The 72,089-nt window shown below is 34.2% G+C and overlaps 6 protein-coding genes and 6 pseudogenes across 6 annotated transcripts; 9 read left to right on the top strand and 3 right to left on the bottom strand.

Annotated features, from left to right (window-relative positions):
• Positions 1–355, top strand: part of LOC120210698 — a 1,620-nt pseudogene extending 1,265 nt beyond the window's left edge.
• A 19,419-nt stretch (positions 356–19,774) lies between these two features.
• LOC120210761 (transcription factor MYB56-like) lies at positions 19,775–21,005 on the top strand. The gene is made up of 3 exons (XM_039209448.1): positions 19,775–20,117; positions 20,207–20,692; positions 20,776–21,005. The coding sequence occupies exons 1-3, from the start codon at positions 19,775–19,777 to the stop codon at positions 21,003–21,005; spliced, it is 1,059 nt and encodes a 352-aa protein (XP_039065379.1).
• A 3,355-nt stretch (positions 21,006–24,360) lies between these two features.
• On the top strand, positions 24,361–25,316 carry LOC120210589 (myb-related protein 2-like). The gene is made up of 2 exons (XM_039209289.1): positions 24,361–24,848; positions 24,961–25,316. The coding sequence occupies exons 1-2, from the start codon at positions 24,659–24,661 to the stop codon at positions 25,164–25,166; spliced, it is 396 nt and encodes a 131-aa protein (XP_039065220.1). The 5' UTR covers positions 24,361–24,658; the 3' UTR covers positions 25,167–25,316.
• Positions 25,317–25,848: 532 nt separating this feature from the next.
• Positions 25,849–35,461, top strand: LOC120210697 (annotated as a pseudogene).
• On the top strand, positions 25,940–27,947 carry LOC120210696 ((R)-mandelonitrile lyase-like). Its single transcript, XM_039209396.1, has 3 exons — positions 25,940–26,135; positions 26,224–26,865; positions 26,953–27,947. Exons 1-3 carry the CDS (start codon positions 26,024–26,026, stop codon positions 27,828–27,830), a joined length of 1,632 nt encoding a protein of 543 aa, XP_039065327.1. The 5' UTR covers positions 25,940–26,023; the 3' UTR covers positions 27,831–27,947.
• Positions 35,462–38,996: 3,535 nt separating the features above from the next.
• On the top strand, positions 38,997–39,633 carry LOC120210583 (zinc-finger homeodomain protein 11-like). Its single transcript, XM_039209284.1, has one exon. It carries the CDS (start codon positions 39,004–39,006, stop codon positions 39,589–39,591), a length of 588 nt encoding a protein of 195 aa, XP_039065215.1. The 5' UTR covers positions 38,997–39,003; the 3' UTR covers positions 39,592–39,633.
• A 10,590-nt stretch (positions 39,634–50,223) lies between these two features.
• LOC120210694 lies at positions 50,224–52,351 on the top strand. The gene is made up of 3 exons (XM_039209394.1): positions 50,224–50,645; positions 50,740–51,909; positions 52,088–52,351. Exons 2-3 carry the CDS (start codon positions 51,549–51,551, stop codon positions 52,222–52,224), a joined length of 498 nt encoding a protein of 165 aa, XP_039065325.1. The 5' UTR covers positions 50,224–50,645; positions 50,740–51,548; the 3' UTR covers positions 52,225–52,351.
• A 5-nt stretch (positions 52,352–52,356) lies between these two features.
• On the top strand, positions 52,357–53,221 carry LOC120210695. Its single transcript, XM_039209395.1, has 3 exons — positions 52,357–52,497; positions 52,586–52,797; positions 52,881–53,221. Exons 2-3 carry the CDS (start codon positions 52,630–52,632, stop codon positions 53,133–53,135), a joined length of 423 nt encoding a protein of 140 aa, XP_039065326.1. The 5' UTR covers positions 52,357–52,497; positions 52,586–52,629; the 3' UTR covers positions 53,136–53,221.
• Positions 53,222–53,521: 300 nt separating this feature from the next.
• On the bottom strand, positions 53,522–54,745 carry LOC120210760 (annotated as a pseudogene).
• A 3,120-nt stretch (positions 54,746–57,865) lies between these two features.
• On the bottom strand, positions 57,866–60,103 carry LOC120210692 (annotated as a pseudogene).
• Positions 60,104–61,870: 1,767 nt separating this feature from the next.
• LOC120210759 lies at positions 61,871–63,696 on the top strand (annotated as a pseudogene).
• Positions 63,697–66,320: 2,624 nt separating this feature from the next.
• LOC120210758 lies at positions 66,321–67,362 on the bottom strand (annotated as a pseudogene).
• Between the last annotated feature and the right edge of the window lie 4,727 nt (positions 67,363–72,089).

Below are 72,089 nucleotides of genomic sequence, written 5' to 3'. Positions count from 1 at the left end.
AACATTGTAATGGGATTCTACGAGGCTCATGTTTTAAGGCTTTTGTCTGCAGAGAGGAGGCAATACTGTGATGACATTTCAGTCATTTGCCGATGAACTCTGTTTACTTGTGTTTCGGTACACTGTCTGTCGCACTGGGAGTTTGATCAGCCTAATGTACTAGGTCATCACACTTGTGACCTAGAATGTTGATAAATTTAGCACTAGATTGATTACTAGTAATATACACGAGACCATCTTGCTTGCTATTTCGATTTTGGTACCATTTGTAATGTAGATATTTCGTTGCGTTTGATTAGTCGTTTTGCACTCCCTGGCTCTCCACTTTAGAATATAACGGAATGAGATGCTTTTTGTTGTTTGCCCAGCAGTCAAGTTGCCTCAGATATATTTCTTTGAATTACTATTCCCCTTGATTAATTTAGGAATAAATACTTTGTAAGTAGCAGCTCATTAATTCGACGGGAGAAGTATGGCTAGTTGTTTAGTCTCTGCTTTTATTTATTAGCTTCGTTTTATCATTGCTAGAATGCTAGGGAATTCTGGTTCATACCATTGTGCTGCTTTCCACTTGGAGTTTGGTGCGAATGCAATTATGTGTGCCTCGAATCTTTCAAGTTCACAAGGTTTTAATCTAGCATCACCATCGAGTATATTCGTGGTAAGGTGGTTTATGCTTTAACTTATCAACTTGGGGATTTTAGCCTGCTGGAATGCTAGAATGCCAGTAAGATGATGCTTGGACTTTAAGGGATTACAAGAAGTAATATAGCTAAAAAAGACAGTTTATCAATAGGCTGAAATTGATTGAAAGTGCTGGTAATTATTTTCCGGTGTCACCCGGAACATGTTTGAATCGGAAATAACAAAATCAGGATGTTCCGGTGGTTGTTACCCTCCTGTAGAAGATCAAAGCACACAGTTTAGTTGTACTTCTCTTGGCCCTTTTTCATATTCACTAAAAATAGTGTAGTCATATTCTTGTAAATCGCCGATGGTATCGAAATATTTATTGTGCATCGAGAAAAAGGATAAGGAGAGAGTTGAGTTAAACCTGAAAATATATTGAAAATCAATAGATTTTTATGTATAGCTTGTAATGCCTTCCACTTTCTATCCACATTTCTCTCACCTACTGCCTTGGGAGCTTTTGATTTTTCTTGGCTCTTTCTGGCTAATGTTGATTGTGCATCCTAGATAGAGTGTTGCCGAGCTCTATGGACCTTGGTGCAATGCCTATTACTTGACATAAGACATGCCATAATGTCTGAAAATGTCACCCGTGTTTGACTAAATAGTCATTCTGGCCCTTTTTCTTTTTTTTAAAGCATTTTGGCCCCCCAACATTTTCTTTTAGGGAAAAAAGCCCCTATTTTGAAGCATTGATAGTTTGTTGACCAACGATTTCCATTCATGGAGGGGCTTTTTATCTCAAGATAAAACGTTGGGGGGGACGAAATGCTTTAAAAAAAAGAAATAAAAAGAATAGGGGTGAAAGTGATTATTTAGTCAAACTTTAGGGACATATTTTTGTTGTTATGCATAAGACATTGCCATGACATTTCTTGCATATTTTCAGCTAGTTTCTGTACACAACTTTAAAATTCATCATCATTTTAGACTTGAATGATAAAATATTTCTTAAAAGGATATTATTAAAATATTCAAATCACAACAATGGTTTACAACCACAATAGTAAACTAAACACTTAATAAATATATTATATTCTTAAGATAGCAAGAACCATATAAGGAAAATGTTAAAAAAGTTAACCGAATAAACTTGGATAAAAGGTAGATACAAACAGATTTGACCGAATCAAAAAATAAACCACAAAAGGGAATAAAGTTATTGAAAGATTATCGACAAATCGAAAATTAGAATTGAGCGATATGGAAATACTATCCACGAAAGCAAATTGTTTATTCAAATCCAATATGAGGGTTCAAAACAGAGAATATCATCATGATAACAAATAAAGCGTCATATTGATTAGTTTTGACAATGTCAAATCCAACTCCAAAAGAAAAAATAAACAAAAATAATAGTCAAATGATTGAAAACATGCTATAAAGACGGAGAAAAATATATCATAAAGGCAAAAGAAGACGTGTCATAAAGGTAGAATTATTAAATATAAAAAATAAGAAAAAATAAAGACATACTATAATAAAGCAAAGGAAAAACAATGAATATCGACGGTCAGTGATCAACACCAAAGCTAAGGAAAAAGATGAAGAAGAAAAGAGACTAACATCGGCTAAGGAAAAAAAAGAAAAATATGGTAAATCCTAATATCATGTAAGATTTAAAATTAAATTTAAAACACTAAAATCTAAATTTTAAACCCTAGTTCAACCATCCAAAACCATCCAACCCCTAAATCAAAAGAATTCATAAGCCCTAAACTTTCCTTACTATCCAAAGTAGATACACCTTCATTTCCGATCATATTTCGTCCATTGACCCCTTATTATCCGTCCACCCTCCGTCCATTGACCCCTTATTTTTCGCCCACCCTCCGTTCACGGAACATTTGAGGTAGAAGACAATGACCACTATGGTTCTGATCACACAGACTTGAACTGTGCCTTAAATAGCACGCGGTGACCACCATGATATAGGTTTATCAGTGGCCACAGTTTACGCCAAGGATAATGGCTCAAAGGCACCGCGACCATTGAGAACCTCAACACTTACATACTTATAAATCTAAAACGACAACCCCAAACCATCTCTAATAACGGATGATCCTCGTAATCCTTAAAACCTAAACCATCTCTAATGACGATTATCTTTCTTTAACGATGAACTATCGAAAACCTAATTCCTCCTCGCAACATGCACAACCACGATGATCCCCTCCATCCTCGTATCAACTAGAAACCACAACATAAAAAACCAATGACAATAACACAACCAAAGCAGCAATCCGGGCCATCTGATACCTAGACAATCAGAACCCAGACACAAGATTCAAACGATGATAATCAAAGCAACGATAGGCAACAACAAAGCTTAGCGACAATGATAAGTTGGTTGTGTAGTAAAAGGGAACCCACCTTTTTTTTTCAAATTTGTTGTATTCCTCTCTCTTTAATACATAGTGTTTAGGGTGAGGGTCAGAACGATGAAGATGAGGTTCGAGGGTGCAATCGACAATAGTGGAAGATTAGGGTTTGGGGTGTGGTCGCTGAGGGTTAAGAGTTTATGTATTAGAGATTAGAGATTGAAATTAATGTATTAAGATCTTATTTTTATTTTAAATCCTACATGGTAAAAATGGTAATATCATATGCCACATCATATGAAAATACTAATAAAAAGATCCATGTCATCATAGAGTGGTCAAAACATGATCTTGGTCCAAAATCAAACTATTATCACTCACTTTTCTCGGCGTATTTGCCCGTGTTTAGACGAAGCATTGCATGGATCTGATTTAGGAGGAAAATCTTATACGAAAGATTCACTTACCCAAACCAGACGTCGGAGATGTGATTTAGGAGGAAAATTCAAGCGAGATACAACATAAAATAACAATAGATTACGAAGAAAAGGACATAGTTGGTATAGGTAAAAACCAATAGGACAAAGTATAGGTCTTCAACTGCTATTGGTATAATGTAGTAAAACAGTGGCAGCTAACAACGCTTTTGGACATGATCTTGGTCCAAAATCAAAGCTATTATCACTCACTTTTCTCTGCGTATTTGCACGTCTTTAGACGAAGCATTGCATAGATCTGTCTGTCTGTCTAAAAGCCGAAGAAAGAGTCTAAACATTAAACATAGGATGCTTCGGTTTGCCCATGTTCTTTTGCCTCTGCGTCCTCACGTCCCACGCCTTTGCTAATTGATGTCATTATGATTCATGTTTATTCAAATTGATAACACTGAAATTTTACATTACGTCAATAGTATGACAATTTGGTAGTGAACAGGGATTTATTTTACCCTCATATCTTCAGCAAACCAAATCATCCATCACGTGATGATGAATGGCCAATTTTTTTTAATGATACTTATCATTAAATATGCAAATGCATACCAAGTTCCAAAGAGTTTAAAGCTCATTCCCTGCATGAAATTTTATTGTTTTCGAGCTATGTTGTTGTTCCTTATTCCGACATCGATTTAGTGTACTTTTTTCCTTCATATAGGCCTAGGAAGGGTTTTTAATGAGGCTTCTATCATTTGTCTTGTTTTGTATACACTTGATCAATAATATCATACAAAACGTCCATTTCAAAAAATATATTTATATAAGGTTAGGAAATATCATAACCGTTATAAACGGAAAAAAAAAGTTATCAAGTACATAATTTTTTTAAAATAAACTAAATAACATTTTAGGTTGAAATCTAAAATATTATTTTTTTCATAACAAATCATATAAATTGCATAATTATACTGGTCACAATTTAAAAAGTTGTCGTTAAGAAATTATGTAACATTCTCGATTGTAAGTTGTAACTGAAATTATTATTAATTGGATAACGTTTTAGAATAAACAAGACAATATTTTAGATTAAAACTTTCTGCAATGTAACATTTTCAGTATTACTAGCTATATAATATCTTATAATAAAGATGATAACCTTTTAAATTAAAACACACCATAAATTAACGGTTTTTATTGAATCACAAAGCAAGGAAACAAAATTGTTGGATAAAGTATTTAGAGGCAAAGCGTGGGGTCAACATTATAATGCAGGAAGAGTTGGTTTCTCGTAGAGGAGGGAATGGGCTCCCACAATGCTTGGGAAAAGGATGACAGACGTGTATAATTTCATGAATTTTACGTTCTATTCATTTTAATATGGGCAATAGTATAAGTTTAGCGAGTGGTGGGCGGATGTGGATGTAAAAAGTTATACTCATCATGGGTAGTAGGTAAGTGATGGGTTTGAGATCTTACTCGTCTCGCATCCGCGCGCCACTAGCTATCCACCGTATAAATTTTGGATCATTATGAATTTATTTATAATTTAAGAAACTATTTTATAAATATTCAGATTTTATATGACATGACTTGTAATTTAACTGAATGTTAAGGTATAAACATTTTTAGAATTAAAGATTGTCGTCCCTCCTATCCCAAATTCTCAATCTTTAGAATTAGGGTTGTTGCTAGGCGGGTATAGGCGGTTAAGAGGAGTACAGGGTAGGTGGTGGATATCTAGTTAGACAGTGAATGTGAGGGTGGATTTAAGAATATACCCATGGATGGATGTAAAATGAAAAAAATTACCCACCGTAAATAATGGATATGTGATAAATACAAAAATATTAGATGAATATAATAAAGAGGAAAAGGGTAGCTACACCTATCCCCCCGTTTACCATCTCTACCCAACAATCCCGAGTACATGTGCTTCAGTTTGTCAATACGCAACATCACTTCGAATGACCCATGCAATGCAAGATGTACACCATATATTATTGTAGGGCTGTTCCTTAAGATTCTGTCCTATGCAACCATATGAAAAGCAGGGCAAGATGGTGCACTGTTCCTCAAGGGGTACCCCCATAGCCCCTAGGAACAAGACAAATCCGACCGGTAGGTATTAGATTGCAATTTGCAAAGGCAAAGTTAATTTAGAGGGAATAAAATAGAACATTTGTTGAATATCGAGCATGGAAGTCAGTTAGCTTTGTCTGAGGATATAAAATAGACATGTCTTTCGTTATATATTGATCACCTACCATAAACTTATCGAATACGATTTTTCACCCGAATTTGGTAGAGCACAAGGTTCCTAACCTTGAGGTCGTGGGATCGAGTCTCATGGAGGGCATTTCATAATTCGGAAGTCTTCTACGGAAGCTGCTCTCAACCTAGTGTTGGGGGCAGTCTACTATCTTACCTCCCCCTTACCCCATTACATATAGGAACAAGAGACAACCATTATGACCAATTGACCACCGAAACTCAAATGTTATCCTCAACAAACTACCAGTCCATCATTGAGCTACTTTATCAGTGTTAATTATGAAAAAATGATGCATTTTTTGGTTAATACTAATAAGTAGTTATAAACAGTAATGTGAATTCTGTACGTAAACTTTTTCCCAGAAAGTTGACTGTAATATCTGCAAACCTCATTATTATTAACAATTTCATGTTGAAGACAACTTCTAAGACCAAGGTAAGGCCTGAGTTTGTCTGGATGTTTTTAAAGAAGAGCGAGGGATGCATGCCTCATGCCTGCACCACATAAATGCTTCTCTTATTGAACAAGGGATCAGAACATGGTACCGTACCTTTTTTACAACAGTAAAACCTACACACACATATATTGGTTTGATATTTTCTTTAAGATAAAATAACACCAGTGACCGAAAATGCCTTATAATATACGATTTTAATAATTTTTTTTTGGATTTGCAAAAATAACCAACAAATTCGCAACGCGAATACCAGTTTCGCAACACAGTTTTCAAATTCGCGACGCGGTTTTCAAATTCGCAACATGATTCTCCAAAATCGCAACGCGGTTTTCAAATTCGCAACGTGAATTTCGTTTTCGCAACGCTAATTACCGATATAGGTAAACACGCAACTCAGTTTTCAAATTAGCAACGCGATTCTCCAAAATCAAAACGCGGTTTTTAAATTCGCAATGCGAATTTCGTTTTCGCAACGCTAATTACCGATATAGGTAAACACGCAACGCGGTTTTCAAATTCGCAACGCGATTCTCCAAAATTGCAACGCGGTTCTCTAAGATCGCAATGCGAATTTTGTTTTCGCAACTCTAATTACCGATATAGGTAAACACGCAACTCATTTTTCAAATTCGCAACGCGATTCTCCAAAATCGCAACGCGGTTTTCAAATTCGCAACGCGAATTTTGTTTTCGCAACGCTAATTACCGATATATGTAAACCAGCAACGCGGTTTTCAAATTCGTGTTGCGAAAACGAAATTCGCATTGCGATTTTGGAGAATCGCGTTGCGAATTTGAAAACTGAGTTGCGAATAGTTGTGTTTATCTATATCGGTAATTAGCGTTGCGAAAACGAAAATCGCGTTGCGAATTTGAAAATTACGTTGCTAATTTGAAAATCGCATTGCGATTTTGGAGAATCGCGTTGCGAATTTGAAAACCGCGTTGCGATTTTAGAGAATCGTGTTGCGAATTTAAAAATCGCGTTGCGAATTTGAAAATTGTGTTGCGAAACTGGTGTTCGCGTTGCGAATTTATTGGTTATTTTCGAAAATCCAAAAAAATTTGGTTAAAATCTTATATTATAAGTCATTTTCGGTCACTAAAATTATTTTCTATTTCTTTAATTAGTCTGGCCTCTCTGGTCAAATTTCCTTCTTCCATGACTGCTGGCATGCATGAACTGACAGTAAAATCTATAAATATATCTGTGTGTGTGTACGCAACTTGAAAAACCATGAAAGTTGAACAAGCAAAATGCCAAGAGATTGTGCAGAATTGAATAATAACCAGTCCTGTAATTGTTTGAGATTTCCATTCATTGATTGAAGCAAATAAGCACGGCGAACAGCATGATCGAGAAATTTGTATGTACCTGATAGTTATTTGACATAGTGACTACATGACCAATGAGGAACAAGCGATTGTACATGTCTACCACGTGCGTAGACCCTCCATGTCGGTAGAAAAAATCGGACGACGTCATAATTATTTAAAAAATTAAATAAAAATATCAAAAATATTTAATAAAAAAATATTTTTTTATATCACAAGTCATATTCAAAACAAGTCATAACATATATAAGTTAAAAACCATAAAATCAAGTGAAACAAAATGATTCAAATTAACTACAACATAATATTTAAGGTAAAACATATTAAATAATAAATATAATTATATAACTATAATTAAAAAATAAATTTGGGGTTAAAAAAATCATAACAAAATGATATTGTTTGGTTTAATTTTTTTAAAAAAATCCCACATGGCTAAGAAATATAGAAGAGCATCCCAAAAGTCTAAAGAGTAAAAATATGATAACAAAACAATCTCACATTGATAATAAACATAGAAGCGCATCACAACTAACTTCTATAAATAATAGAGGTAATTTGGCATTCAAAATCATGGAACCTTTTGGTGAGCATTGAATGAACTATTCTTTCACTTTAATCAAGCTCGAATTTTAGGGTTCAATCGAGCTTCTAATTTTTTTTTGAGTTCAAACCTTTTTGAGTTCAAGTTTCAATATTATATTTCGAGTTTAAGTTGAACTTGATAATTTTTAGCTTGTGAGTTTGAGTTGAGTTGAGCTTACTTTTAAAGTATACAAGTTCGAGTCGAGCTCAGCAATACTCGAGTTCGACTTGGCTCGTTTAACAAACGACGTTGTTTAGTTTAATTTTTTTTTAAAAAACAAAAATCCCATTTTTCCCGGTTTTCAGCCGGCCCGGTTCGAACGGTTCTGGCCGGTTCACTAATAACGGTTTAACCGGTTTAGATTAAACCGGACTAAGCAACGGTTCCCGGTTGAACCAGCCGGTCCGGTCCGATTTTTAAAATAGAGCTCATAGTTGGCTAACCGTTGTCGTTGGAGAAATGAATGCAGAATGTGTGGAATAATTGGATTCAAAACCTACCCTCCCAACAGTTGCAAAATTTTAATGTTTCCCTAACTGCTTCCCTGTTCACCAGGCATCACACCAATTCAAATGCTTGACTTGGAATCTCAATATCTCATTAAATAAATCCACATCTAAACTCAAGTGATATCAGGGAACTCTTGTGTTATTTTTTTTTAGAGATTTCGAGTTCAAACAGCTGTGTTTGTAGGGTATATACACGTTATCAATAACTAAAAATATTCTGTATTTATACTAATTAACAATTAGATAATAATTTATTTGGGATTCAAGCCAGCCTGTTTGGTATTAAATTTGGTTTGATGTTGAATATTCGTTCGGAATTGGACTGTGGCTTGTTTTCAAAGTTGGTTTTCTAAAGTCCAATTTCATTATTTTCAAACCATTTATTAGGTTAAAGTCCAAAGCTCAATTTGATTTTTGAGCCAATTTAATGTTCGTTTCGCGAAAATTAAACAAGCTTTTAAACGAGCTTGTTCATGAACATATAAACGAGCTTGTTCATGAACATATAAACGAGCTTGTTCGTGAACATAAACGAAATGAATGCACCTATGTTTATGTTCGTTTGTTTATTAAACGAACATAAAAAAATTGTTCGTACTCGTTTATTTAGCTTAATAAACGAACATTATACGAACGGTTCACGAACAATTCACCAAACGCTCTGTTCATTTACATACCTACCAATATATAGGCCTATATACGAACCGAACGAACACAAACAAGGGTATGTTCATATTCGTTCGTTTAACTTTAATCAAACAAACGAACGAACACAAACAACTAAACGAACAAAATTTCTTGTTCGTATTCGTTCATTAAGAAATTTAGCTTGTTCGTGTTCGTTCGTTTAAATGATAAATGAACACAAATGAATGAATGTAAACTAACATAAAAGAACAGACATAAAATTATTTGGGTTTATATTTTAAAAGAGTTTTTTTCTTTTCAAATAATTTTAAGATTTATATTTTCTTTAATTGATTTGAGTCTTTTTTTTATTTGTGTTTAAAATTGAGTTTAAAATTATTAATGGGTTTAAGGTTAAAATTTATTATATATCGATATTTTAAATGGGTATGGAGAACATAAACAAACATTAACGAACGAACATAAATAAACATAACCGAACGAATATAAATGAACGAACATAAATGAACAGATTATGGAAAGTTCACGAATGTAAATGAAAGAACGAGTCTTTTTTTCATGTTCGTCCATTGAATCAAACAAACATAAAATCTTATTCATATCGTTCGTTTAATAAATAGACGAACATAAACAAACTTCTCGCCGAACGGTTCGCTGAACATTTGGTTCGTTTACAAGGCTACCAAAATGATCCTCAAAATTAAAAAAAAAAATCATTGTAATCATATAACTAACAGTTTTCATCATTGATCATTACGATATTGATGTGATATTGTCCGATGCTAACATGATCCACGATGACTGATAACGTGACAAATTGATTATTGATTTTTTTTATCGAGTTGGGAGGTTAAGTTGATTTTTTTTTAAGTTCAATGACTTATTTAACTTGAAAAAAAAATTCAATTCAAAGCATCATGTTCATTTATAACATTCCACTATAATCTATTATTGCACTCTTAAATAGTGTTGTATTTGGAATAATAAAATTAGCGACTTTTATAAAAAAATATTACATGACATTAAATATTAATAAATCATGTCATGTCATAAGAAAATATTAATAAAATATGTCACATTACAGGAAAATACTAATAAAATAATTCATGTCACGTAAAATGATCAAAACAGCAACTATTCAAAAGTGAAGTAATTAAATTGAATTTTTTTTAATTTTAGTGGCAAAAATAAAAGTGAGAAGATAATTTAGCTGTTAACTGCACAATTTACTCATAATTTAAGGCTTTATTTTCAAAGTTTTGGTCGTCCAAATCTCACATATCTACGACTCTCTGTGATCACTTTAAATGTGACGTCTGACATTAGGTGAATTAACTAATGGGTAAATTATGTTAATGGTTACTAAATATTTAAGGCACTTGGATTTTAATCAATAAAATTGAAAAGCTTTCATTAGAGTCCTAAATTGAAGGAGTATTTTCATTTCAGTCATTATCATTAATTCACATTAACTTTCATTAATACCACGTCAGTTTTCATAAATAATAATGACTGAAATAAAAGCATTTTTAAGTCTAATGGCTAAAAAACTTTTCGATATTAGAGATTAAAGTATAAACACTCTAAAAGTTTAGTGATCATTAGTATAATTTATCTTAAAATGTTATTTTTATTAGGGTAAATTACATGTTTAACACCTAAACTATTACTTTTATTTTGTTTTAGTATCCAAACTTATTTTGTTCAAAATCATATCTAACATTTAGTTTAACTTTTAATTTGGTACTATGTCGTTAAAAGCGTAACATTAATGTTGACGTATAGTTTAACTTATAATTTGACAGAAATATTTTATACTATTACTACATGGTTGGATGCAATGGTTAAGCGTTTAATTCTTCTTTTATTAGTCTGAGCGAATACCACATAATATATGTTTAAAGACTCTCAGTTATTTAACAATAGATGTTTATGTATTCTTGTATATGCTATGATTAAATTTAGAACTTTAAGAGATAACAATAATCTTTTAACCATCGAAATCGTTTAGTTCGTACTAAACGTTTAATTTTTTGACTGCTGTAATTGATTTAACCCTTTCCTCAAGCCTAAAAAGAATGTGTGTGTGGGGTGAATTCACGAGATAATGTTCTCGATTTTTTTTTTTCACGATATGGTGCACATCCCAGATTAATTGCTGGAATGGGGTGAATTCAACAGTGATCGCCATAGGACGCCATGTAGTCCCGGCGATCTTGTAGGACGCCATGCAATCCAGGCGACATACGGGGTGACAATACGAGGGTGACATACGAGCCATATACGAGCCATATGGGGTGACATACGAGGGTGACATACGAGCCATATACGAGGGGAGCATGCAGGAATAGAGAGGTCGCCATGCAGCCTAGGCGACCTTGTAGGTCGCCATGTATTCCCGGCGACCCTCTAGGTCGCCATGTAGTCCCGGCGCCATTCCCATCATCCATGCACAGCCACATAGATTCCTTCACGTGCTCCCCGCTGCATGCCTACAGCTCCCAATGCATGCATGTGAACCATTTGAGCCAATGCATGCATGTGAACCGTTTGAGCCGTGAATTATTGGTACAATAATTGAACCATTGCTGCGTGAAATCAGCTGATGCTATCATAGCTACAATTGTACAATTATTGGTGAAATAATTGAGGCAGCCGGTTATAAAAGAAAGAAAGAAAGGGAGAAGAGATTGCAGAAGAAAGGGAGAAGAGATTGCAGCCGAGAAAGAAAGAAAGGGAGAAAGGAAAGAAAGAAAGGGAGAAAGGAAAGTAAGAAGAAGAAAGGGAGATAAGGTAAATTTTTTTATATTTAAATTAGTTTATTATTATAAATGTTTAATTTGTTAGTTTAGGGTTTAGGGTAAAACAAAAAGCAGTTAATTAGTTTGTTAGTTTAGGGTTATATGATTGTTAGTTTAAGTTATAGTATACATAAATTAAAAATTATTTAATTAGTATATGTTTGATAGTTATATAGTTAAAAAATAATTAATTAGTTTGTTTTGTTAATAGTTAGTTATATAAAAAAAATTATTTAATTAGTTTGTGTTAGTTAAATAGTTAAGTTATATTTGTTTGTTGAATTTATATATAAAAAATTAGTTAGTAAGTTTATTAGTAGTATATAATGAAAAATAGTTTATTAGTTAGTTTTAGTTATATAAAAGAATATTTTATTAGTTATTTAAGGGTTTAGCGTTTACGTTTAACTTATATTTTAAAAAGTTTAGTTTGTTAGTTTATTAGTTTATTATATTATAAGTTATTATATTAAAGTTTAGTGTTGTAAATTAGTTAGTTAGTTTATATTAGATTATATTAAATGATTTTTTAAATATTGTTGTTTAATTTTTTTTACAGATTCATTCCAATGGCTGACCAAATTCCACTGTTGAGGCTTGACAATGAACATATTTCAAGTCATTTGGGAATAATGGTGAATAAAATATTTGTTTAATGAATTATAATTAATAAATATTTGAATATTATTTTATGATTGTGATAATTTTTTTTGAAATATTTAATTGTAGGAGGACGAGCAGCGAGTCCTTCGTCTTCGACTACATAAAGTGCCCAAGCCACACCCACTAATAGAAGAAAATTTGCAAGAGGCTGGATTTTGGTATATAACATTTGTGCGAGATTACAAGTTGGTCCCAGGTTTGATCAGTGCGTTGATTGAACGTTGGAGACCAGAAACACACACACGTTTCATTTGCCGTGTGGTGAATGCACGATAACTTTGGAGGATGTGGAAATGCAACTCGGGGTCCAAACTAATGGGATGCCGGTGGTAATGTCACATGAGTTTAATAAGGTGGAACAACTTTGCAACTTGTTTCTTGGGAAAGCGCCCGTACCACCAGAGTGTAAAGGGTGGCGGGTGAGGTTGTCATGGTTGAAGAATGAATTTCAACTTCAATCAAATAGTACGGAGCACGAAATTATATATGCAACACGAGCATATATATTACAATTGATTGGGGGAATTTTGATGCCTGATAAATCTGGTAGTTATGTTCACACTCAGTATCTTCTTTTTTTAACAAATTTTGAGAATTGTAGGCAATATAGCTGGGGTTCGGCGATATTGGCGTTCTTGTATCGTGAGATGTGCAAGGCGTCATTAGTCGTGAATGATAATAATACAGTAGAAATCGGTGGATGTCTGTTGCTGCTATAATCATGGGCTTGGCATAGACTTCCATTTTTGACACCGATTAGTCGGACTGCGGTTGACTTTCCACTTGCCGGAAGGTAATATGAATCCTCTATTTTAATATAAAATATTAATTAAAAAATAAAAATTTTGATTAAAATTATTGAACAAAATGTCTCTATTTTTGTTTTGATTGATATACAGATGGAGGCATAAAATTGAAGGCACAGGGTTGGTGCACAACAACATTAAAGAGTTCAGGTTGAAGATCGACATTAAGGCCAAAAAGGAGGTATGCATAATTTGTATTTTTTAATTATTATTTAAATTAACTATATTATTTGATTTAAATAAATTTTATTGTTTTTGTAATTTTACAGTTTAATTGGAGACCATACATGAATGAAGAATTATTTGCGTTGATACCGCACGATATTTTAGATGGGTTTCAATATTGGTGTGTTGTTACACCATTGATCAATTTTTGCTTTTGTTGAGATCCAATTTGGGGATAGAGTGCTGAGGCAATTCCACTTTCACCAACCTATTCCGCGGAGTCCATGGGATCATGACCTCCTCCAAAACTTAGATGGTCGTCGTCCAGTGAATTGGGTTGAGACGCATGACGACCTGCACAGATTTGATGGTCGTCGTAAAGAAAGCGTTAATTGGGTTGAGAAGCATGCAACCTACATTAATGCTTGGAACAACATGGCTTCATTCATGCCAACTCTTGACGCCATTCAAGACGACGACTTTAATTTTGAGACTTCGGCTTACCTTGCTTATTTTTTGGATAATGGAAAGCCGTTCCTCACAACAATAGTAGAGAGGCGACAATTTTTGAGGTTTAAGAAAAGATTTGGTAAAGCTGAATACTCTCTACCGAGTGGGAGTGGGAGTTCATCTCTACAAACTGAAGCGGAAATGACCGATGTGGATAATAGCGCACCACAATCGTTGCATCACGCAGTTGATGATTCTACTGGCCCGGCATACATACCAGAGTTTGTGCAGCCTGAGGCACCCATCTATTCTCCTACGTTTTCGTCGACGTATGACTTTGAACACATGACAGTTCAAATACCCCCAATGAATGAGGGGATGGGTACAATACTCCTGAGCCACAACGGCCACAACGTATCAGACGTCCGCCCCGACATTATCATTCAACAACACCCCGGCATCGACAACAATTGTAAACTCATTTTTATAATGATTATTACTAAATCATTATTATAATGATTATTATCAAATCATTACTATAATGATTATTATCAAATCATTACTAAATCATCAAATCATTAAATATTTAAATCATTATTAAATCATTTTTATAATGATTATTACTAAATCATTATTATAATGATTATTATCAAATCATTACTATAATGATTATTATCAAATCATTACTAAATCATCAAATCATTAAATATTTAAATCATTATTAAATCATTTTTATAATGATTATTACTAAATCATTATTATAATGATTATTATCAAATCATTACTATAATGATTATTATCAAATCATTACTAAATCATCAAATCATTAAATATTTAAATCATTATTAAATCATTTTTATAATGATTAATAAATACATAGAAATACATATATGATTACTAATGATGAGGCCTATATCTTGGTAAATTAGGACAATTGTTTTTTGAATGGCCTTCACCCCTACATAATCCGCATCTCTTTGCTTGACCTCTCTCTATAGCATGAAAATCATACTGGTATGAATTCGAGTGGACTCAGGTCGACCCTTTGGACTTCTGCGAAGCATTGGATTTGGTAGCCATTCATCATGATCCTTTTTGGGCCAATATGATTCATTCGGGATCTGTCTGAACACATAGCTGTAGACATTTAATATCCTACGTAGGTGGAAGCATTCATCAACATAAGTGTATGCGCTTACACCAGCATACATACATGCAGCGACTGCATGAGCACATGGATATTTCCATGCCTGAAAACGACCACAATCACACCATTTGTGTCGTAAATCAACTCTAAATGTTTGGTCTTCTCCTCCGACGTTACGACGTATGCACGACACGACAAAAGTATGACCAACTCGGTCGAAATTATGAACAACCATTGATGTTGCCAATCGCTCATTTGCTTCCATTGATTCCACCACTGTAGGAGCCCAAGTTTTACCTCTATTTATGAGACTCTCAATTTCCTTGCCTTTGTCCGACCAAACTTTACCCAGTCTAAAGTACGTCTCTTTCACCACACTCGCTATTGGGAGATGGCGTGTACCTTTTAGTACCGAATTAATGGCCTCAACAAGGTTTGTGGTCATATGTCCGTATCTCCGACCTTCATCGTATGCTTGCGACCATTTTTCCTGCGGTATTTTTGAAGCCCACTTCCAAACACGCTGATCATCGTAAAATACCTTCAAATTCTCCAATCTCTTGTCAAAATTTGGTCGACGTAGTTCGTATCCTGTTCCATAATATTTTGTTAAACCGCAATTAAAAAAAACCACGTAAAAATACACAAATATTGAAAATAAAACTTACCCATGCTGACTATCTCGCTACGAATATGTGCGTTATGAAACTGGTCGATACTATTCTTGCCAATATGACAGATACAAATGTCGGATATGCATACGGAGGTATCCAACGACTTCCTGGTCGTTCAATTGCCGCCAAAATACCCGTTCTCTATCGGATATCAAGCAAACTCCATCTTCACGAACGACATATTGACGTAGATTGGTCAGAAAGAAATCCCAAGCCTCTGTTGTCTCTCCCTCAACAATGGCGAATGCAATTGGGAAGATATTTCGCTCACCATCTTGAGCAACTGCCATCAAAAGTACATGCCTATATTGACCATACAACCACGTACCATCTACTTGGATCATACGTTTGCAAAATGGAAATCCTTCAATACATGCCTTGAATGCCCAAAATAGTCTATGAAATATTTTCTTCCCTGGCAGAAGTTGACCTTCTTCGTCATATGCGGGCATGGTTTGAGACTTCACTATAGTTCCTGGGATAAATCGCTTCATTCCTTGTAGCAAATGTGGTAGCTCATTGTACGATGTATCCCAATCTCCATACGTCAACTTCATTGCCTTCATTTTCGCATTCCACACCTTGCCATATTTTACTTGATATCCAAATTGGCTTCGAATAGATGCAGCTAACACTGAACAAGATATCCTTGATCCTTTTCAACCATCGCCTTCACGTATTCACATATTACATCGGAGTCCAATAGTCGGTGGTCTTGTTCGATGGAGTTTCGCAAACATGTGTGCGAACCATTGTACCTCGTGATGACCCAAACATCGTGCCTTTGATTTTTCGACACTCTGATCTTCCACTTGCACTCTGGGCCATATTTTACACACTTTGCGTATAGGGTTTTCTGGTTGGACTCTGCAACATGGACATCAACATGGAATTTGATGCAGTACTCTTTAATCGCCAGCGTAGCTTCATTTTTTCCTCTGAATTGCACCCCAACTGAAAATTCACCAGAATTATCGAATGATTCAGTCATTTGGTACGGAGGTAAATGTGGCATGTCTGGGAATTCAGGTGCCCTCATTGCATCATAATCTATCTCGTACATGTGAGGAGTAGCTTCATACGGTGTCGGAACTTCATCAATTGCACCTCCACCAAAAATATTTTCGTCGCCGCCCAAAACGGGTTCTTCAGTTTCTTCATCTTCGCTTGAATCATCATGAATTTCTCCCCATCGATTTTCAGCGTCAATATCAACAACCAATTCCGGTATGTTTCTCGTCTCATACTCTGCTGCTGTAGATGTCCCCCCGACTTCATTACACTTTCCAATAGTGCCATAAAACTGTTCGGGAACCTGTATGTCGGCTCCTCAAACTGACTATATAAAGCCATTTCAGATGGATTTTGAGCCATACCTCTTGATGACCCAGGAACATCACATATGTTACGCACATCAACAAATAATTCAATAACTGCTATATTGGTTGACTCATGTAATCCAACCATGGTTCCAATATCATCATCTTCTTCAAGTGGAACTGCAGCATATCTGACTGGGTTAGAGCATATCATAAACCTATACCTCAAACCATCAACTGCAGCTCGAATTTTTCTTTCTATCTTATGCTTCATTTCTATAAATGTGATGTCTTTTTTAACATCATATTTATTGGTTTTTCAGACTGAAAAACTACTCCGACCTCATTTTCCATAATCTGTCCATTATAATGGACAATCGTGAAAAATTGTTGCTCATTTCTCTACAAATAAAAAAATAAATTAATTTAGATTAAAAAAATAGATAAGATAATTTCATAAATTATTAAATATAATATAATATACTATTATATTAATGATCAAATAAAATTTATTATTTAACTTGATTGATTGCTTACTAATAAACCTAATAATGATTTGATAATTACTATTAATCTAATGATTTGATATTTAATGATTTAATAATAATATGATTTAGTCATAATCATTAATAATTATTTATTATAAATATTTAATGATTAGATTTGATACTAATCATTTAGTAATTATTACTAATAATAATGATTAGTTTGATAATATTTTTATTTTTAAAAATATCAAACAAATTTGTTAAGCAAAACTGTCGAGATAATGTTCTCGAAATAATTATTTCGCGAGATAATACGTTGTCCGGATTATTTCATTCAATTAATTTTTACTTCTTACTAATATACACATACAATGTAAATTAAACAAAATATTTTTAAACACAATATTTTTTAAAACGGAAATTATCTCGCATAAATTAGTTTATATAATCTAATATAAACTTACTAACTAACTAATTTACACATACACAACAACAAAAAATGGACAACAAAAAATAATAAATTACTCACGTCTTTATGCCTTCTTCCTTTACTTTCTTTTCCTGCCTTGTTTCTTTCTTCGAATCAATCTGTACGTGGGCAATATTGTGAAATAATGTCCTTAAACTAATAAATTATTTCTTTATTATAATATAACTTAGTTAAAATAACAAACTAATTAAGCACTAATTAATTTTTTATAATATAACTTCAACTTCAACGAACAACCTAATATACGTTTAAAGACACTAACAAATTAATTAATATTTTTATATTTAATAACTTAAACTAAGAAACTAATTAACTAATTTTTTATATAATATAATATATAACTTAAACTAATAAACTAATATAATATAACTTAAACTAACAAACTAATAATTTATACTAACAAACTAATTAACTAGATTTTAGTTTTACCCTAAACCCGAAACTAACAAACTAATAATTTCATATAATAAACTAAATTAAACAATAAAAAAATTACCTCACGAACTATGTTTGAGCCTTTATCTTCTTTTCTTCTTCTTCCTTTTCTTTCTCTCGGCAAAGTTTATATGTGCTGGTTCTGCTTGTGCTTCTACCCTAAACCCCATATCCTTTATATAAAGCAACTGAGCGTTGGACAGAGTCATTAAATTTGATTGTTGAAGCAAATAATATTAGCATTGCATCGTCTAACTATTCAGCATTGAAAGGCTGACAGCTAAATTAACGCTGCAATAACGTAACTATAGATGCAACACATACAGCTACGGGTGCAGAATCTCTCAGCTATGATGCAACGCATGCATGCAGCTAATCTCCTAGACCTTGGTCGCCGAGACTCCATGGCGACCTACCTACCACGCCGCCGTGACCTACACCGTTCTACGTGCATGGCCATGCACAGTTCCTACGTCCCATGCACAGCATGCATCCCCTCCCCCATGCATTCCCACGTCCCATGTTGATTGCATGGCGACCTATTCCTTTGCAAAATACCTCCAAGGTCGCCGGGATTACATGGCGACCTACAAGGTCGCCGGGACTACATGGCGACCTATGGCGATCACTGTTGAATTCACCCCATTCCAGCAATTAATCTGGGATGTGCACCATATCGTGAAAAAAAAAATTCGAGAACATTATCTCGTGAATTCACCCGTGTGTGTGTGTATATACTTTTTAGTTCCAAAAAATCTGTTCAAACATACGAAGCCTAACACACGTGCGAATGATGTTGGATTTGTTGAAAAGGAGGAAGCTGGATGAGTCAGGCTGGTTAACTACTTCAAGCACTCTTTTTGAGTCCCTTTCTTAAGCAGTTGTGTACAAACACACCCCTTATAGCTATTTTTGCTGTTTCCAAGTTTTAATCTTTGCCTTAACTTCACTTTTCCACTTCTTTAACTGTTTCATATTATGCGCGCACGAAGATAACCTAGCGTTGTAACACTTGTGTGACTTACGGCATTTGTCAGATGATGAAATGGAGGCATAAAAGAGTGTTTTATATGCACCAGACAATATGAATAGTCTCCGTTGTCAATCTTCTTCTTCACTTGGTTCCTCTATGGGGATGGTTTACCCAGACATGCGTTGTCTTTCTCTTGGTTCAATTTCCTCGCAGGAAAAGGAAAGAGCTTTGGGTTTTCATTTCATTGAGGAAAACCACAGCTCTGATGTTGTGGAGGGTAAGTGCTTAAATGAAGAGAATGCCGTGGGTGGCAAGGAATCAGACAGTGGGCAGTCAAGGCTTTGTGCCAGAGGCCATTGGAGGCCTGCTGAAGATACTAAGCTCAAGGAACTTGTTGCTCTTTATGGTCCTCAGAACTGGAACCTTATAGCTGAGAAGTTGGAAGGGAGATCAGGTAAAATAATGGCACAAAAATGTGTTGTTTTATTCTTTGTTTTAACCAAAGGCTCATTTGTTCTGATTCTTGTCTCTTGGGGTTTGAAGGTAAGAGTTGCAGGCTGAGATGGTTTAACCAGTTGGACCCTAGGATCAATAGAAGAGCTTTTACAGAAGAAGAAGAGGAGAGGCTAATGCAAGCTCATAGACTTTACGGTAACAAATGGGCAATGATTGCTAGGCTGTTCCCTGGAAGAACTGATAATACAGTGAAGAACCATTGGCATGTGATTATGGCCAGGAAGTATAGAGCACAATCGAGTGCCTACAGGAGGCGGAGGCTGAGTCAATCTGTTTATAGGAAGATTGAAGAAACTCCTGGCTTTGTCTTCAGAGATGCAGCAACAAAAGCAGAACCACCCCAATACTATCAGTTTGGAACCTTCAAAGGTGCTGTTGATGCATGTGGGGTTGATGAAGGTGACTCTAATGTTTCATCCCACATGACCAGTGGGAGAGAAGCAATCTTACGCAGCCAGGTCCCTCATTATGATGGGTTTTGTTCACAACACAAACCTTTCGATTTCTTCCCAGGTGCGTCACTCTTCTCTTCTCTTGAGCATCTCTTTTAAATGTTTTTATCATTGTTAATTTACTAGTTTCTCTACTTTTTTAAGATGTTAAGAGCAATGGCATGATGGGCATGTTCAGCAAGACCAGATTTTGGGGAAGGCCCATTGATGAGCCCCAAATATACAGGATATCAATGCAACAGTCCGAAAGCATCACAAATTCCGCACCTCAAGTTTCAACCACTGAACGTTCATCATCAGCGGCAGCAAGCAGCTGCCCCTATGAGAACGTTCCACCACCTTTCATTGACTTTCTTGGAGTAGGAGCCATGTGAAGTCACAAATAACACCAAAGGGAGGAAAAAAGGAGAGAAGAAAAGGGACTGTAAAAGGTATTTCAGTATTTCACTTTTATGTGGAAGTGCTCCAAGATAATTGAGAGGCCATTAGAGGTAAAAATGATTTGTTTTTCAGACGGTGACAGTAGATATAGTCTCTGTATCAGTCTGTCAGAAGTCATAGCCTGATACTTTTTTTCCACAAATTCAAAACAATTTTTTAAAGTATAATATTATTAATCATAAATAAAGCATGCTATCTTTTTTCCACCTTTCTTTCATTTCATTAATGACCATAAGTGCTTCCAATGGTTTCTGAACCAGATAAGCCATGACCTGTGGAAACCCAAAGTGAGTGTTGAAATAGACATTCCAGACCAGCTTTTTGTATCACAATATTAGTTATTATATCTTTGGTAAATACCTAAGATAACAAAACTTAATGGAATAATGGCAGTGAAAAGCTATTAGAAATCAGACGGATGAAACCACATTTAAGAACACAATAAGCACATTTACAAGTATAGATTGTACTGCATGATAATTTGATAAATGAAGACTCATCAAGCCTCAAGGGGCATGATAATGATGTGACATAGAAACACAAAAGCATGAAACTTGAATTCTCAAACAAAAAGAAAAGCATGAAACTTGAAATGAAGACACCCTTTCTCTCATGGAACCTCATAAATTCATGCACGAATTATGCAGACATGATTTCTCGAATCCATTGTTTTCATGGCGGGAACTGTTGAGTATCCTTGATTCCAGTCACCTGAAGAATCTTTGCCAGGAATCAGGATTCATGCCAACTACACGGGAACATATCTATCTAAAAGCTCATTTGGAACCGACTTTAATCTAATAATCTGTTGGTCTTGAACTTGTGATTTTTATTGAATCGGAAATGACTGTCCTAAGCTTTATGAAACAGGTCAGGTTGTTTTGGATCAGGGCATTGTATGGTATTAAAACAGGCCTGCTGGTGGGCTTTTGGGTTTGATAGTGGAACCTGAAAGGTAAAATGGATGGTTTTGTCATGAAGGTAATAATACTTTGAACGCATGATTTTATGTTTGGAAGACGATTTTAGAAAATTTTAGGGACGAAAACATTTTTAATAAAAAATACATTCTATATGATAATTTTAAATCTTCAGGGGAGGCAGAGGCAACTGCTCTCACTTGCAAACGTTCCATTTGTCCCCCATTAAATCAACAATTGTCTTGGTTTCCGACAGTTTCTTAGGAAGTCAAATCCAGCAACTGAAGGATTATGTTTCCATATGAATTTACCATAATGACGCTCTTTCTCACTGTGGTGGTTCTGTGAAGCTCCTATGTCTCCAATCTCCTGTGGTTTCCCCTTTCATATTGCTTATCAAGGTTAATGCACAGGGTTAAGTCATGAATATACGCTTGATGTTGGATGTACGTACCATTGCATCAGAAATGACTTCTTTGAATTATTTGAAGGAATATTTCTGCATGATTATACTTTGTCTCTAGCAATCATGTTGCCTACGATGAATAAAGCAATTATATCTACCACTTATTAGCCGTCTTCTGCATTTCAACCCTCATCAAAAACTGTGTACGCTTTGCTGCAAAATGAACCTAGAATTTTCTTTATCAATCATATATTTACCTAGAATCCAGCTTGAAGGGCACAACAATGTCCTTGTCAGCAATATTTAACCTCCGGTGCTTCTCGTCGTACCTCCGTTTTACCCCTGAACTTCACTTGATTGATATGTTGGAGAAACATTCCACTGTCTCATTTGAACGTGTGATGTTTCTTGCTGGTTACTTTCTTATCTGTAATACAACCAATCACCCTAATGATATGGATACAGAAATTTGATTTGTGACATATTGCTAGCGTCATTTTCAGTTGGGTGACTATGCTTGACAAAAATATTTCAGCTGAAATCTCTATTATCTTTTAGTTGGATCTTCTTCCTGGCTTTTGGATTTATGAAATATCCTCTAATGGGTCCCTTAAAGAATAATAATTGATGAGGTATACTTGTTTGTATGACTTTTGATTCACTGAACCTTCTGCTACCGACCTAAACATACCAGGGGGGCGGGTTGGCATCATCCCAGAAATCCATTTACAAGTTATGGAATATATTAAAGCAAGAAAGGAGTTTCAAGTACCTCAGCTGATTAAAGAGAAAGGTGCTCCAATGTCTCTCCTTTTCTTGTTTTTCAAACATTCGGACGACATATGATGAAAACTTGTAGATAATTTTATTCCTTTCTTCGAATATGAACTATATGAGCTTGCCACTGATGAATTATAGCTCTAGGAGGGAAGATGTAGATGCTTACTGGGGAAGAACTCATGTTGGCGTGAAGATGGACCTACCACTTGTTGGTCCACCGCGTCGAACGGAATGATGATCGTAACGATCTCATCAGTGGACCATCCATTCTATGCTCACGGAATTGTATCCTAACTGATTATAAAATTGTAATCAGGCAACTGATTGGAGGATCTTCCATTGGGAAGGGGCTGAGGGCATGTATTTAAGCAATCCTAGAGAAACCTTGGACTTATCTTCTCCTTAACAAAATAACACTTGTCATCTAATCTTCCTTATCTTTGAATCCTGGAAAATGGCTTATCAATGTAGCAGATCAGCTGAATGTATGGCACTGATGTAATATGTTGAGTTTTTACATCAGGTGCTGCTTGGAAGATGTTTGATATGGTAAAACTCAAGTTGCAAATTCCAAACGGAGTGGCATATGTTTCAAGCTGTCGGTCCTAATGACAGTCTGTATGAAAGAAAACAAAAGGCCTGAGATTCTCCTATAATGGGATAAACTCACAGAATTGTGTCCATTTGGTTCAATTTCCAGGGAAGAATTTATCCTATGGGGTTACTTTCACACCCCCTGCTTATGTTGTGTTATCTATTAAGATGGCCTGAATTGTTTCACTTTTTCAAGGGTATAAGAAAAAATGGGGCCAGCTGGGTCCCAAAATGTATTATAAGATTCTTTGATTCCTTCACCCATACGAAGAACAAAAAGAATCTGCCAGTCACACCACTGACCACACCCCTCCTCCTAAGAAAAAAGGGAAATAAAAACAAAGAAGAAAAAAGACATTGCCCATTTGGTTTACCCTTTCTGTCATCTAAAGGATAATTAAGCTTTCCTGTCAATTTAGCTTCTCAAAGTGTTAGGAAAGTCATCTTACCTAATTCATGGATGTGGTGTTCCATCGGATTCGGGTCGGGTTCGGTTTTGTTTAGTTAACTCATCAAGCAGGGAGGGAGAAAACAATGTGTTTGTGTGAAGATAGAAACAAACCATGCACTTTTCCTCTTTTCTCTCCTTTTGAGACTCAAAAATTGACCTGTGTTGCTTTCTTTGCTGTTTTTGCTGCATCACAGGTTCTCTCCATCCACCCTATTCCAAGTCAAAGAAGAAAAGTCGATATGAAATGGGAGATGATACAAGGAAGAGGTCATGGCATATATTCCCTTCCCTATACAGCCCCACCTATGTTTCCAGATATGGAGTGAGATCATAGGACAGCCCAACAACTCACAAGATTTATAAAGAGAACTACAGCTGCTTCATATTGAAATCATAGCCTTCTTACAAAAAGAAAAAGAAGGGATCAAAGTTCACATGAGTTTCAGTTTTCTGCATCCCTCTGCCTGTCTCTCTTACACAACACAAAACATGGAGGGTCTGCAAAATATGCAAAATCATGACATGAACTTGGTTCTGTCAACTGATGCAAAGCCTAGGCTGAAGTGGACTCCTGAACTCCATCAAAGATTTGTTGATGCTGTCAATCAACTGGGAGAGCCAGACAGTTAAGTTTAATACTTTCAGATAACCTTAATCATAATCATCATCATCATTTTGTCTAATCATACTGATACTTTTAGGGGTAAAATTTTCTTATGTTTATTATTTCTGGACAGAAGCAACCCCAAAGAATCTGATGAGGGTCATAGGAATTTCTGGACTCACTTTGTACCATCTCAAAAGCCATTTACAGTTGATTTCTCTTCATTACACAACCATACCATCATCTCAAACAAATCAAGGTTTGACTGTATTTTCTTCTTGCAAAAATACAGGCTGGCAAAAAGCCAACAGACAGAAATCTGCCTTAGCAATAAACTAGATTGTGAGATTAAGAATTCATTGCTTGCTGCATTTAGGTTATTGTATTGACTCTCACAACAATATGATCTTTTTTCTTCTTTTCACTGTGATGTAAATTGCACTGAGGTACAGAGCAGTAATGGGAATTTGGGTAGTGACACAAGTGATGGAACACACAAGGGATGAGTAATGGTTTTTTTTTTACATAGATCCTTTATATTTTGATAAATTTTGGATTTGGAAAAGATAATTAGACAGATTGTATTGACTGTGTAATTATATTGGTCATCAGAAGCTTGCGGATTGCTCAGGCTTTCCAAATGCAGATGGAAGTACAGAGAATGCTTCATGAACAGATTGAGGAATGGCCTATTGAACCAAATCCCAAATAGCTGATTTTCAGTCCACGCATCGACTCGTATAAATCAGGCTATTTTTCTATTCAAGTCCAGAGACATTTACAGCTATACAATTCAGAAAATATAAATTGAAAAGAATATTGTTTGAATAGTCTATATTTCTTTAATCCACCGACCACCAGTTATCAAGTGTAATCATAGTAATCTGTTGCACTTATTGTGTGTTTTTCAAAAGATGTTGGGGGTATTAATATTATGATTAAGCCTGCCTTTCTTCCATTTGATATTGGAATGAAAAGCAAAGCTTGAAGGAGAAGAAATCATCATAGCAGCAGAATCATTTTGTCAGTTTCTAACAAGAAGAGCAAATCATTAGCTATACCATTCTTATGGTGCTAAGTGCTGACCAACTTCAATCATTTTACGTTGCTGCGCCTGCGAGGCTCGGATAATTAAAGAGTCCCACATGGATTATATATAAAGTGTTTAACAGTCTTTCTCAAGCCAGAGCTCAACAATGGAAGCATTGAATATAAAAATGGGAAAAAGAATTCGCCATGACAGGCTTCTCAAAGCATTTATCTTCTTCTTTGTTGACCTGTCTTTATGTTCTCCCTCAATAACTCAAGGTAGTGGTGTTTCTTTTATTACCGAAAATTTCATTTGCAAGGCCTTGAGTATTCGTTATTATGATCCTAATAACATTCTTCATCGTAGGGGAACTTCCATTCATGACTTCTGATGTGAAAGAAGTCGCAGGCAAATCCTTTGATTACATTGTTGTAGGTGGAGGAACTGCTGGCTGTCCCCTGGCAGCGACCCTTTCCGAGAAATTCTCGGTGCTATTGATAGAACGAGGCGGATCGCCTTACGGCAATCCCTTGGTGATGGAGAAGAGATTTTATGGTTACTCTTTGATTCAAACAGATGAGTTTTCATCAGTAGCACAAGACTTCACATCCACTGATGGTGTTAGGAACAGCAGAGGACGAGTACTTGGTGGATCTTCGGCTATAAACGGAGGGTTCTATAGTCGAGCCAGCGAGGACTTTATTGACAAGGCTGGCTGGGATAAGGAATCGGTTAAGGACGCTTATACATGGGTGGAATCCAAAATAGTCTCTAAACCTGAATTGACACCATGGCAGACTGTTGTGGAATTTGGCCTTGTTGAAGCTGGATTTCTACCTTACAATGGCTATAGTTTAGAACATGTTGAGGGAACAAAGATTGGTGGAAGCATATTCGATGTTTGGGGCATCCGACATACCTCGGCCGATCTTCTGAAGGCTGCGAATCCCAAAAATGTCGTAGTTCTTTTGAATATGACGGTAAAAAACATCGTCTTCAAGAGCAATGGTAAGGAAAATTAAATGAAAGTTATAGCTCAAACCTCTAAGCATAGATATTCAGAGATGATCTCTCACAGTTTTGAAATATCTGCAGGCAATGCATCTGAGACAACAGTGAAGGGCGTAAGGTTCATAAAGAGCGATGGCAGCAGGGATCAAACATATAAGGCCTATCTAAATCAACCCAAGAATTGTACATCAAAGCGTGGCGATGTGATTTTGTCAGCCGGGGCATTAAGCAGTCCACAAATTCTGTTATTAAGTGGCGTTGGCCACCGTAAACAAATCGAGAATTTCGACATCCCACATGTGAAAAACTTGAAAGGAATAGGCAAAAAAATGAAAGACAATCCTAGTATTGCTGTTTTGGTGGACACAAATCCACAAAGTCGACAACCAGAGCCTCCTCAAGTTTCGGGGATTGCGAAGGACTTCAAGTTCATAATCGAAGGAGGGGTTATACCTACGAGCTTCAATGCGACGAGAATGCCGATAGCTGCCAAGATTGCGTTTCCAGTATCGGAAGGTGAACTTAAATTAAGCAGTAGTGACCCAAGGCAAACCCCTGCAGTGAAATTCAACTACCTAGATGATGAAAAGGACTTGGACGCTTGTGCAGATATGGTGCATTTGCTTGAACGAGTGGCCAGGTCCCATTCAGTTGCTTTTTACCTTGGTGCTAAACCCCAGAATAACTTGATGACTAGCACTGATGAGCAAAGGAAATTCTGCAAAGAGAATGTGCGGACGTACTTCCACTACCATGGAGGGTGCACGGTTGGATCGGTTGTGGACAATGATTATAAGGTTTATGGAGTTAAAGGGTTGAGAGTTGTGGATGGCTCGACGTTCCGGGAATCACCGGGAACAAATCCGATGGCTACTCTGATGATGCTGGGGAGATACCAGGGGCTCAAAATCTTGAGAGAAAGGGAGCACGTTTCTTCTTTAAGTACTCAACAAAACCCTTAACAACATCACATTTGTATGCTGACAGCAAATGCATATAACTACTTATATATGTTTTTCTTTTCGCAAATGTTTTTAGCAGCAAGCAAGAGAGTAACATTCCATTAATAGGCATCTTAAACTGGTTGGTATAAATTCTGTTTGAGTTTTTCTTCAGAGGTTAACTTGTGATCTTCTTTGGAGGATAATCCCCATCTTGTTTCTCGATTGCTGTTTGAATTCCTCTTCGAATGTTAACTCGAGATCCTCTTCGAAGATTACATCTACATCATGTTTCCTGATTTTAATTGAGTTTCACTTTAGAAATTAACTCGAGTTCCTCTTTAGAGGGTAACGTCCCCATCCCGTTTCTGTTCTAGGTTCATCTTTGGATGTCTCAAGTTCCTCTTCAAAAGGAAATATTTTTATCATGTTATTCTAGAATTAAAGTAAGGTTGTGAACATCTATTTCGATATTCTGATGGTAAAATATTTGTTTTTAATATTGTCATATTAATGTGTTGTTTATTACATCATGATTGAATTATTTATATTTTAATATTATTACATGTTTACACTTAAGGACACATTATGCTTTATAGCTCACACGGTCTCTATTTTACATTTTCATATTATTTAGATGTAGTCATGTATGTAGGGTCGGTTTGGCTATCAGAGATGTAGTATCTATTTGATATTGTATGATGTTAATATTTATTTTCAACATCTTTTAACTGTGGAATAAGTTTGTTTCGGATGTCATAATAAATATTTTCAAAAATGATTTATAAAACAAACTTTGTTCGCATATCATTTTCGTTATCTTTTATTATAATTTAGTTGTATCTTGTAGGCTGATGTTACCTAAATAATATATATATATATATATATATATATTATTTTTTCGATACATCTATTTATTATGGACTATATTAGGTTAGAGTTTCATAAAAAAAATTCCAATATAAATTTTGTGTCATCAAAATTCTGATTTTTTTGCTATTTTTATTCGTAAGTGTATATTTTAATTTCATAAAAAGGAGAAAAAATTTATGATGCATCCCTAATTTTGTCAACATTATGATCATTGTGAGTGGTATGATTATAATTTTAAAAAATAAAAGAACTTTTTACATGAAATTATATTAAATAAAAACAATAATAATTATTTCATAATAATCACTCAAACCATCGTGAAAACCCTTAATGCTTCGATTTGAGTTGTTTCGATTAAGGTATATTAGGTATTTAGTACGTAAATTATCAGTTTTGATTCATTCTATTACCTAAATTTTTTTTTAAATTATACCAATATTTAGTTTTTGTTTTATTTTAGTAATCACCATTAAAAAATTAACACGGTTAATACTTAAACTATTAGTTTAACCCATTTTAATACCTAAACTTAAAAAAAATCAAAACTTAGTCTTAAATTTTGAACATGTACTAAAATAAATAAAAACCAAACCTTAAATGTGATTTTGAAAAAAATTAAAAGTTTGAAAACAAAAATTAAATGTATAATTTACCCTTTCGATTATTGGCGGACCAGTTCCAATATTCCCAAACATTGTGCTTGCAGGGTATCTCCTTTTGCCAGCTCATCAGGTTTTGACTCAGAGTACCAAGATATTATTCATACGTCTTTTATGGTATCAGTGAATTATATTCAGCTCATAAGGTTTTAACTCTTTATTTACACGTAAGAAATAGGTGAAGATTCACCTTGTAAAAATGAAATGAAAAAATATTATTAGCTAGGACCACAGATGACGTGGCGAGCTGGATCTATCTAATAATTTTTCAGCTAGCAAGGAGATGCTCAAGCCTTATTCACGCGGTGAAAAAAAATAGTATGTTTCGAGTGTTGGAACAAGTGGTTGAGAATCAGGAATTTGAACTTACAAGGTTAAGTTCAAATCTACCATCTGTAAATTTAATTGAGTCTTAGGTACGTCCTGACCTAAATCTTACTGTAAAAAAATGTTTTGATATCAATTAACTTAATTAAAAGTTGGTTTATATATTTATTGTTAAACTATGATCATTTTGAATTTATCCTCATTAAGTCCTTAATCAATCGCATCTGCAATTGCTTTAATGTTCTTGGAATAAAATAATTCAAATTAAGGTTAACAAGGGTTTATTTTTTTAAAACAAAACAGATTTTCAATATATTTAAATATTAATTTTCAAATGAAATTTTAATATAGATAACAATTAAATTAGGTACAACAGAAATATAGAGATTTATATAAATTACACGGTTGTTCTAATAATTAGCTTACCCTTATTCCTATATGTAATGGGGTAAGGGGAGGTAAGATAGTAGGCTGCACTCAACGCCAGGTTGAGAGCAGCTTCCGTGGGAGACCTCCAAATTATAAAATGCCCTATGTAGGACTCAATCCCACGACCTCAAAGTTAAGAACCATGTAAACCGTGGCATGTAAACCATGGCATTGCCAACTTGTTTAGGTTTGAAGTGGACCATATCATATGGCATTTATATAATTACCATAATTTGAGTTCATGAAAATGACATGTAAACCATGGCATTGCCAACTTGTTTAGGTTTGAAGTGGACCATATCATATGGCATTTATATAATTACCAAACCTTAATATATTAAAAACTATAAATATATAAACATAAATAAGTTGTTAGAGGAAAAAGTCCGTACTTTTATGTTTTATTTAAGGGTAGATTACGTGTTTAGTATATAAATTATCAATTTTGATCTATTTTAATACTACATTTTTTAATTTTTTTCAAAATTATATCTAACGTTTAGTTTTCGTTTCATTTTATTACCCGTCGGTTAAAATTTAACGGAAAAACTGACGTGGCATATTTAATTATTTTTTATTTTAAACTATATTTTAAATTATTATTTAAAATATTCATCTCTCTCTCTTTACCTGAAATCAGTGAAAAGCTACGTTGGTTGGCCGTCGTTTCATGTTTATAGTCGTCGGTTACCATTGGCCGTCCTGTTTACAGTCATCGACCGCCACATCTATCGACCAATGAAGTCCAAACTTTTTCATCATATCCCTTTTCGAATTCTTGAATACGATTTTGACTTTCGTTTCACCGGAAAACGCCTCAATCTCATTAAATTTACAGTAAATTATTCAATTTTTTCATCCTACGATCTCTATTCTCAATCTTCTAATGAGCTTGAAACTGAACTATATTGTTTTACTCGTCGTGGTCCACCATTCGGAGGTCTGACCACCAAAACTATCATAGTCGATAACCTGAAAGATAAAATTCTTCACCTTTTTGTTTTATTTTCTTTTCCTTTGTTTTGATGATTCACAGCAAAAAAGAAGGGAAACGTCGAAACAAAAGCCCACCAAAGCACCAGCCACCGACGATCCACCGCACCTGCAACCGAGCTCCGTTCCAAGGTTCATGGTACACTAGCATAGTCATCAAGCGTACTCTTAACAAATCCAACAACTTGGGTTGGTTTATGGTTTTAGTTTGATTAGCTAAATAAAATTAATTAAATAATAATAAATAATAATTTAAAAGTTAAAAAAATTCTTCAATTTTATAGTTAAATTTTTAACGACCGATACTAAAATTAAATAAAAATTAAACATTAAATGTGATTTTGAAAGAGAATGAAAATTTAGATACTAAAATTAAACATAAATGATAGTTTAGGTACTAAATGCATAGTTTACCCTTTATTATTAGGTAGAACATTGTTTTAAATTTTTTTTAATCATTGGTGTATTGAAATTGTTTAATTGAATTATAACTCCTAATAATATCCTGTTCTGGAACTTTTATTATTGGGGAAAAAGAGTAAACTATGTATTTAGTGACTCGAGTGTTTGAATGATTTATTTTGGTCATCAATCTATTTTTTAAAATTATCCTAATGTTGCATCTTAATTTAATTTTGTTCACTCGCCTGTTAACCTTTTAACGTGGATGACCAAAATTAAACCAAAACGTAACGTTATGCATAATTTAAAAATAAATTAGTGACCAAAATAGAATTGTATGAATATTTGGGTGATTAAATACATAGTTTATGCAGAAATAATGATCTTAATTATTATAATATATGGAGTAACCTGAGTTAAAGGATAAGAGGGGAGCAGGTGAGCAGTTTCAATGCTGAGCCTGAGACAATGACGGAAGCAAAAGAAGGGGTCAGGGATTGAGTAACGCGCAAGGGCCATTCCGAAATTCCAAAAATACCCTTGGAGCCGTTAAGTTTAAACCTACAAAACCTCTAGTCGTTGGGGAAAAAAGGAAGCGTCGGCAGCAAAACAAATATTATTTAGAAATTATCTCTCCGATTTATTCGTTCCCTTCATTCATCCAGCATAAATTCCCCCATTTTCCCAGCAACAGGTGAATTTTGTAAAGATTTTTTTTCCACCTCATTTCTCCTCCGAACCTCCGATTCGCTGCTCTTACTCAGCGCGATTCCGGGGTTTATTTTATTGTTTTTTATTTTTATTTTTTTGGATCGGATCGGATTGGATTAACTTGTAAAAATTGAAGGCATTTTGTAGAGTTTGTAGAAATTATGAGCGATCACCTGGTGTTGTATGTGGATCGTCTGGTGAGGCCGGTGCCATTACAGCCGGTGGAGTCGGAGGCTGCTCCCTCAACGGAGATTTCGAATACGTCGTGTTCCGCCAAAGAGAAGGATATCGTCCGAGGAGGCGAGGAGGAGGAGCCGCTCATTCAAGCGGCGGAGTGCCGCATTTGCCAGGAGGAAGATTCCATCGAGAATCTTGAGACTCCTTGTGCCTGCTGCGGCAGCCTCAAGGTAATTTCTTTTGTCTATTTATTGTTATTGTTGTTGCTGCTGTTGTTATTTTGTGTTCATTATAAAAGTTCGATTAAGAAGTTTTTTATTATTAAGCGTTTAAATTATACCTCAAATTGATTTTTGATATGTAATGATTTCTCCGTATACTTTAGGTATATACACTTTTGAGGGTGGTTAAAAGTGTAACTGAAAAAATAGCAGGCACCTATTTGAGGTATAATTTAGGCGCCTCAGAAAAATTCTTTAGACACCAAAAGTTAAATTTGAGGTATAGTTTAGGCCCCTAAAAGTGTATTAAGCTTCATTATTATTATTACTTTACCTTCTTAGAATATAGAAGGCATTTTCCAGAGCTTTCACAATTCGGCTTCCAGTTTGATGAATGTCATTATATCAAGCTAACTTTTGCAGTTAGTATTACTGCTTTGCTATTATTAATGCTGTCTGTTTTAAATTGCAGTATGCGCATAGGAAATGCGTGCAGCATTGGTGCAACGAGAAAGGAGTATCATTTGCGAGATATGCCACCAGGTGTTTCCTTGCCTTAATTCCCTTGTCGGACTTGTTATTTTGTTAGAAACATGCATTGCTTGCTCCAACTTGATTCCATCCTTTTAATTTGTCACAAGATCTTCAACTAGCTTGTGTAGGCCTTTTTTGTCTACAAGGGATCAAAGTTTGTGGATTTTGAAATAAGTAGCTGCAAATGAGTAGGAATATGGGGTGTATCAAGTATCAACTGCTTTTTTAGGAAGAATATCTTTTAATCATTTGAATGATGGGAAAAGCCCTTGTTTTCTTAGCACTGGCGTATCGTGTTCATTTCCTTTCATCCCTTACTAAGGCATAAGGCTTGTCAAGTTTTTAGTTCTTGTTCAGTGGCTATTGGCAATTGGTTGGTGTGGCTCCTTGCTGATGTGGTTTGTCCTTTCAATTTACTGTGCAGCCTTATCAACCTGGTTATACCGCTCCGCCTTGTGCCCAAACTGAAGAAACTGCTATTGATATTGGGTAAGTTTGATGGTCTCCAATATAAGACATTTCTATACAATGATTGGTGGACTTATTGTGACTTGTAAGATAAAACATACATATTCTGTGATATTTATCAAGCATGAATTTCATCACAAAGTTTGATCTAAACTTTCTTTTTGCATGTCTATTAGTGGAGTCTGGACAATCTCTGGCACCCCTCTGGATTTGGGCGATCCTCGACTTTTGGCCATTGCAGAGTCAGAAAGGCAACTTTTGGAAGCAGAGTATGATGAATATGATGCATCAAATGCCAGTGGAGCTGCATTTTTCCGTTCAGCTGTTCTAATCGTATGCTTTTATTTATGAAGTTGCTGGATATATTCAATTTCTTATCATGTGTAACATAATCCCCTCCTCCACAACTCCCCAGGGGGCGGGGTTGCTGGTGTGGCATACTAATTGCATTAGCAGTGGAGAAACCTACTTTTATCGTTTTAATTTTACATGATTTTGGTTTTTAGCTCTCAACTTCCTTCATTGAAACAGAAACTTGAGCCACTGAGGCAGTGGCCCCTCCTTCCCGTTTTCTTAACAGTGGAGAGAATAACTTATACCATCCTCTTTAGCCTTCAGCTTCCAACTTTGATGTCTGAAGGAGAACCACCCAGATTCTGTCCTGGGTTACAAGCATCTCAGTTGAAAATTTTATAACTTTCTTTTGGTTCCTTTATTTTTCCATTCTCCCCTTAAAATCTTGAAGCAGTTAATCTTTTACATGGCCATTTAATTAAGAGTTGGTTTTCAAAATGATTGATGTTTTCTTCAATTTTGTCAGTTAATCTCCCTTCTGCTGTTGCGGCATGCGTTGACCGTTCCAGATGCTGATACGGACGATGACGTGTCTGCTTTTTTCTCTGTAAGTTTTACCTCAAACTGCATCCCATATTTCACACCAACACTTCTTAAGCATATGCATTGAGCCATTTAGTCTTAAATTGTTTGGTTCTTTGTGCAGCTTTTCTTGCTTCGTGCTGCTGGATTTCTCTTGCCATTCTACATAATGGCTTGGGCCGTCAGTATATTACAGCGACAAAGACAAAGACAGGTTTATTATCTCTTTGCTTATATTTCAATTTGAAAACTCATGTTTGTTTCCTTCCGGAGGAGACCAAGAAAAGTGGCAAGTTAAACGATTATTCCTTTTTCGTTTTTATCCACCCCTCGGCCCTCATCGCTTTTCTTCAGACCATGAAACCTTGCATCACCTACATAGTTTTATATTTGAGTCGATCATTGTTGTATCAGGAAGCAGCAGCATTGGCTGCAACGCAAATTGCAGTTGTACTACAATCCGGGCAACGCAGGGGCGTGCATTTTACCATAGCATCAGGACCCACAGTGACCACCCACCAGGAAAGTGCTTGACACGAAGCCCTCCGCTTACAATTAAACCGGTAGTTGATGAACAAATGAAGATTGTTTGGAGATGAATTATTTTTATTTGATAGTTCGATTGGTGATTCAGTTTTTTGTTCCTCCTATTGTGCATTGTTTTTGACTGATTTATTACATGTACCAAGAGTAACGAAAAAATTACTTTCAGTTTCGAAGCTTGCTAAGGGTAATGATGTTTGCTTTGAGTTCCATGCCAAAGATTGTTGTGTTTGTGACAACAAGGCATGTGTAAGTGTTGCTGCGTGGAAAAGAAAATGATGGATTGTATTCATTTGCAATGGGTCAGATGGCAAGCAGTGGTGTTCAAGAAGAAGATCATTTACCTTTTGTTACATCTAGTTTGTATGAATTGTGGCATATGCGCCTAGGGCATCCTACCCATGATGTTTAAGCTAAAGTATGCAAATCAATGAATGTAAATATTGAGAAACAAGTTAATAAAACGTGTGTTGCTTTTCGATTAAGGAAGAGCCACAAATTGTCGTTTGCATACTCCAAAATTGTGTATAATTTTTCTTTTGAACTCGTTTTTACTGACCTATGGGGACTCCCTCATATTGTCTCAAACTGGTATCGATACTATGTAACTTTTGTTGATGCGTATTCTAGACACATGTGGCTATACCTTTCGAAAGATTAGTCTCAGGCTATTAGTGCATTTCAGTTATTCCAGAAGATGGTTGCTACACAGTTTGGTTTTATTTTCAAAGTTATTTAGAGTGATTGGGGATGGGAGTATAGAAGTCTGTCAGCCATGCTTCTCAAGTCTGGTGTTGTAAATAGGGTTCCTTAGCAAATAACATTTTAAATGGTGAGTGTCCTTGTAAAACCTTTGTTTCCAGTTTGTTAATAAGCTAAACTGCCATCACAACAGCATATGACCAGTAGCTCATGGGCATCGAAGCTTGGGCAAGCACACCAGGGCCAATTCAACTATATGCCTATGCTTTCGGTCAACAACCCCGTAAGGTGTTCGGATGTAGATGTTTTCCTCATCTTCGCCCTTTTAACAAGTACAAGCTTGAGCTAAGATCACAGTCGTGTGTGTTTCTAGGAGTCAGCCCACAGCATAAAGGCTACTAGTGTCTTGCTCCTGATGGTACAGTGTATGTTTCAGGACATGTAATTTTTGATGAAATATGCTTTCCTTTTGTAGAGAAAGCATCTAAGGCGGTTCAACCTGTTCCCTTGGCTCCTATAATGAGGGCACTTGAAGTTGTAACAGATCTTACCAAGTTACAATTTTCCTATAATGAGACAGTGGCAGAGGCTGCCCATGACACTGGAGGTGATGGTGATCACTCAAGTTCAGCTGATGTCAGTGGGTAGACAGAGGCAACTAGTGCTGATCAAGGGCTTGTGCAGCATGATAATGTTGATGCTTGGTCTGCTGGTGAGCAGGCAGTAGAAACTAGTGTCGGTCCAGTGTCTATATAGCATGATGATCTGGTTGTTGCACAGGTTGCTGAGAATGGTAAGCCACAACTTGTTGTGCCATTTGGGGAGATGGATAATATTGTTATTCATTTGAATCGTCATCCAACGATGACAATGAACAAGTGTGAGGTTTTTAAACTTAAAGCTTTTACAAGTTTTTTAGGTAACAAAGAACCAGCCATGGTGCATGAAGCAATGAAGTCTCTCAGGTGGAAAGAGCTATTGAGGCTGAGTATTCTGCCTTGCACTAAAATGGTACGTGGTCTCTAGTGAGGTTACCTGAAGGTCGAAGCATAGTAGGCCGCAAGTGGCTATTTAAACTCAAGAGGAACCATGATGGCTCCATTAGTAGGTATAAGGTGCGAATCGTGACTAAGGGGTTCTCACAAGTGTCGGGACAAGATTTTAAGGAGACCTTTAGTCCAGTGGTTAGGTTTACTGCACTTAATGTGGTGTTGGCTCTTGTTATGACTAAACTATGGGCGTTGAGGCAAGTTGACGTTAACAACGCCTTCTTGAATAGAGGCTTTGATGAAGACATGTTCATGCAACAACCGTCTGGTTTTGAGGAATATACCTCAAACGAGACACAGTATGTAAGCTTCATAAGGCCTTGTATGGCTTGAGATAAGCGCCTAGGAATTGGCATGACAAGCTTAAGAGTAATCTGCTTTGGCTAGGGTTTGTTGAATCTCGTGCTGATGCTTCCCTCTTCATTCAGAACAATAAGGGGTGTTTTACATATATCCTAGCATACGTCGATGACATAATAATCACTGGGCAATCTGGTGATGATATTAATAGGGTGGTGCAACTATTAAAAGATGATCACTCAACGATCTTGGTGAGCTGCCTTATATATTTCCTTGGTAGTGAAGTCAAACGAGACAACGGTGTTCTTGTGCTAAGTCAGAAGAAGTATATCCTGGAATTGTTGGAGAATGCAGGAATGCACAATGCTAACCCGACTCCTACACCAATGGTAGGGGTATCCGAGCTTGTTGAAGATGCGGGGGAGCAGCTTATTGATGCTCGTGAATATCGAAGCATTGTTGGGGCGCTGTTGTATGTGTGCCACACAAAACCTAATGTTGCCTTCAGCGTGAATAAGTTGACTTAATTCATGCATGCCCCATGTAAAGCTCATCTCGTGGTAGTAAGAATAATTCACGCTACTTAGCAAGAACGTTACTTTATAGTTTACAATTTTCATGTACAGATCCTACACCGAACGGTGTAGCCTTTGTTGATGCTGACTGGGGAGGTAATCTGGATGATTGTAGATCAATCTTAGGCTTTGGTGTGTTTGTTGCAGGTTGTCTTTTTTGCTTGGCACTCAAAGAAGCAAAAGACGGTCTCACGATTGACCATGGAAGTAGAATATCGTAGTGTTGCTGATGCAACAGTTGAAGCCAAGTAAATCACCGCTTTGCTCTCGGACCTGGGTGTGGTTCAACGTGATAAACCAGTTATTTGGTTTGATAACACTAGTGCAGTTGAAGTCAAAAGCTTGTTTCAATGGTAGAGCATTACTTGTGTGGAAATGCGCGTGCTTCGTTGATGATGACATGATTGTCAGTACACTGCCCTAACCCATTAACATGTTGTTTCGGGACTCTAATTATATTCCCCTTTTAGGCTTTTCTTAAGGAATCATTGTCCTAAATCAATTTGAATTTTGATGCTTCCTTATCTATTCAATGATTGAGTTATCGGAGCTTAGATTTGTTTTCTTGGATTGTAATAAAACATGATTGAGGAATAAGGATTAGCATGAGTCGTAAAGCATAAAAGACAATATATCACGTCTTATAACCAAACGCAATAATAATATTCTTAAATTATCAGTTTTGGTTTGTTTTAGTATTTTAATTTTTAATTTTTTTTAAAATCATACATAATTTAGTTTTTATTTCATTTTAGTACTCGTTGTGAAAAGCTTATCGCGTTTAGTATCTAAACTATCGATTTTGGCCCGTTTTAGTACATAAACTTTCAATTTTTTCAAAACTTAAAGTTCAATTTTGAACGAACAAAAACTAAAGTTTTTAACGATGGGTACTAAAATGAAATAAAAACTAAACTTTAGGTATGATTTTGAAAAAATTAAAAGTTTAGATATTGAAACAGATCAAAACTGAATTTTTAGGTACTAGATGCGTAATTTACCCTTATTATTATTATCAGCTTAAGTCCTCAAATTCTGCCACTCCATAAAATCTTAAACACTAATACAAGTCTTTGATCCAATTCTAGGTCATTGGTTGGGTTGTAAAACAACACATGCAATACACAAAAAGGTCCCCCACCGTCCTCCTAATTCACCTTTGCCATGCACCACATCATCATCATCATCATGATTAACTTCACAATCACAGCTAATCAACATTAAAACCACCCCATACCCATAGGATTAGTCCTCATTTTAGAGACCACAAGTCATTATTCCTCTATCACCAATGGTGCTTTCTTACAAAGAGTGCCTCAAAAATCATGCAGCTAGCTTGGGCGGACATGCCCTCGATGGCTGTGGGGAGTTCATGCCTAGCCCTTCTTCCACCCCGACTAACCCCGCCTCCTTCAAATGTGCCGCCTGTGGTTGCCACCGCAAACTTCCACCACCGTTACCCTTACGATGTCCCCGCTTTCATCCGCCGCCTACCACCGCCACCTAATGCTAGCTCTAGACCAAGCCCCACCCATAGCCCTACCCCGCCCACACCTGTGCCATACTCTTACTACAGTACTTCTGCACCGCACATGCTGCTGGCCTTGACCACTGCATACTCCGGGCCGTTGGATGAGTTCCATCGCCGCCTCGACAGCTCCCATCCTTCGACGCCGACGATAAACAACGACAACAACAACAACCCGAGTGGGAGAAAGAGGTCAAGAACAAAGTTTACAAAGGAACAGAAAGAAAAGATGCATGCTTTCGCGGAGAGGCTTGGTTGGAGCATGGCAAAGAGTGAAGAAAGATCGATAGAAGAGTTTTGCTATGAAGTTGGGGTCGATAGAGGAGTTTTCAAGGTTTGGATGCACAACAACAAGAACACTTTTAACAAGAAAGATGTATCAGCAGCAGATGAAAACAGAGGATATGACTTGTAAGGATAACAATTAAAGAGATTTATTCTGTCATTGTTAATTCCATCTTTAGTATAACATAAATTCTTTGTTTTCTACCTCTGAGTCTCATTATCTCTTATTTTTGTGGCTGGTTCTTCCATAAGTCCAAAAACTGCTGGTTTTGTTCTATTTCTGGGTATCAGCAAATGGAACAAACATATCATATGCAGATGGTATTATTGTGTTTATAATTATAATTTGATTATAAATCTTTTAAGGCAAACAGGATATGATTAATTCATGTATTATTTTATTAGTTGCATTTGTTAAATATTAAAAATATGAATAAGATGAACTCCTCAAGTGATTTTTAATGATAATATAGAATATTGATTTTCTTGAAGAGATTTTGGGTTTAGCAGTTGCAGGGTTTATGTTGATCATCTTTATTTTCTTTTTACTTTTGGCTTTTTCAACATTGTTGTGATAGAAGAGACTATTGTCCTCGCTAAGGTCCTAGGTTCAAACTGTTGTGTGTGCGCGTTGTAAGAGACTAAGAAAATTTTAAACATATATTACTTTATAATCACCTCAAACTATTAAAGAAAAAGATATTGTTTCCGTCACCCTTACAAGCTAAAACATTGGGAACCCTTTTGTAGGGGTGAGGAAAACTCGACTTGACTCGAAAAAATAAAAAAATCAATTTCGATTTATTCGAGTCGAGTTATTCAAATCAAATTGAATTATCGTTTCGATTTTTGGGTTTGAGTCGAGTTAAAATTTGAAAGTTTTGAGTTACTTGAAAAAAATGAAAGTTTGACTAAATATTTTTTTGACAAATTTACGATTTAGTCTCTAATTTCATTATTCATTCAATTCTTCCTTTATTTTAAGTTTATTTTTATCAAATTTGAACGACATGCTACTAAACCTTCATAAAATACATATGTACTTTTTATTCCTCTTTTTGATAACAAATTTTTTTATATAATTTCTTTACAAAATTTGAATTACATGCTCATATACCATTATAAAATACTTATATAACTTCAATTATTATTTTTTATACTAAAAATGTACTATTTTTTTATTTAGTCCCTTAACTTTTCATTTTACTCAATTTGATCTTTTGTCTGCAATTGTTTGCAAATTATTTCTTCCCATCAAATTCTTAATTCCTTTATACTCTCATCAATATTTTTTCCTCAAAATATTTTCTTTAAAATATAATATTATGATTATATTTTATAATTTTAGATTGTATTTGATATATTAAATAACATTATAATGTGAAAAAAATATGAAATATATATATATATATATATATATATATATATCTCTCTTTATGGTTAGATAAATACAAAAAATTGGAATTAATCTTTACCGTAATAATATAAATAATTATACTAAAATTAGTATAGAAAATTGAACAACTCAACTCAAATTTCTTAAATTCGACTCGAAAAAATTTTAAGTTAAATTTAAATTATAAAATACGACTAATCAACTCAAATTTCTTAAATTTTAACTTAAATTGAATAACCCAACATCCTTTAACTTTGTTATTGTGTATTATATTTACTATTTGCAGCATTGTTGAACACACTCACTGTCATCATAAAGAGATTATTCTTTTGACTTGAACTCAGACAATATGAACACCCATGAGCAATAGAATTTTATTTTCTTTTTCTATTTTTGAAAATTTTTAAATCAATTGTTAATCTTATTTAGAGGAGAGTGGAAGGATGACTCTAAGAGGTCGTTTGGTTCACGGAATATAAGATTATCATTGGGAATAAGATTACCGAAATGTTAAATTACTTACCACATTACTGGAAATATTGTATTATCTTATTTGGTTTGTTTGGCATGAATATAAGATTACCGTGTTTGGATGAAGGAATAATAGATAAGAAAATGTATGTTTTACTAAATTGTCCTTGAGATAGATTTTCTTTTTTTAACAAATGAAAATTCATAGAAAAGATATTTTTTATTATTTCTAATTTATATATTTTTAATAAAATTTATACACAAAAAACATAATATATTTTTATTATATTTATTTATTTATATATTTTTGAAAATATTAAAACATATTTACAGCATTATAATCGTGTGTTTTATTTTAGGTTCTAAAATATTGGGAGATGTACATACTTACACTGGTGTAAGTATGTGTTAATTGCTACACATTTTTATTTATGCTACATGTATGAGTTGGAAAACAAAATATCATATCAAATTATATGAAAAAATTAATAGAAAATATTAAAAAAATATATAATATGAAAACCTTTTACAAAAATTAATCCTAAATAATACATGTAATAAATATATATACAAAAAATAAAATTTGAATCGAACACGTGCATAAAAATAATCAAAATAAAATAAGAAATTTGATATACTTTTATTTTAAATGCCTCATATTATTTTATAATAAATATTAAAAATTCATAAATCATTAAAAATAAATAAAAAAGATTTATACTCGAGTAATTATATACAAAAGTAATGATTATTTTGAAATAGTTATATTGTTTAGGGGTATTATTGTCTAAAGGGAAGATAATTGTCTAATACTTAAGAAAATGAGGGAATGTGATTCCCAAAAATTCAAGGTGAAAAATGCATTGTTGGTAATGTTTCATTACCTCCTCGTGAGAATGTTTTTTAACCAAATGTGGGTATTTAATTCCGAAAAATATTATTCCCCTTGATAATGATCTTTTCCTTGATCTAAGCGCCCCTAAGGGAAGAAAGATAAATATTCCTTATATAAGGGAATAAAATTTATCAGTTTAACCAACCGACTAAATGTATTTACTTTAATAAAATCAAACTTAATTATTCTCTTCCTGCTTTTTAATAAATAAAATAAAACTTTAATTTCTAGATTTAAAATTTATTTTATATAACAATAATAAATTGCATAATGTGAGGTGTCAATCTTTAAAATTTTACTTATGAAATTTTATATTAAATGCATTCATGTTTTTACTCTTTTTTTCAATTTTAGTTATTAATTTAAAAAAATAGTGTTTTAGTTAATTACGTTGTTTTTTCTTCGTATAGTCTAGAGTAATTACAAGTTAATAATTTCAAAAAATTTCTTAGTTTATTAATAAAATACATACCCTATAAATATAACTGTTTGAACCTGAATCTTTTAGGGAGAAAATATTATCTTTTAAAACTAATGTCCTTCAATAGATTCATTGATAACTTACGTTGCCATTTGTGTTATGAGATATTAGTAACAAGTGTCGATTGTTAATTTGACCCGTGTATTTCAGATAAAATATTAATTTAACATATAAATACCAGAGTTCTTTTTAATATTGACGATAATTTTTAACTAGTTGACATTAAACATTCATATCCTTATATTCAAGTTACTCTAATCAAGAACTTCAAAAAAATAATAATAATTTTTTACCATTAAAATCATGATCCGTGCCTAAAATTTCTTATTCTCTCTTTTTTTTTAACCTCATGAACAAAATATGCCAAACATAGAAATATTTTACAAAGCAACCCATATATTATATAACAAACAAGAATAACGACAGACTTTCCTTTTGGATAATTTACTACAGTAAATTTAAAGACGGATTGAAAGCATGTCATTTTTACTGTTCAAAAACAATATTTTGAATTAAAAAATAGAAGATGACATGAATGCATGGCGTCTACATTATTCACGAATTCATTTGAATTAAAAAATTTAAGAGGCGCCTACACTGTTCATGAATATTAAAAAATTTTGGACGCCTTGAATACAAGACGTCTTCACCGTTCACGTAAATTCAAATTTACCGCACGTTGCAGCATGGCAGAGGCTGTGGCAGGCGACGCAGGGCGGGGGCATCAACACCATTATTATTTATGGTGCGTTTAGTTCAAAGATTGTAAGATTATCAATAGAAATAAAATATTATAGGATTATTGAGAATATTGTATTTTGTATTTAGTTGATTTAGCATGAATGCAAGATTACCGTGTTTGGTTAAAGGAATAAAAGATTATTGGAATGTATATTTTATCAAATTGTTCTTATTATATATTTATTTTTTTAACAAGTTAAAAAATATTTATATATTTTCTTTTAAAAATTTAAATTCATAAAATTTATATATTTTTTTACAAAATTAAAAATATAAAAAGGTTTAATGAAAGGGTAAAATTTTATTTTAACCCCTGAACTTCATATAAAATTTTAATTATAGATTTTTTTGTAAATCTAAAATAGTTTAGGGATAAATTTGTAATTTAACCTTCGTATAATTTTTATTATTCAATGACAGATTAAGAATATTTTTGAAAGAAAATTTTTTTTAAAGGCATTTTAGACCAAAACTCCGGTAATCCAACAATACCTAAGAAAAGGGAGGTAATGACATTCCCGGTAATATACCCCAAACAATACACTATTGGTAATGTAAGATTAGCGGGAATGACATTCTCGACCAACAAAACAGGGGAATGTGGATTCCATTCCCATGGGAATCTCACATTCCCCCAACTAAATATATCCTTAGGGGTAGATGATAGGCGTAGATAATGGGGGGAAATTTTTTGTTGAGAGAGTTGATTTTTGGTATTAAATAGGTGAAGTTGAAGATAAAGTGTGAGAAAAAAAATAGAGTGAAGAAGAAGAAGGGGAGGAAAAGCAAGAAAACCTGAGAAAAATAGTAAGTTAGATTTAGTATTTTTATTTAAGTAATATTATATTTCTTGTCTAATTTTGTTTTAAATTTTTAGATTGTATATTTTATAGATATAAATTTAATTTTACACATGTAATTTCAATAGATTTTGAGCAAAAAATACAAGGAAAGAAGATTTATTGTAGTTTTGGTATAATTTTTTGGTTCAAACAAGTAAGTTGGTTTAGTTTTGTTTAAAATTTGAGTGATAGTATGTATTATATTTGTTTAGAATTTTAGTGTTTAAAGTAGTATTTTTTTAAATTATTTATTATTTATTAGTTGCAATTAAGTATGTTAATAGTATTTTTGTTTTTGAACATGCAGAGAAAATGAGCAATAAGTTTTTAGCAATTGGCCATTACAATTGACAAATTTTGAAAACTAATGGCGGGGTTGTGTTTGAATCTAAAATCCCTATGAACATGATGTTTAAAAGGGAAATCACACTTCAACAATTAAAGGAGATGATAAAAATGAAAATTGGAGCTGAGATTGATGGTTTGCGGTACAGGTGGAATACATGTTACAATCCATTTAGATATTCTGCAATATCTCTTAAAGATAATAGTGATGTTGGAAGCATGATTGCAGTACATGAATCAACAAATACTCAAATTACTGAGTTATATGTTAAGGTGCATGAAATATATGATGTTCGCAGCTCATTCAAAAAACGTATTTTGAAATTCATCTGAAATGGGTTTCGGTAGCGGGACATCGAGTGCATTTCATCCATATGGATGTCGTTCGGCATACGCACATGTTGATATGAATGTTGATATTGACGTTGAAAACCTTTAAGGTCAATGGGGGAAACACTTGTCGATTTTAGCGATGATGATAAAGAGGATCTCGATTTGATTGGTGATGACCTTGGTGATGATCCTATTTTCGGTGGCGGTGAATTTAACGATGACGCAATTACATTCTATTAACTTCTCGCTCACATGAACTTAATAGATTATGATGCGATGAAAGCGCCTGAATTTCTGGATATGAATTCGGGTAACTCTCATGACTTATTAGTTGGGATTCCATATAGACTTCATTGTTGTAGAATCCAGTCCGAGAACTTGTTTGCAAAATGTGTTAAATATGGAGAAGAGTGTAATTGGAAGATTCGAGTGTCTAAACTTTAGAGGAAAAGTGATTGGGTGATCACAAAGTACAATGGCAATCACACATGTTTATGAAATTCCATCCAACAAGACCACCGACAATTGGACTCGAATGTAATCTGTGAACAAGTAAAGATGTTGGTTGAAGCAAATCCAAGAGTTCTCGTTTCAGTGATACAAGCATCTATTAAGAACCAATTTGAATATCAAATAAAATACTCCAAGAGTTGACATGCAAAGGAGAAGGCAAAGAAGTTAGTATTTGGTGATTACGATGAGTCCTACAATGAGCTACCGGCTTTATTACAAGCAATGCAATATTTCATCCTAGGGACTATAGTAAAATATCAGACCTTGGATGCATACAATCGAAAAGGTCAAGTTGTGGAAGGGAAGAAAATATCCCAGCAATTATTTTGGGCATTCAAGTCATGCATCGAAGGATTTCCATTTTGCAAATGTATAGTCCAAGTTGATGGGACGTGGTTATACGGAAGATACAAACATATATTATTGATAGGAGTTGTAGAAGATGGTGACCGAAATATCTTCCCAATTGCATTCACAATTGTTGATAAAGAATCATCGGAGTCTTGAAACTTTTTTTTGAGTAATTTACGTGAATATGTTGATTGAGAAAATGGTGTTTGCCTGATATCCGATAGAGGAAAATGCATTTTAATTGTAATTGAACAACCAAGAAGTTGTTGGACACCTCCACACATATATCCCACATATTGTGTACGCCATATTGGTAAGAATAGTCGAGAAATGTGGAAAAACAACCACATTTGTCGTGAAGTTTTAAGCATGAGTAAGTTTCATTCTTTCAATCCCAATTATATATGCGTATATATTTATACATTTTGATTTTTCTTGATGCCAACATCATATGATGAAACAGGATATGAACCATTGCGTCCAAAATTTGAGAGAAAGTTAGAGCATTTGAAGGTTTACGACAAACATGTGTGGACGTGGGCAAACAACAATAAACCAAAAAATCATCTGTAATAATGTGAATAAAATATTAAAAAATACCTTCGATTGGAATATGATTTTTTTCTTTCCTTGTTATTTATTGCTCCAAATCTAACGAAATTACATGTGTAAAATTTAAATTATATCTATAGTATACAATCTAAAAATTTAAAACAAAACTAGACTAGAAAAAAAAATAACTAGCTAATTTAAACAACAACTACAAACCAAAAATCATCTATAATAATATATGAATAAAATATTAAAAAAATATCTTCGAATCTAAATTTCTTTCTTTTATTTTTTCCTTCTCCTCTCCTTTATCTTCTCTTCACTTTGGTTCTAACCCACCCAATATATAGTTTTTTTCGTTAAAAACTCAATGAGTGATTTGCACGTGATACCTTTTTATGAGTAAATTACATCATTCATCACTCAGATATCTTTTCACTCCTATTTTGGTCACTAAAATTTAATTTTTTAATTTAATTACTGAAATTTCAAATTATTCATAATTTAATTACTCTAACTTTTAAATTTTATTTTTTTAATTATATATTAATAAAATAATAATAATGAAAAATATCATGTCACAAAAATTATTAATAAAATGAATTAGTTTAGTAGTTAAATTGAAATTTTTTAAACTTTAGTACCAAAATAAAAGTAAGAAGATAGTTGGGTGATGAATGATGTAATTTACCCATAAAAATACAGTGTCGTTAAGTCCTTAACAACGAGATATTAAAATGAAACAAAAAATAAATGTTAGGTATTTTTTCAAAAAATTAAAAATTTCGATAATAAATTAAATCAAACTGATAATTTGGATACTAAATGTATAAATTACCTTAAATATTAAAGATATGGGTGATAAAGTTTAGATACACCGATGGAGGATTAGTAAATTTAAATATCATGTAATTATATAATACGAAAAACATCAATATTTATATTAAAATTTATTTAATATGACGAGAGTTATTGACATCGGGAGACTTTGATTAAATTCATGAAATAAATTAATATTTTATTAAAAATTATAAATCAGATAAAATAATAATTCCTTTTACAATGATATTTTAGTGACCAAAATGTTACGGTTTAATAATGTAAGTGGTCAGAATATTATTCTTTTCTAATTTCAATTTAGGTTAGTATGAAGGAATTTTTCCTCCCAATGAGTAATGAATTTAAAAGAAAAAGAATGTGTAAATTGAGAATTTTTAATTATTTTTTAAAAAAATTGTGCAAATGAAGAAGGTGGAAATAGGGAAAACAATAAATAGGTCAAATCAACTATATGAGTTGGTTCAAGTGGTAAACAGTTTGATATCGTTTAAGTAAATTCTTGAATTCGAGTTTTCGTGTATACCGAAAATCTATACCGGGAGACTCATCCACCAAAATTAAGCGTGTAACACAGATCGGTCCGGATTAACCAAGACAAAACCTTGATATCGAAAAAACAAAGAGGTCAATTTAGGGGATGAAATCAAATGGCTTCCAAATTCATGGTGCGGGGTCGACAACAATTTCATTCTCGCGTTGACGTTTGTATTTCATTACCAGATGCATCATCATCATTATGTGGCAATTGAAAATTAAGCACAATTCTCATACATACCATTATGTCGGTCCATAATATCTTGTTTTGTTTGGTTGAATTACACCGGCCAGAACCGTCCATTTTAACTTCAACAAAACAAGTCGGGATTCGAAGAGGATGGTGACTTGTGTTTTGTTTCGAATGACATTCCGAGCGAAATCAATGGGTATCTTGTCGTGTTTTTTATTTGAAAGAGATGGAAATGCATTAGGGCCAAAAAAGTATATTCACGAATTAAATTTTATGGATCGCTTCGTCTCGACATTTTGAATCCGAATCCGACCTCTATTTTGTTAGAATTTGCTTCGAAGTCCGCGAATTAGAGATCGAAAGTGGAGAAACCAAAATGTTTCAGTCGAGATTCACAGGTTTTGGGATATTTTACTATAAAACAACCACCAGATTCAGACTCAGGGGTCGAGGCGTATCGATCCTTGAATTTAGGATCGAACGACCACCATCTACGACGGTCGACGATGACCACAATGACATCCAACACCAATGAACAACCACCTTCTATTTTTATTTTAGATTATTTTTATATTGAATAATAAAAATACCAAATTATAAAAAATAATAATAAAATAATTCAATCATTTCAAGAGAACAAAATTAAATTTTCTCTCTTTTTTTTATTAAAAAAGACTTGGATTTAGGGTAAGTACTATACAATATTTGTTTAAAGATGACTCTAGTCTAAAGCAATAATAATAATCTTTTTACTATTGAGATCGTTCGATTCGTATTCACGCTCCTCGAAGATGGTCCTTCGTTTTAAGAATTTAAATTTAAAAGGATAAATCAAATTTGTTCTAAATTATTAGCTTTTGCTTTGTTTTTTATTTTTTTTCTAAGGGTCCATTTGGTAAGTTTTCTAAAAGTATTTTTAGTTAAAAAATTCGTTTTTACCCTAAAATTAATGTCAAACGGATAAAATACGGTGGAAACAATGATTTCAAACTAGCCACAAAAACTAACTAGGATTCTTAACTTTTTCATTTTCAAATTTACGTTTGGAAGCAAATTATAATTTTATCCTTATTAATGCATGGGTTTCACCTAATTATGTATTTATATTTTATTTTAATAATCTAATACTAACATCCTAAAAAATAAATAAAATTCATGGTAAATATAATTCAACTTTATATTTTTAATTTATAAAAATAATATCTATAATCAAACATTTTATATTTTAAAACTCATTTTCTATAAATAAATTCAAATAACTTTTAAAATTTTCTTTTGGAATTTCTTGTTATCAACACTAGGGTGCTTATTGAGCGAGTCGATAGTGAGTTGGGCAGCGCTCGACTCGTGCTTGTTAAAAAATTTTGCTGCTCAACTCGTTACTCGTTAAGCTCGTTAAAATATTGCTCGACTCGTGCTCATTTAAAAAATTTATTGCTCAACTCGACTCGTTGCTCGTTAAGCTCACTAAAAAATTTACCTTTTTTAACTAAAAATAAAATTTACTAATACTATACGGGATAATAGGGTTGGGTTTTTTTTGTATTAAAATAATATTATTAATTAATATTTTTATTATTAAAAATAATAGAGTAGTTAACTTATTTTATTATTTATTAATAAATTAATAATATTATTTAGATTATTTTTTGAATGAAATAATTTTGAAGTAATTACTAAAAATGTTTTTTTAAATTAACGAGCAACTCGCGAACTTATCGAGTCAAGTTATACTTTGCTCGGCTCGCTCGTTAAGGTCTCGATTCGAGTTCGAATTCAAGTCGAACCAATTCGAATTAAACATTTAATAAATTTTGATCGAGTCGAGTTTAAACTACTCACAAGCTTATCAACTTATTAATCACCCCCTAATCAACGTCACTTTTTAAAAATAATACTAAACTGCTCCAAATTCCACATTATAATTATAGGTTGGAGTAACGTATTGAAAACCTAAAGAAGAAACAAGAAGAAGAAGCCACGTACTACGGTGTACGATTTCAACGTTATTACAAGACAAACCAAACAGATTACTTAATCATTAATTATTGTTTTATTCTGACATTAAAAAATTTCCACAACATTTAAATATTAGTATAATCAAATATTAAATTTAAAATCTTAAACATTAAATTTAAAATCTAAATAAATCAAATAATAACATATAAATCTCGTCAACATTTTTCCCCATTTAACAGAGATAATAATATTAATAAATGAATTAATAAATTGGGCAGGATGACCCATTCTTCCCCACATTAACATCATCGAAGAATTGAACCTAACTCCAAAACGTGTCGGTCAACTCTTCAAGAACCTGAAACCCAAAACTCCATAACTGTTGAATCTTTATGATTAAAAAATCCTCGAAATCAAAGCAATTCTGTTCCCTCTCCTCCCATAATCTCGTCTTCCTCATCGAAGGTTTCACTATCAAGAACAAAGCGGACACTCCACTTTCTCCGATGAACATTACTCTTTGACGGGGAGAGAAATTATTCGGATTGAGAAAGATTGAATCCATGTGTGATATTAGATTCATCATTTATCATGTTGAAGAAGACCCATCTTGATTTTCTTTCCGATTTTGTTCATGGGTTTTTGTACACAAATATGTTTCCAGTTGTTGCTTCTCTCTGGTGTTTTCTCTCCAAGTTCATTGCTTTTGTTTTCGGATCAAAACTTGGACTTGTTTAGGTTTGGACCTTTTTTATTGCTGATTTGTGTTTTCTTGGGGCTAAGGTATTGGATTAATGTTTTTTTTTTGTTGGTTTGGGTTTTTTTTCTTCAGGTCTTCAGTTAATGAATGCTTTGATGAGTTGAAAGAAAGACAGAGCTGTGATCAAGGGAACAGAGAAGCAGAGAATTCTTCTTCCATGGTGGCGAGCTCAAGCAAGTATGAGTTTTTGTATAGGAATGGCTTTACTGGATTCATTGAAGAACCCAAAGCTGAGAGCTTTACTGCTCATGAGTTATACCGATCCTGGTGATAGTTTTACTGTTGCAAAAGTTATGGAGAATTCTCTGGAAACAGAGGAGCTTGTCGAAGAGAAATCAAACGAAGTTTCATGCTTGAAAACGTTTTGGAGGAAGAGGAAGAACCAGAGGAATCTGCTCTGAGGTTTTCCTTTGACTGGGGTTTTGTTAAACATATCAAACAAGAACAGTCAATCGATGCAAAGGCTAGAGTTGAGGAGGAAACAGAAGATGTTAAAGAGACAGCAAAGGATTATGTTGTTGAAACGTTGTCGGAGGAACCAAAGCGTGTGAGGATTGAAAAAGAAGACTTTTGAAGAAAAAGCAGAGGAATCAGTTGAGAATTACATCATCGAGGAGAGTTTAGACGAACACGGAAGTGACATAGAAGAGAGATTCGACAGCTTTTTCGAGAGTCCGGTGATCGACATGTACATAGAAAAATGGCAGCACGAAAGAGAGGAGCCTAACAAAGAATGGTCGATGTCTAGCCACAAACAAGGTCGAGGCTGAGTCAATCACTTATGAAATATCGGCAATAGGAACATCTCAGATGATGCAGCAGCAGCGGATATAAGTGGTCTCATAAATGATTCCGACGATGAATTCATAGAACTGTGTGTAATGGGAGGAGGAGCACAGCCCGGAGAAGACTTAAACGCCGACGACGTCGAAGGTGAAGAAGACTTAAACGCCGACGACGTCGAAGGTGATTCGGAGTTCGAGTCAGACGACGACGATGAGGACGCCGAGTTTATGGAGCGGCTGAGAATGGAAATGAAAATGGCAAGAACCGGTGGACTTCCAACTATTCTAGAAGAGTCCGACTCTCCTCCAAAGATGGTGGAACAACTGGGGCCATTAAAGATTGAAGAAAAATATGATCACAAGGATCATATTGCCGAGATTCAGAAGGTTTACAAGAGTTACCGTGATAAGATGAGGAAACTGGACATTTTGAATTCCCAGACCATGCATGCAATCAGTAAGTCACCAATCAACCTCATTTCAATTCTTTCTTATTCCCATCACTGTTATTCCAATAAATGTGCATTTATTCCCTTTTCACTGCTCTAATCTTGATAAAGCCCGGGCTCCAGCCATGCCAGATTTTTTTCTAAGATTCGAGTTTGAGCAGTTACTGTGCTCTATTTTTTCACAAGGTTTACTGCAACTAAAAGACCCCGTTCGAGTAAGCGGAACATCTGGAAAAGCTTCAGCGCCGGGAGTTAAGTCACTTCTGTCACAAAATGTATGGCTATTGAAACAACGGAAGGCTGGAGCTGAGCCAATGAAGTGATTAGAGATTTGCACATAGATTTTGAGACGGTCTATGTTGGACAAGTATGTCTTTCCTGGGAAATACTTCACTGGCAATATGGAAAACTAAAAACGTTGGCGGAATCTTACCACCTCGGTTCATTATAACCAAGTTGCCGGGGATTTCAACGTTTTCGGGTGCTTGTGCAAAGATTTCTGGAGGATGAACCCTTTCAAAACAGGCCCAGAATCGAGAATTACACCAAGAACAGATGTGCACTTCGATATCTTCTCCAGGTTCCAGCCATTAAAGGTAATCAAATATGAACTGATCATCTATCTTTTGCAGCCCGCAACATGTTTTCAATCCTTGAAAAGCATCGCAATGCCTGCCCCTGCAGATGATTGCTCGAAAATCAAATCAGAAGATGCCGTGTCGGATGAAATGTTAGGCGACATCATAGAGGAATCGATGCACGTTTTATGGGACTTCATCCGCGCCGACAAAGGCGATTCGAGTGTGATTCCGAAGACTCCCCAGCAAGCAAAGGTTGCTCCGCAGGACCCTATTGACTTGGAACTTTTGACGGATGTTAGAGCAGATCTTCACAAGGTTTGCATCCTAAACCTCTGTGAATTTCATGCTTTTCCCGACTCCAATATTCGAGATAACATGCTCATCTTCCTCATACGCAGAAGGAGAGAAGGTTTAAGGAAATTCAGAGAAGTAATAACTGTATAGTAAAGAAGTTGCAGAAGCAACCACGAGGGGGAAATCTATTAGATAAAGCATTGTTCCTAGCTCAAGTTGAGCTGAAATTGGTTTCAAGAGTATTAAACATGGTGAAAATAAGCACGGATCAGTTAGTGTGGTGCCATGAGAAATTACAGAGGAACTTCAGAAGTAGGAAGATAGAGATAGAACCCTCATTTACACTGTTCCCATGTTAACTTTGGTGGTGAATATGTTAATCACTTGTGAATATGTTATATACCTCATTTATACAGCAACACAAAAAATATTGGAATTTTGATACCTAAAAGGAAAATCTTTATTTAGTTGGTGTTTACCATTTTTTTCGCCAAGAGTACGAACATATGTTATCTATTTTTTTTCAATAATATAAAATGATTACAAGATAATATATATTAATAATCTTTTTTTGGATAAAAATAAATCCAATGTTTATATATATATATATATATGTTTTTTTTTACATTTTCTTAAGCTTGTCATGAATGATGGAGTTTATGGGTTAGGGTTTGGGCTTCAAAACCAATTAGACAAAATAACAAAAAAAATCAACCTGTTTAAGCCCAAAAGTTGTTCAAGTACATCAAGTGTGACACTGAGTCGGGGAAAAACTTGTAGACATCTCACTATAGCATGAAGAGTCTCAAGGCATGCTTGGCATGAGCATTGGCAAAGGCAAAGGCAAGGGAAATCCAATGGATCGAATATCATCCTACTGATCATCGTTATTCATCACCATGTTCCCTTGCATCTCATGTGGCAAGGCCCCTGAAGAGAAGCCGCCATTGCAGTGTCCGAGCATGGAAGACGACATGTTTAGCAACATGGAAGTAACGTCGACCGCCGGTTTCGCAGGCGGCAAGTTTTGATCGAGAGGTGCAAAAACAAGGCTGGTTAGGTGTCCGTTGGACATGGGAAGTACTTGAGGAAGCTTCTCTTCAGCCATCGGGTCGATGGGCTTGTAAGGGACAAAGACTAAAGGAGAAAACGCTGCAGAACATGTCTGTAGTAGTACATCAGTGTTACTGTTCGAGCCTCTACTAACCATATCGGACATCGACGATGTTTCAGGTATAGGAGAAACCCACGATCCGTGGAGTTGGTTTTCTTGAAGATCTTGCATATCGCCCATGAATCCTGCAAGAGTTTTCATAACAACAGTTAAAAAAGAGGCAGAAAAAGAAAGCGGTTCACTCGTTTGTAGTTAGATTGCTTACATTGGGTGGAATAATGCATTTGTCGAGGTATCTCTTTGATGTTGCAGAGCCGGTGAGAGAAGGTAACCTAAACTCATGCATCATCCAATCAGTTTTCACCCCTTTGGCAGCTCTACCTTTGTAGAAAACAAGAGATTTCTTCAAGCCAATGCACTTGGAGGTGGTAGTGCCTTCCGATGAATAGATGGGTCGGTCAGTCCCGGTGGCTTTCCAAAATTCAGCTTCTATTCCATTCCCCAGAGCTTCTATTCCACTGACTTGGTCAGATTTATAATATATACAAATTTTGCATCTGTGAATAGATAACAGTTAAACTGGCAGTTAATGAACATGTGATGATTAATTTAATGCACAAACTAACATGGACCACTTGCCCTAACTGGGGACATATATCTTTGTAGGCTACTTTCGGAGTTATTACAAATTCCAACTCCTAAAAACCAAATCAATTGAAAACAGATGCATAGCCGAGGAAAGAGCCATGAAAACAGAGCAAAAACACTATCATCCACTGATAACATCTCATGAAATCACATCAGTGCTAGTTTTAAATCGATAAGCTCTGCATGACCTGAGCACGTTGCAGCCATTGAGCCGGAAAACATAGCAGATGGCACAAACCCACCCTTACGGTACCTTAACACTCATCTACACCTACTTCCCCTCTTTAAAAGCCCCCATCAACATTGAATTTGAGCCAGCGTTCCTTTTAGTGGTGACCGTTCTCCCTACATCTTTGAATGTCGGATACCTAATGCAAACTTCCAGCAAGTCTCTAACTGTGAAGATATCCGATCAATCAATACTCCACCACTTGAAAACCTCAGACCATATTGAATTTGTTATGCCACGCACAACAAAAAAGGTGGTATGAGCACTCTACACAACACCATGGACATCCATAGAAAACTTTGGATGCGAGGACAAAAACTTAGGTTTCAGTAGAGGTGAGAGAAACATAATTAAAAAGAGGGATAAATTGAAAATTTGTCCTTAAAACTGTTTTGGGCTTATAAAAAAGTTCAAAATTAGTATTTTATATAAAAGGTCCGAGATTAAAATAAAAAATAAACATTTTTACTAATGTGTTACGACATCAAACTAATGACATTCGATGTCCCAATGACCAAAACTTAATAAAACAATAATGCGAGTGACCAAAACTTAACTTTTTTGAATTTGATTAACAAAATTGTACAAATATGAAAGGTAAATGATTATTATGATAGTTTACTCAAAAAAGTAAATAAATAAATTTATATTATAATTACTAATATCACGTGTACAAGACATATCATTAAAAAAATAATATATATGTAGGAGTATATATATATTATTTGCTTTTACTAATGACTATATGGAAGCAACTACCCATTAAAAGAAGAGAAAATAACTTCAGCGACCGAAAATGTCTTATAATACATGATTTTAATTAATTTTTTTATATTTACGAAAATGACCAACAAATTCGCAACGCGAACTTCAATTTCGCAACACATGTTCCAAAATCGCAACGCGAATAGGTAAATCACAACGCGAATAGGTAAATTCTCAACTCAATTACCGATATAGGTAAACACGGTAGAAAAAATCGCGTTGCGATAATACTGTTTACATTGCGATAGTATTGTTTACATTGCGATAGTACTGTTTACCTATATCGGTAATTAGCGTTGCGAATTTGAAAATCGCATTGCGATAGTACTGTTTACATTACGATAGTACTGTTTACCTATATCGATAATTAGCGTTGCGAATTTGAAAATCGCATTGCGATAGTACTGTTTACATTGCGATAGTACTGTTTACATTGCGATAGTACTGTTTACCTATATCGGTAATTAGCGTTGCGAATTTGAAAATCGCATTGCGATAGTACTGTTTACATTGCGATAGTATTGTTTACACTGCGATAGTACTGTTTACCTATATTGGTAATTAGCATTGCGAATTTGAAAATCGCATTGCGATAGTACTGTTTACATTGTGATAGTATTGTTTACCTATATCGGTAATTAGCGTTGCAAATTTGAAAATCACATTGCGATAGTACTGTTTACCTATTTCGGTAATTACCGTTGCGAATTTGAAAAACCGCGTTGCGATTTACCTATTCGCGTTGCGATTTTGGAACATGTGTTGCGAAATTGAAGTTCGCGTTGCGAATTTGTTGGTCATTTTCGCAAATCCAAAAAAAGTTGGTTAAAATCGTATATTATAAGACATTTTCGGTCACTGAAGTTATTTTCTCTTAAAAGAATCGATTTGATACTCATTTTTTAAAACAATTGTATATAAAATTATTAAAAATAAATTAATATAATATTTTTTAAATAATTCATATTAGAATTTAAAATTTTAAATATTATCATTTTTAATACATTAAAAAACTTATTTTTATTTAGTCCTTTTCTTAAAAAGAATTAATTTGATACCCGTTTTTAAAACAATTGTATATAAAATATTAAAAATAAATTAATCACCTTTTTAAAAATAATTCATGCTATAATTTAAATATTTTGATTTATCATTTTAATTCATTAAAAATCTATTTTTATTTAGTCTCTTTTTTTTGGTTTTTTTTAATAGAAGAGAGGCCTAAGGCCATTACATCAAGGAATTTTAGGGAGAGTAGGGAGGGCTAGGGGTGTATTCGGTTCGGTTCGGTTCGGTTTTTTATCAAAAACTGAACCGAACCGAAATAAACGGTTTTTCAATATTTAAACCGAAACCGAAATCGAATAGTTAAAAAACTGAAAAAACCGAAACCGATTTTTTCGGTTCGGTTCGGGTTTTTTAACGGTTCGGGTTTTTCGGTTCGGTTCGGTTCGGAACCGAATCAAAAAAATAAAGCCTTTAAACCGAACCGAAAATCGAACCGTTTAAAGCCAAACCGAACCGAACCGAACCGTTTTACTCGGTTCGTGTCGGTTTTTCGGTTTTCTCAGTTTCGTTGCTCACCCCTAGGGAGGGCCATGAAGGTCCCTATATAAAGATGCAGTGATCGAAATAGGAGGGACCATGTAAAGGCTAGGAGAACCATTGAGATTACAAGGGAGCTTCGCCAAGGAATCAGCAACATAGTTGGCTTCACGACGAATGAGTCGTAACTCAACTGACCAGGCTTGAGCAGTTAGTCTTGAAATGGCACGTACCAGAGCGATCGGGCTGGACTGTGCAGAGGGGGACTTGATCAGGTTAAAAGCTTATGCACAATCTATTTGACACTATAGGCGATGAAGTCCTTGATCCCAAGAGATCTTGAGGCCTTCATGAATGCCCTAGAGCTCAACATGAAGAGAGGTAGAGGAGCCTCTAATCTGATGAAACCAACGATCCACTCACCGAAGTTATTCCGAATAACACCACCAGAGGAGCCGCAAGTCAAGGCTGTGAGGAGAACCACCAATATTTAAAGTATACCAATCTTGAGGAGCTGGAGGTTCTCTTCCATTGCAGAACTATTTTACTCAGCAATATGCTAAATATAAGATCAGATCAGATCAGATCATTGATCAAGACCATAATTAATTATGTTTCCAGCTTATTAGAAGTGGTGTGACCTGGAGTTTCAATAATTGGATCTCCTGTGCTTTTATCGACATTTTCCGTGTGTACCACCGTAGAAGATTACAGAGATGCGCAAGCTTCGATTATACAACTACTTGGATTACCACAAAAAGATAAACAAATAGGTGTAAGCACAAGAATTTGATGAATGATGGATGAATTGAAAAAGGAAAATACAGGTGGTACATGTTTGTTCTGTAACAGACAAATGGATTCTCAATCTAATCTTCTTTCAACTCATTAGGTGGCTGAGCTTCAAACCCCCTTTGCTCTCTTTGAAGTGAATAAGGCATATAAGTCCCCATAATTCGATCCACATGACGAAGAATGGCTGCGAGAAGTTGTATTTGCTACCATAAAGCTGATGGTGGACATCATGATATGCAGAATTGTTTCTAAAGAATATATGGAGGGGGTTTCCGGGAAGCATTAGCCCGCAATGGTCGTCCACTGTTTTGATGGTGGCGAAAGAGAAGAAAAAGATGGAGGTCCGAGGAGACATGCCAGACAGCATAAATGATAAGGCCCGCCTACTGTGTCAAGGAGAAGCCCCTCTAACGGATGGTTGTACAAAGCTCCAAATGCATAGGGAACAATAAGACGGTGATGCCAAGAGTGCAGGTGCTGATAGAGGAACTTGTTCTCGTGGAAGTATCGATGCAAAAAGTATTGCCAAGTATCCATACCAGCATTGCTGTAACAAGCTGTCTAGCTAGAATAATAAAGGAAGATAACTGCTGAGGTGAAGCCCGGCATGACCCCCTGTGACCTGCACAAAACAATGTTCGATAAATATGTACAATATGGATATAATTTCACACTCATTATGCATGCTAGCAAACCATACGGGATTTCGGGTTTCAATTAACAAAAATCAAAGATAAAAAGAAGATAAAAACTGAAAAGGACTCAGCTACATATGAAATTATAACAGTTCTGTAACACAAGAAACAGGGAACAACACCTAGCTTACAAGTGTTTCATCAGGCAACAAGATAATGAAGAAACCCGCGAAATCAGTCCTAAATAGAGGAAGTTTGATGTGGTTGGTTGTGATAACTAATGAAAACAGATTACTTCCATTAAACTAAAGATCACAATTTAAAAACGCAACCCCAAACAAGCAAATGTCTATATTTACTCCGCCTAGCTCCTATCTAATAAAGCATAAATTCAAAAGACATTGTCCAGGGTATATGCAGAAAAGCATATAAATTGCAGCACGATTACAGATGAATCTAATAATTACAAAGACAATTCACATGTCACAGGAATAGTATCCGACCCGGATACACTCATTTCTCCCAAGTTCTTTCATATTTGGAGAATAGTACCCGCATACGTATGTTCAAGTATGTGTTGGACCGAGTACTTAGGGGGGAAATGAAGGGTTAGAGGCTTAGAGCAACATAGATTCAACGAAACAAAGCTACTAGATAAGCTATGAGCCTGACAATCACTATAAGTACATGAACACCAATATGCTCTATAACTAAGTAGTTCTTTGAAATAGAAATCTTTCATGGATCAAAAGAAATCAAATTGACTCATGGCTGATTATACCTGAAATTATCCATCCAACTTTAATATGGTGAACAAATATATGGCATGCAACGGGATGATGCAAACAATTAACTCCAAACTTTTGATATATCTTTACAAAGTAAGCAAAGCTATGAATTTGCAAAGTATTTTCTAGGCAGAAAGTAAAAGGAAAAAAATTGAAAAGACCCTAAGAATAATCTAACAAAAACTTCTCCAGGAAAGGTAGTTCGATTCACCTTTATCTGCCCCAAAAAGGGGGAGGGAAGAAAAAACAAGAATTTTGAATGAAACGCAACACAGAAACAATTCGGTTCTCCTAAATTTAAGCTATAATTATAAATATGCATAAAGGAGTCGTTGAAGGGAGGGTTTACCGTGAACAAAAGGATGGCGACAGCAGCCTGAAGAAACTGCTGCAAGAGAACGCCTTTAAAGACTGTTCGTTTGGAAACCAAATTCTTCTCTTCCTCGTCTCTTTTGGAATGCAATCTATAATTCTCAAATGACCCTAAACACATATAAATCCCTGAATAAATCCAATAAACAACAATAGGAACCACAGTTCCCAACAATTCATCGGATACAGCAAAACCCATTCCCATTTGACTAAACTAATCCCAAACAAAATCACATGAGCTGATTCTTTTATTTATTAAAGTTTGAGTCTTTCAGTCGAAATTGAAAGATTTAAATGAACATAAATAAAAGTCAAAACTTTATTTATTAAAATAATGAAAGCAGGTGTTGCCTAGGGTTGGAAATGTCGCAGAAGATTCGAAAAGGAAAGAAAGGAGCGAGGAGGAAGACGGAAACTATGGGCTTCAATAACAAGGAGCAAATTTCGGTGGGTCCTTTCAGAAATATCTAACATAAAGGGGTAAAGTACATGGATGCTCATTTTTGTTTTCAATCTATCTTATTTTGACTATTGGATTTGAAAAATTTATATTTTAGTTACTAATATTTCTTGTCTATCTTATTTTGATCACTTAGTATTAACTCCGTTAGTATGATGATATGATATGTTTTTAGAAAATATTTATTTTTAATTATTTTTCCATTGATTTCATATTTTATCAAATAAAATTAATATATATATTTAAATATATATATCGAGTCGAGTCAGGTTAGGTGCAAAAAAACAGGTTGGACTTTGGATCAGGTGAAATCACCCTACACTCGAGTTGGTTTGATTTTTGGGTGGATAGTTTATTTTTATAGGGTTGAGTCTGGTTGGATTTAAAGTCGATCCAACCCCACTTATGTCCACCCCAAGGAGAGACGGAAGATTTTATGTTAGGGGTGAACTTCAACTTATAAAATTTTATCGAAGAATAAAATTTAAGAGGGAATAAAACAGATTTTTAATAAAAATACATTAAAAATCTAAAATATATAGTAATTTTATATTTTTAAAAGAACAACCGCACCTAATACCCTGCCTAGGTACATCCCTGCTCACTCCTAAATCATATAGAGATATAGAAAATTTTCTATCAACACAAGTTTTGGGATATTCCAAGTATGATCTTAGGGTTTCTATCATATAATCTATTTGTAGAGTTTTTCTTTAACTATAAGGGAAATTTTAATATAATTTTCCATGTCATGTTTTTTTGTTTTCTGTTTTTATATTAAAATCAAAATCAAAATAATATATATATATATATATATATATATATAAGTTGAGGATATTTTTAAGAATCAATACCAAATTGGTAAGATGTGTGAACATTATGGTCTAATTTTATTATTACACTAATTAAAGTCATACGATCCTTATGTAATTAAAACGTTATGTCCCAGTTAATTGAATGATTAAAAATTATACTATTAATAGTTGAGTGATTAGAGTGTAGTTTATAATTAATGTATAATAATAATAAATTTACTATTATTTTTCTTCCAAAATTTTATAATTACTAAACCTTTATTAATTCGGCTGCGGATTTCACATTGGTTCTCTTACTTTCCGAAACAAAACTAAGTATTTAATACCTAAATTATTAGTTTTTGTACTTTCAATTTTTTTAAAATCATATTTAATGTTTAGTTTTTGTACTTTCAATTTTTTTAAAATCATATTTAATGTTTAGTTTTTGTTCCATTTTAGTACCTATCGTTAAAAATTTAACGCGTTTAGCACTTACAGTATTAGTTTTGGTCCGTTTTAGTACCTAAACTTTTAATTTTTTTCAAAAATTAACGTTATTTTTTTAGCATGGGTACTAAAATGAAATAAAAATTAAACTTTAGGTATGGTTTTGAAAAAAAATTAGGTGCTAAAACAGATCAAAACTGATAATTTAGGTACTAAACACGTAATCTATCCGATAAACAATTGATTTGACAAGAGGAAAGATCCACATTTTTTCTTAAATACTGATATGCAATGACAGGTCCTTGAATTTGGTGAGTGCATGTTCAAGGATGTTCTTGTATTATACGAGTTATGTAAATGTACTTAAGCTGCTCTAGGGTGTGTGGATACTTTGAATTGATACCGTCCTTCATTACGAACAGAAATGTAAAGATAAGGATGAAGCTGAAGTTTGGTTGTCGGGTCTTAAGGCATTGATTTCTCGTGGTTCCTATACAAAATGGGAACCGAAGTAGTAAATGGAAACGCATCAGTAGATGGTTCTCAACCCTGCACCAAAAAAAATCCCAATTCGCCATTAGTATTTTTTCTATTTAATGATGCTTGGTATAATTATGTGTCTACTTTTTGTTGTAATTAGTTTGGGAAAGGCATTTGCTGACATAATTACACATATTGCTTCAGTCAAGTGTCGGTCTACTGAATTCAATTGACTTAGGCTTAGTATCACCTGGGTCTGTAGAGACCTCAAATAGTCGGAGTTCTGGGGCTGATGCAATTAGAACCAGTTATCAAGTGTTGTGAGTTCATCAAGCCAAAGTTCTTCCCGTTAAGGGCCTGATGCCTTGGGTGATGTTTTCATATGGGGACAAGGTATTGGTAAATAGAGTATTGGGTGGTGGTACTGATAAAGTTGGAAATTCATTTAACACAAAGATGGATGCACTTCTACCAAAAGAATTGATATTGAAAGTGTTTTCTTGACGTGAATAATATAGCTGTGGAGGTAGGCATGCCGCTTTGGTCACAAAGCAAGGTAACATTTTTAGTTGGGGAGAGGAATCAGGGGGCAGGCTTGGGCATGTTTTAGAAACTGATGTTCCCAAACCTAAACTCAGATATTCTCAATGGCATGAGTTTTGAATCAGTAGCATGTGGGGAGTATCACACTTGTGCTGTTACAGTCTCTGGGATCTTCTACATGGGGTGACGGAACACACAACTCGGGTCTCCTTGGGCATGGAACTGAAGTCAGTCACTGGATCCCCAAAAGGGTTAGCTACATGGAAGGCATGCATGTCTCATTATATCCTGTGGACCTTGGCACAAAGCTCTGGTGACAGATAGTGGCCAGTTGTTCACATTTGGAGAAGGATCTTTTGGTGCTCTGGGCCATGGGGATTATAGTAGCTTTGTCCAAATATGTAATGAGACATGGTGATAACAAACCAAGACTCTTTCCTGAATGCGTAGATGCTTGTGACAAAATATGTAAGGTTGCATGTGGATATAAACTCACAGTCGCTCTTACAACCTCAGGACGAGTGTATACAGTGGGGAGTTCCGCTTACGGTCAATTGGGGAGCGCTACAGCTAACGGCAAGCTTCCAACTCGGGTTGAAGGTAAAATAGCATATAAATTTGTGGAAGAGATTGCCTGCGGATCATATCATGTTGCTGTTGACTTCCAAAACAAAGGTTTATACTTGGGGAAAAGGCATAAATGGGCAATTAGGACACGGAGATATCAATGACAGAAATACACCAACTCTAGTAGATTTTCTGAAAGACAAGTCAAGAGTGTAGCTTGTGGTTCCAACTTTACTGCAGTTATAAGTCTTCATACCGGTGTTGATCATTCTCTGTGCTCTGGTTGTCGAAATCCATTTGGTTTCAGAAGAAAACATACCAATTGCTATAATTGTGGACTAATCTTCTGCAAACTATGCACTAGTAGAAAATCTCTTAATGCTTCTATGGCTCCGACTAAAACCAAACCATACATACAGAGTGTGTGATGAATGTTTCGCTAAATTAAGAAAAGGTGCAGAACCTATTTCAGCTCCCAGGTTACTGACCGAAGTCTCCAGACTTTCTGTCGACTCATGTTATCAGGCTGAAAGTAGGAATTTCAAGCATGAACTGAAACTAGAATCACAAACTCGCCTCCTCTTCCCAGTTCAGAATGGAAACTTTCATCTCAGAGGATTTTATTCTCCTAAGATGCCAATTTGTCCGGTTAGAGATTCTAAGAATATTTTACCGGCTTCTATTTCTAGTTCCAAAAGGACTTCTGGGGAACATCTCCTGCTTCAGGAATGTTGAGCCCAAATCGATCTTCTGGAGACTGTTGATTCAAAGCAAATGAATGAGAGTGTTAACCCTGAGATCATAAATTTAAGGGCACAGGTAGCCTAATGAAAGCTTCTTCTTCTTTTTTGACGATTAGCACTATTACTTATTCAATTCAATGTGAAGCTTTGATACTACAAAGAGGTGAGCATGCATTGTTCTTTGCCTACTTTTTAAAAAGAAACAGAGAACTTATTTGTTTTGCTTGGAATTGCTTTGGTATTTACTTCTTCAGAAAGGACAATGATGCTGATGGAATAACTGCATTAATTAGGAATTTGTTTGCTAATTGTAAGACAAATTTCATAACCAATAACCTTGGAGTATGACATTTTAGTATTAGGATGTTTTGAAGAGTTTGACTTGGTTGATCAATATATGAAATACTTAAAGCCTTGAAGTTTGAGTGCTTCTGCTTTCCTCAAGTAAGAAGTTTACTCTTTCTCCATTGCTTTCTATTTGCAAAAGCAATCTAAATTCCCATAATAAAACATTAACACCTTGGAAACTGATTCTTCTCATCATCCATATAAAGATCCATATTTTTCATTGCTATTCTAAGACCTATAATTATAACTCGTTTAGGGAGTCGTACTTTGGGCTAACTTTCTCATTGAAGTTCTCTACAATCTCAAACTAAAGTATGCTGGACAATTCTTGCAGGTTGGTGTTTTTACTTGCAATCCCAACACCTTGAAGCTAAACTTGAAAAGACTTCAAAGAATTAAAGGAGGTGACTGCAATAGCAGAACATGAAGCGAAAAAATGCAAATCAGCGAATGAAGTGATTAGATCTCTTACCGCTCAGGTTGGATACCTTTGTTCATGTGTTACAGTTAAAAGTTCGAAAATAGATGAATATGGTTTCAATTGGTTGAACAGTATCAGTGATTTATGTAAAATCTTATGGCATTTTACAGGACATATACAACATAGAGTCTACATTCTAAAATGATATAGTTTATGGTCAACTGGTCTTGCAGTTAAAGGAGATGGTTGATAATCTTCCAGCAGGCAAGAATTCCTTCCAAATTCCAGTTCTACTGGCAGAAACACCGTGAACCTGCGCTCAGATAGTTGCCATGCAACCAACATCGGGCTTCCACAGAGTGAAGCAAGTTGCAATCTAGAGAACATCTCCAATTCTCATGGGACCAAAGGACAAACTGAAAGTCGGAGATAGTAATACAAGACGAACCCGGAGTGTACTTCACCGTTGCCTGACGGCGGTAATGAGCTCAAGTGTTCGCTTAGTACACATTCTTGATCCCTCTTTTAAATCAACACAACTAAATTGATGAACTGCACACTTCGATAAGCTTGTGACGTTTGCTGATTTCTACGAGTTCTTTACTTCAATAAGCTTAATATCTATTCATTGCACAGTCAAATGCATTTTTCTGTTGATACTTGTGGTGTAATGGTTAAGTCATGAGTGGGGGATTTGAAATCAAGGTCTTTTTTGGAGGTAAGGTGTTAAATATTTTTGCAGTATCACAATCGGAGTTTGTGTAGCAAACTTGCAAAAGGTAAATGCTCTGAATTTACAGGTCTGAGCATTTATAGAAACACAACTTAAGTAACTTGAGAGAAAATTTATCGAGTCTAGAAGGATTATATGCTCTTTTTTGCAGTAAGAAACATTTCACAGAAGAAAGAGCAGAAAGCTGGTGGGCTGAAAATGGGGTTAAAGTATGTGAACGCATAGTATCATACGTATGCATTAGCTATGAAACATGAACATTTCCAAATTACATGGAGGAGCTTAAATCAAGGATATCAGGTCAGAATAACATGTACAGTGAGAAAGATAATAAGCATATAGGAAAGGAAGTATACAAGAAATTGCATTATGAGGAACCACTATTAAATTTTGCTGCTTAGATTAGTTGACAGATTATTTTTTTCATTGGATCAATTTGTGGCATCAAGGGAAGCTCAACATATTTAATTGACAGCATGTTACCTTGGGCAATTGGAATTTATATCTTCATCATTGGTCATTCTTCCCTGGAATTCTTAATCTCTCTTAGCATTCTTAAATGAATGAATTCATCTTGCTATGCAAGGAATTTCCATAGACGACTGCTAAAAGTCTCAGTTTAAGAAATAAATAAAACAAGATAAAAGAAGATCAAACATATTAAATGAGAGAGATATGAACATGGAATCTAATACATTTGAACAACTAAATTTTTTTTTCATCACCCTGCTAGTATTTAGGCTCAACAAGTAATCTAGTGTGAAAGGATGGAAGCTAGTGATGTTCTCCATGAATTCATTACAATTGCAAGTGAGTTGACATACTCATCTTCCCCAGTGGAGCTCAACTTTCAAACTCTCAGTTATTCTCTAAATATGTAATCCAAAGTTGAACACAAAAATCTGTTAATCAAACTACCTTCTCTTCAAGCGAGACATGCCGCTTTCAATTTCTAACTTCTCCTCCTTGAATGGTTGTGTTGATGAGTCTGATAACTGGGTAACCTAGAAACACTGCCCTTGCTTTCCTTGCATTAGGTCCTATCTCCTCTATCATGTATTTCCACCCATCGATAGGTCTCTCCGGCTAAATATGTGAGTCTTGATAAAACTAGCTATCTGTACAATTTCAGTAAACCAAAAGCAGCTTCAGTTCAATAGACCAATGCACTGGCGACAGGAGCTCATAACTAATAACAACGGACGACATAACAACACGCACCTGGAATTACAGTATGCAATTCGACGATCAAATTCTTGGAGGAGAATATCTTCTTCCTCTGTGACATCTCCCAGACGTTTCCATCAGGAGCTTTTGACGTTGTTTCCCAACCATCAGGCTTGTTTTTCAACTCAGAAGAGCTTGGGATTTTGAGTTCTCCAAATCAGCATTGGCCGAGTCAAAAATCCTAAACAATATACAGTAATGCGTTAAGCGTGAAGAGAAACAACTATAGTCATTCAAGTTTCAAAATTATGAAACATAACAAAAACCCAAAGCCCTACCAAGATATCTCATAATCCGAACATAGCAAGGAACAAGGAGCATAAAAGAGAGAGAGGGACATACTCAGAGCAGCTATCAAGCATCTATCGATATCATCAGCTGAATCCCCCAATTTAGCTTCTTCCAACTGGCAATCTCCTTCATCCACAACCCAGCATGGATTCTCTGTTCTTTACCTATAATCTTTCTTATGTTCTCCAAACTATACAAACCCACCGCCATCCCCTTTCCCTCCTTTTCTGCTTCCTCTTCTGCCTCTGCTTGGGGTGACTTTCGTCTCTCGTTCCAATTCTCATTCATGTCTTCAACGAAGGCCTTGGTTTCTGCATCGACGTCCGGTGAAAGCGCCAATTTAGTCGAGTCTGCACTGGAAGTGAAGTTAACTTCAGCTTCCCAGGGAGCTCTGTTCTTGGGAGAAACGTCATCGGGGAGCCAAGCAGTTTCCCAGGCGTCGTTCCAAGAGTCGTCTTTGTGGTTTTGAGGGGGTTTTGTGGAAAGGGATTTGAGAAGGATGGTGGGATTCAACTGAGATTTAACATATTTGGATTGGATTGGATTGATTGATGGGTTTGTGAAGGATTTGGCAATCCGATTCAAGGAGTGCATCCTTCTAGGGTTTTACAGCAAGAAATGAATTCCAGTTTCTAGCTTTAAGGGAAGAGCGGCAGAAGCATGCTAGTATTTTAATTTTTTTTTCCAAAACAATATCTAAAGTTTAATTTTTGATTCATTTTAGTATCACGTCACTAAAAATTTAATGTTTTTAGTACTTAAAATATTAATTTTAGTCCATTTAAATATCTAAACTTTTAATTTTATTTTAAAACTTAATGTTAAATTTTGAATATATACTAAAATGAAAAAAAATAAACTTTAGATATTGTTTTGAAAAAATTGAAAATTTAAGTATTAAAACGGATTAAAACTGATAATTTAAATATTCAATGCGTAATTTATCCAAAAATATCTTGATCAATTACATTATCATTTTATTGATTTTTAATCATTAGAATGTTGAATGTCGATAGTTTGATGATAGGACACGATGAAAATGACATGGAATTAAGGGCACATCAGCTTCACTTGAAGATGTAGTGAAACCAGGAATTGAGGTGGGAAGTAGAGAAGGCCGTAGGAATGATTGTTAACACCAAAATGAGAAGGACTCTGAGCATCCATGTTACCAATATCTAGCTCTGGTATAGCATCTTCCCTAGGGGAAGTTCAAAAGATTAGCTCCGCTTTCAGGACACAATGAACCCAGCATATTCAGAAGAGTGATGAGAACTTTGCTGAGTCAATAACATCTGGTTTCTGAAATAATCAAGGCACATTCGCCAACTGCATCTGCTGGACTAATCACTTTGAATCACGTCATGTTGCTGAACCCACTCCTCTGAGTGATTGTACACTTCTTGTCCAAGGACGGAGGGCAATGTCCAAGTACAAAAACTTGATATAACGATAATGCAAGTGATCAAAATTTAATTTTTTTATTATTAAGTAAAAATGTAAAATATAAAGGTAAGTCGAGTCCCACGGAACATTCATAATTGGAGGTCTTCACGGAAACTGCTCTTAACCTGGCGTTGGGGGTAGCCTACTATCCTACCTCCCTTACCCTATTACATATGGGAATAAGGTCAGCTAAAAAATGATCATTCCAATAGTTTACACTTTCTATTTTTGATACAATGTCCTGGATGTGAATGAGAAGTTCCATGACAAATTTGGCCCAATAAGCCAGATCGGTAAAAAGAATTAGCCAATTAGGTTATCACTTGGAATTTACGAAAAATATTATAGCGTAAGGGAGACTAGTCACTCTCACATGACGAGTTGCTAAAATAATATTTTTATTCAAACTTGTCTGTTGACGTGACGAATTTCAAATATATTTTTATTAAATTTTATCATATCGAGATAAAAATTTTAAATATATTATATATTTTCGAAACCCATCAATTTGATGTGACGAGTGTATTTTTAAGACTAATCACATTTAATCAAAATATATTTTAAATTTCGAAACCCAATATGTGTTCACAGAAATTGGGTTAAGCAGCAAAGATAGTAGTTGTGTTCGTGCCTCGTCTTCATTCACTTAACAGTGTATTTTTAAAAAAGTTATGTTTAAAGACTTAAAAAATTAATATGTAATTGATATAGGATGTACGATGGAATACCAGTATAATGATGTAGATTTCGTACCGCATCTATTTTAATTTGGGTAGAAATGGATATAAATTTAGTAGATAGTACGTGGTGTGTATGTAAAAGTCATATTCATAGTGTATAGTGTGTGGGTGATAGGTTTAAGATCTTACCGTCACGTATCCACTACCTCACATCTATCTGCCCATCTACTCATCATATACATTTTGAACCATTAAGAAGTTTGGTATAATTTCAGAGACTGATCTATAAATCTTAAGATTTTATAGGACATGATTTGTAATTTAATCAAATGTTAGGCTATAAACATTTTTAGAATTGAAGACTTCGTTTCTCCTATCTCAGATTCTCAATTTTAATGTTGTGTAATTTCAAAGACTATTCTATAAATCTTAAAATTTATAGAACATGACTTATAATTTTCGTAAACTATTTTGTATATCTTAATATTACTTGAAATTTGAGAATAGTGTACCATAAAATAAAAATATTATGTGTCTCGTTATGTTCTGAAATTTTAATTATATTTTATTATGGTTTTTATGTATTAAGATCTTGTTTTATTTTAAAATATATGTTAATACTTGACTTAGTTAATTCTTATTTTATTATAATTCTTAATGGATGTGTTCATTTTTTGTTTTATTACTTATATTGTCTACGAGGTTGTTGTCAGGTGAGTATAGACGGGTACATGCATGTATGAGATGAGTAGTGAACATTAAGTTGGGTAGTGGGTGTGGGGTGAATTTGAGAATATACATGCGTGAACGAATAATTTATTCATTATATGTGGTGTGTAGGTGGTGAATACGAAATTATTATGTGGGCATAAGAATGAAGGAAGAAGTATTCGAACTCACCCCACCTGTTTGTCGTCCCTAAATGTATTTCTTTACACTATAAATTTTGTGTTGGTTAGATATTAATTTTTCTGTATTTTATATCAAATAAATAGTATTTTTATATATTTGTTGTAATTAACATAAACAATTACACTCTAAATTAATTAAATATTACTTTTATAATTATAAAAAAGTATATACAAATAATTTTTGTATTCACAATTTTTTTTTCCTAATTTTGCCTAGTGATCATGATCACAATTTACCAGAAAACCACAATAGTATTGCAGAATGCAAGGATGATTAGAAAGGAGGGTCCATACAATGAAAATGCAACAAACTTCCATGGTATTAATGTTACGATATTTCGAGCCATGTGATATGCAGATATGTACCTACAATAATTTGACGTTGAGGAGGTACAACGAGCAAAGGGCAAATAATTAAAATCAACGGGTTGGTTAGATAAATAAATAATTAGATATCGTTTAAATAAATTTCGAGAATTAAAGGATAAGTAGTTAGATATCACTTAAATAAATCTCAAGTTTAAATCTTTTCGTATGCAAAATATCCCGTTGAAAGACTCATTCATCAAAAATAAGTATACAATACAAATCAATTTAAATTAATAAGGAGGAAATTTTAAAATCGAAAGAATATAATAAATAATATATATATATATATATAAGAAAAAACGTAACCATCAAAGCCAGGCTGTAATCCAATAAGGTTCCATCTCTTTAATAGCAGTGTCGTACACGTACCCTAGTAATGGTAAGATTATTTCTATTTATTTATTTTTTTGGTTTTTAATTGGGGATAATTTTGGTGCGACAAACTAAAAAATGGTTAAAATAATGTGTTATCGGTTTTATTATTGTGTTAAATAATAAAAAATTACCGGAAATATTATTAAGCGCTACCAGTTTTGTTATTATTAGGTGTTTTTTACCGAATTTTCGAAAAAAATATCGAAAACATTATTAGGCTTAAAAAATGACCGGATTAACATAATATTTAGGTAATTACCGGAAAATTTTAAGTAATTTTTACTCATTTTATTATTTAAACGATAACAAAACCAATAACACTTTATTTTAACTATTTTTAGACCTACCGCACCGTAGAACTTTCCTTTTTGATTACAAGACCCAACTACCGCTCTCTTAATTTTGTTATACGTTTTGTATTTTTTTCCTACTACTTTTTTTCACAGAAAAAACCTGTTGATATTTTAAATTTTTTTTAAATTAAATGTCAAAAAAAAAATAAAAGTTTAGATACTAAAGCGTACTAAAATTAATAATTTAGGTGCTAAACACATTAAATTTTTAATATTGGGGTGTTAAAATAAAATAAAAAACTCAACACTAGATATGATTTAAAAAAAAAAGTTTAAGTATTAAAATAGATCAAAACTCATAGTTTACGTACTAAATTCATAGTTTACCCTTTTTTTAACGATGTTAATTATGTGTATAATAAAATAATGATTCGAATATTAATAATGGCGAAATCACTCATGGCTGAGGGTGGACACGCGCCCACACACTTACTTTATTGATGGTGTTCACTTTGAAATATAATTTTTCTAAATTTAGTGATGGACAAATTGTGGTGCAAGCCAGCTCAACTCAGGTACATTATTAAAAGCAATTAATTAAATTGAATTTTTTTAAAAAATATATATACTTTTAAGATATAGATCATAATAATTAAATTATCTTTTATTATAAACTTTTTAAATCTAAAGTTTTTGTGCATAAACCAAATTACTTCAGTGATTAAATGAATTGTTATTATTTCTAAAGATTTTAGGTTCGAATACCAACGATTATAGCAAAGATGATTAAGTGTTTATTGTCAAGTAATTTAGAATATTTTGAACACCAATATTTATATTTTATTAATTTGATGATTATAAAAAATATTTATTTGTAATTTTTCTTATCTATTAATAATACACATTCTATATACGTAAGTGTTCAAACTCGAAACTTCTAGAACAATAATCTCTTTTATTATTGAAGTCGTTGAATGAATTAAAATAATATATATAAAGATATAAATATAATTTTTTAATATTATAATAATACCAATACCATGTAAACTAACATTCATCTCTTATTAGTCCCCCTCTTGACTTGAACTTGTTATCGACTGTTTAGAGATATTTATCCATAAAGAAGAGACCTAAATTAGGCAGAGAATTTAGTGTAATACTCCAAAAATCAAAAACAAAGTTTCTACACTTATATGATTTAACATGTCGATTTTCAACACCATTTACTTTATCAACCCACACAAAATCACCCGATAATTTTATATTAAGACTGTCGTACGTAATCATTTTT

The sequence above is a fragment of the Hibiscus syriacus genome, unplaced genomic scaffold, assembly GCF_006381635.1.
Source record: "Hibiscus syriacus cultivar Baekdansim isolate YM2019G1 unplaced genomic scaffold, ASM638163v2 tig00109926_pilon, whole genome shotgun sequence".
NCBI lineage: Eukaryota > Viridiplantae > Streptophyta > Magnoliopsida > Malvales > Malvaceae > Hibiscus > Hibiscus syriacus.
The sequence above is the reverse complement of the archived record's forward strand: the minus strand, read 5'-3'. Positions and strand labels throughout refer to the sequence as shown.

Coding starts and splice junctions, on each gene's coding strand:
- LOC120210761 (XM_039209448.1), top strand. CDS start 19,775: ATGAATAGTCTCCGTTGTCAATCTTCTTCTTCACTTGGTTCCTCTATG. Junction 20,118..20,206: donor GAAGTTGGAAGGGAGATCAG/GTAAAATAATGG, acceptor TGGGGTTTGAAG/GTAAGAGTTGCAGGCTGAGA. Junction 20,693..20,775: donor ACCTTTCGATTTCTTCCCAG/GTGCGTCACTCT, acceptor TACTTTTTTAAG/ATGTTAAGAGCAATGGCATG.
- LOC120210589 (XM_039209289.1), top strand. CDS start 24,659: ATGAGTTTCAGTTTTCTGCATCCCTCTGCCTGTCTCTCTTACACAACA. Junction 24,849..24,960: donor TCAACTGGGAGAGCCAGACA/GTTAAGTTTAAT, acceptor ATTTCTGGACAG/AAGCAACCCCAAAGAATCTG.
- LOC120210696 (XM_039209396.1), top strand. CDS start 26,024: ATGGAAGCATTGAATATAAAAATGGGAAAAAGAATTCGCCATGACAGG. Junction 26,136..26,223: donor TTCTCCCTCAATAACTCAAG/GTAGTGGTGTTT, acceptor TCTTCATCGTAG/GGGAACTTCCATTCATGACT. Junction 26,866..26,952: donor CATCGTCTTCAAGAGCAATG/GTAAGGAAAATT, acceptor AAATATCTGCAG/GCAATGCATCTGAGACAACA.
- LOC120210583 (XM_039209284.1), top strand. CDS start 39,004: ATGGCTGTGGGGAGTTCATGCCTAGCCCTTCTTCCACCCCGACTAACC.
- LOC120210694 (XM_039209394.1), top strand. CDS start 51,549: ATGGGAGGAGGAGCACAGCCCGGAGAAGACTTAAACGCCGACGACGTC. Junction 51,910..52,087: donor CCAGACCATGCATGCAATCA/GTAAGTCACCAA, acceptor TTTTTTCACAAG/GTTTACTGCAACTAAAAGAC.
- LOC120210695 (XM_039209395.1), top strand. CDS start 52,630: ATGTTAGGCGACATCATAGAGGAATCGATGCACGTTTTATGGGACTTC. Junction 52,798..52,880: donor TTAGAGCAGATCTTCACAAG/GTTTGCATCCTA, acceptor CCTCATACGCAG/AAGGAGAGAAGGTTTAAGGA.